Consider the following 71943-nt stretch of genomic DNA (forward strand, 5'->3'; position numbering starts at 1 on the left):
GTGTGTATGCGGGTCTCTCTTAGCAGCAGCCGTCTCGCTTGGCTTTTTTAGTTGGCAAAGAGAATCAGTTGGTCGGCACATCGTAACAGCGCAACAGCGTAACAGTAACGGCGCGTTACAGTAACGGGCGTTTGTGTATCGTGTTTATCGATAAAATCGAAACATTTCCTGTCAATCGGTTTTGCTTATCGGTCATTGAAAGCGAAATTAAAGTGTTTATTTGCGTTTTTTGGGTAGTTTTTCGATGCCTGCGTGCCAATCGAAAATGCCGTCGGAACTTTCGAGCTGAAAATTCTCGTGCTTGTGAAAACTGATGTCCACCTTGGCCAGCAACCGACCGCTGCCGCTCAAGCTGACCATTCCGTCTCTGCTGGATCAGGATCAGGACGAGGAGGAGTCGGAGGAGGAACGAAGGAGGAGCGGCAGCAGCAGCAGCCGAAGAAGGAGCAGCACGGAAGTGGCCGCCATGCATCCGGACTGCCTGCCCTTGCCGTTGGCGCAGCATGGAGGCGGAAACTCCCCGCAAGTGCGGGAAGAGGACTGTGAACCGGCCGAGGAGTGCGAGGAGCAGTTGAATATCGAAGATGAGGAGGAGGAGGCGGATCAGGAGGATCAAGATCTCGACCTGGAGGACCCAGCCAGCTGCTGCAGCGAGACCAGCGTGCTGAGCGTTGGCCAGGAACAGTCCCAGGCCGCCGCCCAGGCCCAAGCCCAAGCCCAGGCTCAGGTTCAGGCCCAGGCCAGGCAGCGGCTCCTCATTAGCCAGATCTACAGACCGTCGGCGTTTAGCAGTGCCACCACGGTCATAACGCCGCCGGCGGATGCCCTGCAACTCTCCTCGCTGCCCGATGACCTTCTGCCCTCCGCCACCACAGTCGGCGGTGGTTCCTCCTTCCAGGAGGAGTTCCTGCGCAAATCCCAGCTGTACGCCGAGGAGCTAATGAAGCAGCAGATGCATCTTATGGCCGCCGCCCGGGTTAATGCTCTCACAGCGGCAGCGGCGGGAAAACAGCTGCAAATGGCCGCCATGGCCGCAGCAGCTGCAGCAGTAACGGCACCCTCCGGTCAGGATGCACTGGCTCAGCTGACTGCTACCGCTTTAGGACTAGGACAGGCGCCGCATCAACAGTTGCTTCTGCAGCGGGATCAGGTGCATCACCATCATCATCATCATCACCTCCAGAATCATCACAATAACAACGAGAATCTGCACGAGAGAGCCCTGAAATTCAGCATAGACAACATCCTGAAGGCGGACTTTGGCTCTAGGTTGCCCAAAATCGTGGGATTGGGTGGGAATAGTGCATCCGGAAATGCCACGGGAAGTACGAAGAATACCAGTGGAACCAATGGCAGCAGAAGTCCCTTGAAAGTGCCCAAAAAAGGTGCCGGAAAGCCCTTGAACCTGGCTCAAAGCAACGCCGTTAATCCCAGTCTGAGCTTCTCCAGCTCCCTGGCCAATATCTGCAGCAATAGCAATGATTCCAACAGCACCGCCACCAGCAGCAGCACCAACAACACCTCTGTGGCGCCTGTGGATCTGGTCAAGTCGCCACCTCCAGCGGGAGGAGGAGGAGGAGGAACAGGAAGTGGAGGGACTACCTCTGGCGGTGGGAGTAAATCCAGCGAGGATTCGGGAACGCCCATTGTTTGGCCAGCGTGGGTCTATTGCACCCGGTATAGTGATCGCCCCAGCTCAGGTGAGTTGTCTTTTAGATTTTATTATTAGCAAATTCCTTTTTTTAGAGGTTTAGAATATTTATTAAATTTATTTAAATTGCTTGACATATTAGTATATTCTTTGGTGAAGTGAGAATTTAAATTTTTTCCCTAAAATATAATTTAGACAAATTCTACAAATTATTTTCTGGTTTCGATTGAAATTCATAGATATATTGAATATTTTCATGGGTATAATGAGTTATCTTGCTCTAAAATAAGGAATATATAGTTTATTATTTAAAAAAAAATTACATTAAATAATACCTAATACCAAAAATAATAATAATTTGGGTTTTATTTCTCAAAAATTAAAGCTTTATTGAAAACTCAAATGACACTAAATTGAATTTTAAAGATTTTATTGAGCAGTTTTAAAGAATCCCTCGAGGACTAAACTCCCAGTAACAAAAACCATCATAACTTCCTAGACTTGCTGTCCACACTCACTCACGCTCCTTGGTCTCCTCCACTCATTCACTCACTCACTCACTCACTTACTGGTTGTTCTCCAAGTCAAATACACTCGAGGAGACGAGCTGTTGAGTGGCGGTGCTGTTGCTGTTGGTGGTGGTGGTGGTGCTCATAAAGCGGTTGTGCAAACAAGCGACAGACACCACACGGAGGCAAAGCCACAAGCCATAGCCACAGAGCAGAGCAGAGCAACCCACAGCTCATTAGTTTGGCAACCACCGAAAAAGTGAGGAGCATGGAAGCGGAGGAGCACTCACTCACCCCCGAATGTGAAGTGTCTGCTCGAGTGGTTTCATGTCCTTATGGCTTATGTAACATAACTTAAGCTCATTATGCCACCACCCCTCGAGGGATGTGTGTGTGAAAAGCCACCCCAAAGAGGAAAACCTTCATCCCCGGGACAATCATGACACACTCATGAATTTAGTTTATGCCACCGCAGGGAATTCGTAATCGTTTGCCTAATAATTTCATGCGGCCAACTAAGTGGGGATGGAAGTCGTATGAAAATTCCAGGAATGGGGAGTTCATTTATGGGTTGGAGTTCCCCTTATTGCTGTTTGAACAAGCCATTACGGAATACAGGGGTAAGCTCCAAGTGATTTAACCACTGAAAGGTGTTTATTTTGATGAGGGTTATTGACTTTATTAGCCGTGAAAGATTTACAAATACTCAGTTTAAAAAGCAAAGCTTGCTAAATGAATAATTACAGATTTAACAGCTTATAATATGGCTGTTCAGATGCATTTACCTTATTAGATTCACTTACCTAACAATGGAATTATTCAGAGATTATATCATTGAGGTTTATAACTAGAGGAGACTCAAATCTAATTGCTTTATTTAGAGTCACTTAAAGGTAATTTCCAAGATTGTATAGCTTTGTCATTCAAGCATTTTTTCATCAATTATCTACACGTTTTCTTAAAGGTATTCAAAGATTTCGAAAACCCCTATTATTTCCACTTTGTTTAAGGCCTAGATTGTGCTCCTAAGAACCCCCTTTAACAAGCTTTGCCCCAAATAATGTAAAATACATGTAAATCCCTGACTATTTCCTCATTACTCTAATAAATGTCAAACCTATAATTATTATATTATTCTGGAAACCCTAGAAATAAATTCCAGAGTTTTTCGAGTGCATAAATCTACGCTTTTGGGTGGGTTTTTTGTCGCGCTCGCTAATTAACTTGAAACGATTTTTCTCTCCGGGGTTTTAAGGTGTGTTTATTGTTGTGGCTTTTTCAGTTTTCTCTGTCTCATTTTTTGTAGGTTTTTTTCCTCTTTTTTTTACCTTATTTTTGTTGTATAAATTTAGCGTGACTAAAACGAGATCTCGATCGCACTGCTGCGGTTCCATAATTTGAATGAATGTTGTAGGCGATGGCGGCGTTGTCGTTGTTATCGTTACTCCGAACTCCAATTCGGAAACGTTTTCGGAGTTGGAGCTCCAACATCAGCAAAACTGCAAAACTGCAGCTGTGGCCAACAATGATTTAGCGTGAGATTTGCTACAAAATCGGCTAAATAAAATGGCCATAAATTTGTTGCTTTCTGAAAAATTGCCTCCCCTTTGTGGGGTTGAAATATTAAAAGTATTTTTTATAATCCAACAACAAAGGTGTTAATTTGACAAATTAATGCAACATATTCCCCGCATGTGTGTTTGTGTGTGGGCGAGATTAAAACAGTTGCCAAAAACGTACAACAAATTAGTTAATTGCATTAAATGGCACATTTTGTGGTCCCCCCGGCATGATATATGGCCAACATATGGCAGACAGTCGACTATTTTGGGATTAATGGCATTATAATAAAGCCTCGATAATCGATACAAGACTCCGTTTAATCTTGGAAATTGCCAGGCCATATTTTATGGGTTCATTGAGCAGCAGGAAGGTGTGGCAAATGCAGGCTTAGGCTGTTGCTGTGTCTAGCAATTATGGAATCTGTATTGATTTTATTAATGGTTAAGGATTAATCAGAAGCGTTTTCAGTCAATTCAATTATGGTTTTTAATATAAAAGGGGGTTGTAGATAGGTATCTGAAGGTTTTGAGATGGAAGGATAGGTTTTAGAGGAGTGTTCAAAACTAGTTTAGAAAATATAATGCATTAGTTGAAGCCTAAAAAATATTTATATATATTTTTATTATAGTTTTGATTAAGAAAACTTTATTGATGAGTAATATTGTTATTATACATCTCTTTAAAATTTTTAAAATAAATATATATAATAAAAATATAGGTAGAAAAAGGTTGTAACCACAACATGGCAAAAACATATTTAATTACACATTGAGTTTATCATACCTTTCAACAAAAAATTCAGACTTAACCCCTTGAAAAGGAATTATAAAATGTAAAAGCTTGCCTTTCGAGGGTTAATATTGAAATAAAAATGTTGAGCTGTCATAATTACTCTAAAAAATTGATGAAATAATTGTGTGTCAGCTTCCTTGATATATATTTTTTGGTTATTTAACATAAAAACTTACATGTAAGTCCTAGAAAATATATAATTAAAGGTTAAAGCTTGCCTTTGAAGAGTTTAAAAGGGAATACAAAATAATAAGACATAAAAAATGTCTAAAACTTGATTAAATAATTGTACAAAAGTTTTTCCTATGTAATATTATTATACCCTTGCAGGGTTTTATAATTTCAGTCAGAAACTTGAAATGCAGTGAAGGAGTCGTTTCCGACCCTAGAAATCATATATATTCTTGATCAGCATCAACAGGGGAATATTTCTAGCCATATTAGAAAGAATTTTAATTTTTTTCGATTTTTTCGAAATTTGATAGGGGTTACATCATTAAAAGTTTCAAAAATTGGCCATAATTTTGATATCTTAAAATTAAAAAATTAAGTATGTAGCTTTTTTAAACAAATAAAAACTAACACAGAACAGCTTTCCGAATTAAAATTAATGCATTTTTGGCATACTTATGAAATATTTCAAATTCGCTCTTCGGTCCTATTGTAACCTCCAAGGGTATACAAACGTTGACTAGCCGAACTCAGTTGAATTCAAAAATAACCAAAGAAATAATTGTAAACCTGTTATATCTACATTTCATTCTCAATCCCTATTCTATTTATCCCCGAAAATCCTCTTTAATCTCTTCAAAATCCAAGTAAAAGATAAACAAATTAGCTTGACTTCACTTCTAGCTTCCCCCCTTTGTTGACCTCATGGCAAGCAATTTTCGCATTTGTCCGGCACTTTGAGCTCATTTAACCAGTAGCCACTAGACAGCGACAAGCCGGGAAAAGCAGGGAAAAACCAGAGGGAAAACGGGAGCGACAGCGATCGCCACTGAACCATTAAGTAATTTCAATTTGCGCACAAGACGCGGCAGCGGCGGAGGCCAAAGCAACAACAATGACAACATAAACAAACGAATTTCCAATTACACCGGCCTGCAATTACCTGCCTAGCCAACCTCCGATTTTCTCATCTTCTCAGTCTTCTTTCGCTCTTAGCTGGTGGAAAATTGCTGGAAAAGTTTCTGGCCTGACTGTTTGCATGTTCTAAATGTGGAAGAAAATTACCAAGGAAATTGCATTAAACTTAAGAAAGAGATGAAAAGGTGGAAAAAAGCAGGTCATTGAGGCTCAATTGATAAATGGAAAATTATGAGTGGCTTTTAGCTATTTAAAGAGGTGATAATTACAGCTTTGAGTAACAATTAGTTGCAATTATAATAAGTTTTAATAGGTGGCTTTGTAGAGCTTAGTAAAATACTATAATTTGTATAGATAAAATAAATTATAGCTTAATAGAGATATATAACTTACGTAGACCCTAGAACACCCTTAAAAATCTATTATAATTAATGCAATTGGAGCATTTCAGTTGAAAAGGTGCCCATATTGTGCGCAATTATTATTGGCAACCATCAAAGAACTCAATCAATGATTGGAACACGAAATGTTTCTTAGCTCGAAACGATTTTTACGGCTTAAGTGCGCAATTTACCTATGGAAAAGAAAAACGCTGAACAACACCAAGAACCCAAGAATCAAGAACCCAAGAACCATACCATTCTACGTTGTTTATGACCCAAATGCATTCATAAATATGCGAGGCTGTCACGTCATATGATAATCACGATATCCAGAGAGAGAGAACCGAGTGGTAGAACCCCCCAGAGGCCTCTATTTCCACCCCATTCCCCTTCTAGCCGCTCAAATTGAGCCATTGAGGAAAATAGTACTTACCGGGCGAGGAGACTTGGCTTTTCCGCTGAACGAAAGAACACCTTAAGGAAAGCTCCTCCTAGCCATGTAAGTGGTTTCAGATAGGTTAAAAAGAAACTATTAAATGAGTGTACTTTAAGGGCTCTCGCTTTATCAAGTTCTTGGGTGAAGTTAGAGTGGGCTTTTTGTGGGTTAAAAGCAAGTTCGTTTTATGGAAGAAGGTGTGCAGAGAAAAAAATGGGTGAGTGGTTAATTGGATTTAAAAAAAGGGAGAAAGGGTATTTAAAATAATTAATTTAGCATTATATGAAAATGAATAAAGCAGAACGGGGGTCTGCTTAACCATTAATTCTCAAAAAAACATGACTAGGAGAATCGATTTAGTCCTGTCCATTTGTCCGCTGCTTTATATAGTACTAAAGATCTTGGAGATAGTGAGAGAGCCAAAGCTTTTTTAAGACAATTTTTCTTCAGTGCATTTGATGATTTCTTTGGTTAGGAAAAGGCAATGGCAATCAGTTGCGGCGATTTATGAAGTGACAAAAATTAATTTCAACTGTTAAACTTATCGCACAACCAACAAGAGACACACAACAAAAGCGGCAGCAGCAGCAGCAGCGACAACTGTAACAGCAACAACAACAACAGCAACTTGTAGTGCCTTTTTAGGCTTTGGCAACTGCAACTGCCGCAACTGGAAAAGCAGCAGCAACAACAACAGCAGCAGCAGCAGCAGCAGCCATGCGCCTTGGTAATAAAACTGTCAGACTGGCAAAGAGGCCCCTCTAACAGTTCCCTCCGCGGCAACGATAACAGCGAAAAATGTCGTTTAAGCTGTGACTGGACTGCTGACCGCATTTGGTTAATGTGAACTGAAAACTGCTGCGGCTGCTGCTGCTGCTGCTGATGCGGACAGTTGCATTTTCCATGCCTCCAAACAGTTAATATGGCCTGAAATTGGGCATTGGCCAGGCATTTTGTAATTGTTTCCCCTGAATACCCTAGCATAGAGGAAATAAGCAAATAAATGAGGGTATATGGGGCAAGCCAAGTGACTGGGGAAAAGGGGTTTTATAAATAATATATTATTATTATTTATAAGTAAGGAAAATGTAGTTAGCTAAGTGTAAGAAAAGGTCTTAAAGTACTTAAGGTTAACGTTCTTTAAGATTAAATGTGTTTTCTAGATTTTTTTAGATCATCACCTAGGGTATTAACTCTGTCGTGATTCCCCCATTAGCTCCCCTCCTAAGCGTCTCAGGTTCGCCCAATTTCACACTCAATATACTTGCGACCTGCTTATCTATCATTTGACTTGAGGCCCCCACAAAGCCGAAAAAAAAGACAAAGAAGAAAAATATTAAAAATTCAGAAATTTCAATTTCGGTATGTAACAGAAACCTCAAGATCACAACAATCAAGACTCGATCGAGACAAGGCGAGCTTTAGGCCCAAAAAGACCACCCAAGCGGGGCCCCAAAAAAAGCAAAAGCAAAAGCCAAAAAGCACAACAAAAATCCAAGCCAAGCCAAGAGATCTCCGACAAAAATGCTGTTGAATTGAATTGAAAATGAAACGAAAGACAAGTTTCCGCATTTGGCTGGGGCTTTGGCTTTGGTTTTGATTTCGGGATTTTGGGATTGTATAATAACTTGGGCATGGCATATAAAAATCATTTTTATAACTTCATTTGTGTTAATTTGAAAACGAGCGCGGGGTGTGGAGAGAGATATTTACAGCTGTCAAAATATTTTCTACAAGCAAATGACTTCATTCATTCCATCACAACGGGCAAATAATATTTCTCGAGATGGATAGAGAGAGAGAGAGAGACGTGGGAGGTTACGGAACGGGGCTGGGCCTCCACCTCTACCTTTTGGCATTCACTCAGCCAGTCAATCAGTCAGTCAATCAGCCGCGCAGCACAAATATGCATTCGAGGGAGAAACAAACAAAATAAACAAATAATCCCAATAAGCCTCATTATTATGACTGCAGGCAGTACTCTGTGTGTGCTGTGTGTTCTGTGCAACAATCTATAATGATAATTTCCACAGAGAACGGAGCACTGATCACAGCAATCTCAATCTAATTAAGCCTGACGTGGGACATACACACATGTGAATTTTACTTAATCGTTTATTTATTGCTCACACTCACAGCCGGACTCTCCTCTGGGCCTCTGTCACTAATAATGAGCTTATAAACCGTGCCGATTCGATTTGAATTCGATTTGAATCGGATTCAAGTTGTGGTCATGTCTGCCTACCCTCGATATACATATACGCTTTGAATATTTCAATAGATCGTCGGCAGCGATCAGATTTTATGGTCCGAGAGTCTGGGCTTAATTGAATACATTTTTCAGTTCGGTAGCTGACACTTAATGGATTGTACTATTTGCCGGTTAAAGTGATCATTTAATTGGAGGGGTAAATTGTAAAAAAAAGTAAGCATTTGTTAAAGAACAAAGTGTGGTTTTGACTTGAAAGAAAAGAGAGCTCTACATATATTTGGTTAAAACACCACTTTCCATAAACTTCACCTCACTATTGCAGAAACCTTTTGGGAATTATAGTTTCATGAGAGATGGCAGCACCTCTCCTCTTGAAACCTTTTTCTTGACCATCCCACTGGCCTTTTCTGGTGTTAATTGAAGCACATAACTGGCACCCAAGCCGAGTTTAATGCCGATGATGATCATCTGAGAGATCGGAAGATCGGGCAGAGCCCAGGGCTATACACTTTTTGGGGACTTCCTTTGACAGCTCTCAGATGTTGATGTGGATGTCATACAGGCTGACATGTCTGCAGGGATTGCTTTGATTATTTTATGTCAGTCAGTCAGTCATTCAGTCACGACAGACATCGAAATCGAAATCGAAGTGCGTGTGTGTGGTCAGCCGCATTTGTCAAGTTTAATTGGGAAGCGAGTTGGGTTCCCTTCGGTTTCACTTTTGTTCGTAAATAAATAAACCCAAAAAGAGATACTTTGCATGCCCAGCGAGTGAGCCGCTGATGATGCTTCCCTTTCAGACATATGTTTGGCGTCGGCGTCTTGGACGTCGTCTTATTGTTTGTTTATTACTTGTTTCGCTTTAATTACTTGTTCGTGATGATGAAGGGAGTTGGAGAGGGAGTTGGAGTTGGAGATGGAGTTGGAGATGCAGATGGGGCTTGGGTCTTGGGGCTTTTTTGGGACCCGCAGAGAAATCGGATAGTCACACTTATTGGAATTACTGCTTCATTATCATCTCTAAAGAGTTTTGGCCAACTTTGGAGTGTTAGTGGGAAAACAAGAGGCTACGAAACTGGTTCAGCTTTTGGAGCCCAAGTGGCCGAAGCCATCAGCCGTCGAGTGTTGGGTAAATATATAATCAGTTTCTTTAGTTACTCGACGGATAATTGAGAGATTCCTAGCCTGGTTCCAGGAAGAACCAAGACCAGGGCGCCATGGTAAGGGAAAGGAAAGGAAAGGCAAGAAGTAATGTCAACTGGGTTTGAGGCTATTGTCTAACTTTTGATCTATATACGAAGGAGAAGCTCTTGGAACTGAGTCAGGGGATCTCTTAAATCCCTAACCCTTCTCTCCCCCCTTTATCCCCCAGCCAAAGCCAAAGCAACTTCCAAGTTGTTGTTCAGCCAAAGCCAAGTTCTTGGACCACCCAAGTTGACAGCGAACACGAACAGCGCTTAAGCTTGTCCTGTGTACTCGCAAAAGATACTCTCTGCAGATGGAGAACGGAGATGGAGAGATGGAGGAGACGGAGGCCCAGGTTTCAGATGGAGCCAAGGCGGCTGCTGGACGTCGTCGTTGTGTTCCAGTGCATACAAATAAATTTTATTAAGCAGTTAGAAACGAGCCTTAATGAAATGCACCACGAGCAGGCAGAGGAGGCAGTCAGGGCTGGCCGAGCGATTTGCTGATGATGAGATCGAGATGGGTGCGTGAGAACCTTTTGTTTAAGGGGCTGAAAAACATGCTGTAGGAGGTAGAGTTCTTGACGGAAGAGTGGGTGCAACCAATTAAAGTTAGTTGGTAACTTAATGAAGGGAGCATTAAGGAAATTGAGGGGTTTGTTATTAAAAAACATGGAGATGAATTATGAAAATTATGTAAGGGAAAGTCAGAATATAAGTTTACCTAATGGATTCCCTTTATGAAGTTATTTTAAAATCTATACTTTGATAATTAAACTCTAAAATAAAATATAAAGAAATCTATAAAATATGGAAATAACTCAAATTTAAGTTAAATATTCTCCCATCTCCAACTCCCTCAAACCGAAGACCCGCAAGACTCGCATTCAAAGATGATCTCTTCTCTCGATTCGAAATAGAAAAGCATTCCAAACTGAGCAGCAGATCCGATCAGTCAGGTTAACCAGTAGCCGCGATCAGTTGGACTCAGTGGAGCTACTCAATTTGCCGTCCTTGCCAATGGCTGATGTACGCCTTGTCCCCTCCCCCCCTTGTTTACCCAACTCTGCCAACTCGTGATCGTTGCGATCTTCGATCCACCAAACAGCCTCCACTCATCATCTGGGATCTGCTTGATGCGATCTGCCAGATACGATCTCCAATCGTTGATTGTCGATTGTCGTCGTCGTTGGCCTGTTGCCGGTTTCATTGCGATTTATGTGCGTAATAATTGTGACAATCACAACAAATGCGAATCCGACTCCCGGAGTCATCGTCGTCGTCTTGCCTGACAATCGATGATAATGATCGTGCCAGAGGCAGCTTTATGATCAGTTTTGTCATCATTACAGTCTCCGGCGATGGTGGCCAAAGCGAGTTCATCTCCGGTAATTAAATAGCATTTTCCAATGAGATTTATGAGGGACATTTAGGAAAAACTATAACACAGAAAAAGATATATGTTTTAGGTTGACTGGAAATGATAAATCAGGTAAATGAGCAAGAGTTAAGGAGTTGATTTTAAATAGGACTTTCACTGCTTTATTTTAAATAATTGTGTTCTTAAGGTTTTCCCTTCTAAATCTTACTCAAATTACTATATATTCCTATACTCACCCATCCATTAGTCACAAATTATATCACTTTACTCGAATCTAACTCAAAACTTCAAAGATACAAGATACATAAACTCCGAGTGTGCGCGGAAACTCAATTGCCCAAGATCGAGATATTTTAAACTGCCTCAATTGCTTCGGGGGGTTCGCCACCGATTTTGCTTTATTTTTTTTCGGTTTTTCTTAAAAATAAAACAGCAAAAAATAAGTAAGAAAAAAAGATGTGAAAAAATAGAGGAAAACAGTGTCAATAAGATTGATGGCTTGAAGCTTTTGCCAGTGCCAGCTGACGAGTGTCCACCACGAGCTCATAGAATGCAGCATTCAAAACTGGCTCACAGTGAGAACGAGTGCGGGTATCCGAGTCTCCAAGTATCTATGTATCTTTGTATCTTTGTATCTCTGAGTGCGTGTGCCAGTGTATCTCAGTGTGTGTGTGTGCTGTGGCTGTGCGCCACTTAAGTTTGGTGTCAGTCAGCTAGCGGACTGTCTTGAGCAGCCCCGAGAATCGAAAGGGGTTTTTGGAAGGGGGGCACAGAGACGGGTAGGTTGATGTGGAGACCACACACATTGCAAATGTTGATTGCCGACTTGACTGACACTTTTTGATAAGTTGATTAAAACGTATTTCTTGCTGTTTGAGGTACACGGGAAGAAATGGGGGGTTCGTATTGTCGTTCGTCATTGTAATTGAGATATTTATATATGGGAGAATTTAATCCATATTTACAAGATCGTTGAAGGTTCAAATATCTATCAATCCATTCTTAGTTAATTCTATTGAGAATCTACAACATTAAATACAAATTTAAAGTTAATGTAGGGTCTATTATAATGGATTTTAATCAGTAAACCTATGAATATTAAAATAATATTTATATCTATTAATTTACAAATATTTTCTCCACCCAATTTTTACCTCTAAAAAGACCCTTTTAATACCTTATTCCAATTGATTTAAATTCTCTCAAGTGTAGATATATTTATTCTGTGCCTTTGGAGTGCATTGACATTGAGCCGCTTTGATTGAGTGAATGAATGAGTGAATGATGTGAGTGTGTGAGCAGCTCTGGAATTTGTAATCTCTGTGACTCATTACGGATCATGGTCAATTACGGATCGGTGGCCACTCTGGGCCAAATCCCACATTTTCCAAGAAGACAAAAAAAATAAAAAAACTACAACTTGAGGCGGCAATTAACGCGCTCGCGATTAAAATCGCCCCGCAAACGCGCCGCGACTTGCCCCCAAACGAAATTGCTTAATTAGAAACAAAAATGGGTTCAACTCGACTTCATCTCGATTAATTTGTTGTTGGTCTTACTCTACGAATTTGTTATTTAATTGTCTGCGGGTCGAGGGCCTTCAACTTCGATTAATTGTCCAACAGCAGCAGCAGCAGTCGCAGCATTTTCGATTCCATTTTGATTCCAACTCGATCGATCGATCGATCGTACAACGATTTAATTGCCATTTTAAAGGTTAAATTATTTTGTAGCTTATGCCCACATTTGGTCTTGATTAATTGCAATTGACTCTATGCCAAAATTGGCTACTGGTTTCCGATCCGATCCGATCGTTCGTTCTGATTCGATTCCAAGCCAAAATCGCTGCGAAGCCAAGTTGAGCAACGAAATTGAAACCGCAATGGAATGTGAAATCATTTGAGCTTATGTGTGATGATTTTGTGGTGAATCGTTGAGTGACAACTTATCCGAAATCTGGTCAAAAGGATACAGTGAAGATTGGTTGAGGGTTATGGTAAATTAAATGTTTAACAAAGAGGCAAGAAAATTAAAAGAAAAGGGTTTAGGTGATCAAATTAGAGAAAGAAGATACATTTCAATACCTTTTTGAAAGAAAATATTTATAAATATTAAGCTGAAGAGTCTGAAAATTAATTAATTAATTTTATATTTTCCATTTTTCAAATTGTTTAACCTCTAAAATATTCTAGATCTTTCTTTCATTTAAATAAATATTATTAAATAATTTCTTAAGTATAATTCTGCACCTAAATCACCACTGTAACTATTTCAGAGTACCACATATTTTTGAGCTAACCAAAAAACTTGACAAAAAATAAAAAATCAATTGCTCTGACCAAAACCCCAATGACATCAGAAGAATGTTGTCCTTTAAAAAGTTGTCCCCAGAGTGGCTTCCTTATTCCAATTCCAAAACCACCGCAAAACATCTGCTGGATATATCCCCTGCTCTGCCTTGATTTCACCCAGACATCTGTGAAGATCATATAAAAAACGATATTTGCATTTAAACGTCGTAATCATATTTCTGGGCTTATGCTTTATTATTCGCAGTTAGTTTTTCTGTCAATTTGGATGATGATTGAACTGCCGGTGATTGAAACATTTCATTATCGAGACCGGAGATCCCTTTGCTTTTATATTTCTTTTTTTTTTTTTTTTAAGATTTAAATAATTGGATATGCGTGTGGTATGCCTGGAGATTTGGGTTCCTCAACCAAAACTGACGACGTTCAATCTGCATTCGAGTTGACGTTGATTTTAGCTCCAAACTGGCGCCTGAATGGGTCTCCTTTCTACCCAACAAAACCTGCAGCTGTGTACTCCACCTTGGGGTTACTCACTCGTCTTCCTTCTCTGCGGTTAATTTCGGCTTGACTAAACGATTTAGCCGGAGAGTTCCCCCTTGTGGTTGCTCCACTCCAACAACCGAAATACTCGTAACCGAAAAAGAGGAACAAATTTATGGTATTTTAATATTGATTTGCAAGTTAAGCGATTGTGGTGGGTCTCTGTTGGGTTCATTAGGGCACTTTTGTTGTGGCTCAAAAAGGGGGACTCGGATGTGGTTAGTTTGGGTAGCACTTTTTGAATCATTTAAAAGGTATTTTTAAGTTAATTTTAAGGAATTTCAATTGTGGGATGAGTATCTAAATATATGAACGATTTCTTTAAAACAATATATTCTTGGAAGAAGATTCGTAAGCCCTCAAACTCGTAACTGTACCCAGAGCTCTAAACCTCCACTCGGTTACACTTCCCCGCCATCTTTTCCTAGAATAATCCCCCGGTTAATAATGTCTCCTCAAATAAATGATATTTATTGAAGCAATTAGCATTTAGTTAAGTAGTTCACATGATCAATGACAGGTATCTCGCTCACTCTCTAGATCCAGATCCAAATATTCTATCTTTTTCATACCTCCCGGGTTCGGTAATAGACCGTATCGAGGTTCCATGGCTTCCATTTCTTCTGTAATTTTTTTAAGCTGTGGCCATTGTGTATGGTTTGTCGTTGTCGTTAGTGGTTGAGTCTTGTTTTCTGTATTTTTGTTGTATTATTTCGTTTTTTTTTTTTTTTTTTGCTATTTGGTGGTTGTTGCGGGACAACACTTGTTTTCATTTAATGTCTTTTTAATGGGCAATGCCATGTTGTTGTCTGTTTCGCCTGCATTTATCCAGCTATCGAAATGCAAGAATTAAACAGCCAAAAAGGATTAAAAATGAAAATAAATATATATAATTTCATGCTGCTTTATTTGTTGGTTGATTTTAGACTTTTATATTTGCAGTTTGATTTTTTGTTGGATTTTCTGTTTATTTTTCTGTATTTTTTGTTTGTTTTTGGCTTTGTTTTTCACTTAATGATGTTGTTGCCTGGCTTATGTTGTTGTCGTGTTTGTGTCGTGTGTCGTGATCGCACCCAAAGAGGCCAGATTTCCCCCCTATTTCGGCTCAGGTGCTTGTCCCGGGGAGTTCTCTTTCATTTTGGTAGCTGCTGCCACTTGCTACTTGCTGCTGCTGCTGCTGCTGCTCTTTGACAAACGCGTTTATGTTTACCTGTGTGTGTTGGCCATGTTTTTCCTCATTGGAGCAATTATTATTTATTATTGTTGTTGTCGTCGCCTCACTGCTGCTGCTGCTGCCGCTGTTGAGCAGGTGAGCAGGTGTTAATTGTCAGAGTTGAGTTCGTTCGCCATCGCTGTCTCTCGTTTGGGCTTGTGTTTATTTTTTAATATTCTTCTTTTTTTTTATTCGTATTTTTGGGTTGCTGCCACTTGCCACTTGTTACTTGAAGGTGAATTGAGTTGCTGGCGGCATTTTGAAGAGCTTCTAACTTTGGGGAATTGAAGTTGTTGGTGGGTAAAAAATGCTTGAGCTGGAAAGTCAAAGAAATCATTAGTGGAACTTGCTTTAAAAGGAGGAGAAATAAAACTAAAATGTCACAGCAGCCATAAAATATATTAATAACCATTTATATACATTTATAATATGATATATTGAATTTTTATCAGAGATTATAGAAACTAAGACAGATATTTATATAGTTCTCCGGCTTATTACCTCATAAATGAATTTCTAAGAAGGCTTTTCGGACTGTAAAAATTAGTTATCAAAGGCTTTATTAATTTTTAAAAATATTTTTGTCTTTTAAATACCCTGTATTACCCTATTATATATCTCTAGAATATTCCCTTAGCAATTTCCTACTGTATACTCTTCCCCTTGCACCATCCCCCTACTTATCCCTCGTCGAATTCCCCAAGTGATCATCGCAACGACCTTCTTGTTCAATTAACTCGCACCGGGGGGAACTTGTTATGGATCTCTAGGCCCCCTCCAATTTGCCCCCCCAAGACAAGCACAATAAACGATGTGTCCGAACAGAACTTAACCGCAAAACGATTACAAATGGTGAATAATGTAAAATCCATCAACTGCAAATCAGGCGAGCGAGCGAGCGAGCTGTGCCGCCTGACAGTTTGTTTGTGTGTCTAAAGCGGGGCCGAGGAATCCGGTGGAGGATCTCCGCCAAGATCGTTGTGGCATGTGGCAGCAGCGGCAGCAGAAAACTGGAAAACGAGGCACACACACAAAATGCCCATTTGATGGACCAAGGTAAATGGAAATTGCTGCGCACTAGGGAAATAAACAAAGGAAAAGCCTAACCAAAAGCCAAGACAGACAACTAGAAAAGCGGCACACGCAGTGCGGGAAAAGCTGGCAAATATTTGCGCTCCATTGAAAATGCGGTTACAGTTGTCGTCGCTTTTCCCCGCTAAATTGTGGGCGGGTGAAAGCCAGCGTAAGCTGCGTATGGCGGAACTAACTGTTTGTAAATTCGTTGACATTAGCAGGTCGCCTTTACAGGTGCATCAAATGCTTATATTTATATTTATCCAACTCGATGGCTACCGCAACAAAATGAGTTATTTTCCGCAGACTTGTCATTAAAAGTCCATTAAGCAAGTCGTATAGTGTGGGTTTTGTATGTGACCAACTGTTGTCCAAGGAGTTTTGTGGTTCGCATTGGAGGGTTTCGTGGGGCGTTACCCAAAAGTCATAATACATATGACTTCTGGACAGCAGGCGTTTAAGCACTGAAAGAAATGCCTCAAGGGAAATGGAAAGTGATGGTAGATGTATATCAATCTTGTTAGACTGGGGAGGTTTTGGGTATGAGGTATTTATGGTTGGGAAAAGGGAAAGGTTTTGGGGAGAGAGATTTTTAGATTTGTTTTCATTCTTATTCAAATTTAAATTATGTTTAGTTTAAAGGGTCTTTTTTTTCTTTTTTTAAATGATCTTGATCTGCTCTAGCTCTAGCTTATAGGGTTCCTGGGATATAGTATCTTATAGGAACATTCTTCTTAAAATTCCCTTACCTTCTCCCTGCATAGAACTTACTCCTAATAGACCCCAGACATAAAACCTAATACCCGCGGTATGCAAATGAATTAAACTAAATAGAACAGTTTTTGTGACAATCGACAAATGACATTTTTTTCTTTTCCAAAAGTAATTTACGAGTATGTCTCTGTCACGCCTGGCACATGACTCACTTGGATCTTCTTCCACCAGCTCCATTTCCATTTGGCAGCACCCGAAAAAAGCCCGCAGAGACCACACACATACTCAGAATAATATATATAGGAAAAGGAAGATCCGAAATATCGAAAGAGTTTTCATTGTAAGCTATTAAAGTGGGGGAAAAACCATTCCAAGCAGCCATTCATCCATCTATCCATCCAGCCAGGCATCCATCCATCCATCCACCAGATGGCCACCCACATTGGAGCGCCTTCAAAGGCACCGACTTGTCAGAGATTTGCAAAAATATTTCACAACATGAGAAATGCGATGCAGCAGCAGGAGAAGAGATGTCAACCGAGGGCACAAAACACTTAAAGATGCAGTTTTCCCCCCTAAAAGATACACTGCATCTGTGGAATGGGGCACAGAGCATAAATCACCACGGCTGAGAGTCGCAGATATATGCATATCTGTGTAATCTGGGTGGCATATTCCAAGGGGTTAATGCCTGCGCAATGTGTGTGTGTTAGCTGCCTCTTACGACCAATTAACCCCACAAATCAATCGAAAACTGAAATCGAAATCGGGGAAAAGAAAACGAAACTCAAGAATGGAAAAATCAAGGGGATTTTGTTGGAGAGCCAGGAGCATGCGGCAGAGAAGAGGGGGCGCCACACAGACTTAATTAAGTCATCAACCAGAAGGCAGGCTAATTGGAGATCTGCGCCGCGATCGCAGCAGCATCCAACGGATACCAGAGGAGATACAGATACGCGGGACGAGGGTCTCTGCAATGAATGGATGGATGGATGGGGATGGGTATGGGATTCAGGGAGGGATCGAGAGCCAGAGCCAGGGCCAGGGCCAGATCAGTGACCAAGAGAGACGCACCCGCAACTCCGACAGCGGCGGCGCACACAAGAACCACATGATGAGGAACAGCCCAAGAGATGATCATCATTGGGATCTTCAGCGGTGGTGCACTGAGATAAAAGATTGGGTTAAAGTATTAGGGAAATCTAGAAAGGAAGTACAAGATCTATATTAAGAGATCCATATACCAAGTTATTGTGATGAATCTGCATCTGTAAATCTGTTTTTAAATCTATAGAAATATTATTAATGAATATAATCTACCTTTATATACATATATAGTAATTCTTCAGAATTTACATTAATCCTGGCTTCAGTATAGGTAATTTTTTCTCTCAGTGCCCTATCCGATGATTCAGTAAATCAGAAAATTCAGAGACCACACACACGGGTGTATGTTTACTGGTATCTGTGTGTCCACCTAGGAGTTCCCCGCTATCGGGCCCTCTCTGTCGCACTCGCCCTCCGGAGATTTGAGATGGAATGACTCACGGATCGAACCTTAAAGCTGCCCAAGCTCTTTCAGCTCTTATTTTCTTCTTTTTTTTATTTTGGCAAAGCCAAGCCAAAGCCAGCAGCAGGCACAGCAACAACAACAATAAGGAAAGCGGAGCAACGGCGTAGGACCACCTAGCAAGATGTTCCGCACAGGCTGAGATCCCATTCCCATTTTCATTCTCAGGCTGCTTTTAGGGTGGTCCTAAACTCGGCTGCTGTGTGAAGCCTGAAGAGCCGACGAAGGCTCACCCAGGGAACACTAAGCGACATGAGCTTCAAGGGGGGACAAAAGCTGGGGACACTTTTTGTGGGTCAAACTCAAGTGCTGTCAAGCAGAAGCCTTGTGAATTTTAATTACACTAGACAACAAAGTATTTAACAATATTTGATACATTTTAATCTAAGAAATTGACAATTGAAAATACATTTTTATATTTATTATATAAAACAAAACAAGAAAAGTTCTTTAAAGTTGTTGAAAATATATTTTTTGTACATTTTCTTATCCCATAATTTGCTGGCAGGTGTAATTTCACCTGATCCCGTCGCCTGGCTGTTGTTGCTTTTTTGTCTCTCTTATCGGCAATGTTTTTACATTGATTCGGGATTAACAGCGCCAGCCTCTCTTTCATGCTCCATTTCCCCACTCTCTTTTTTTTTTTGTTTTGTCGCTCCGCTACATTTGCATACCGTAAATGTAGCAATGACATTTTTATTAAGCGAGTTAGTAGTTGTTGCTGGTTTAATGCTTTTAAGCCACGAAAGCCAACGGAGCCTGACCACACACACACACATCCAGGCACACACAGAGACATGTGAATTATTTACCCCCCATTGCAATTACAAAACACCGATAGGCATCTCGTTCTCGCAAAGGAATTTGCATTTGGGGAATTAAGTAACGCGCGCGCGAGTTTAACTGCTGCTCCCCATTTTCTTACGCGGTGTGTGTGCCCTCTTCCGCTCTCTTCGCATATAATTAAGCCGTGCCTTGGAAATTGCGAGCATGAGCAGAGGCAGCAGCGGCATCGGCAGCGACAGCGCAGCTGCACTTGGGTGGTCCCCTTTTGCTCTTGTCAAAATGTGTGGTCTTTATTAATAACAGCCGCCTTGGGGGAGGGGGAGGTGGAGGAGGAGGATGGAGTGCGACGGGGGCCAAGTTTCGCTGTCGCCAATACAAAACGGATGTTGCCTTCGAACTTGTTGCTGCAACTTGCATGTGCCAGGCGATCCGCCAAGGGAGATCCATCCAACTCTCCACTCGCGCTGGCTCTCTGTGTATCTGTGTATCTGTGTCTCCACCGCCACCGCTCCTTTGATTTTTTCCGCTCGAACGAACGGCAGAAGCTGCAAATTAAAACATTCCTCTCCCCTCTCTCACTGTTGATTCTTTGTTTGCTTTGCTGATGACGATCATTTCGCATTAAGTTTAATTTAAGTTGAAATTAGTTCGCTAATGAACTCATCAGCAACAGTTTTTGGCCGTAGTTTATAGCCAGCGCCATATGAGGGGATTGTACTATATGAGGGTACTGTATGGGGCACACTACGCTTTGGAGAGTAGGGTATATGGGTTTTTGAGAGTGAGAGGATAATTTTATTAAGGAGAAATCGTATAAGGAGTACATTTCAGTGCCACACCTTTCTCTTAGTTATTAGTGCAAATTTGTGTACATTGCCAATCTAATTAAGATGATTATTACGCCTTAATCCTATGCACTTCCTGTCGTCCCCTGCTTTCCCTTGGCCAAATCTTAATGAGTTAATTAAGCAAGCAAAAACATTGCAGCCGCACAAAACAGACAGCTAACATGCGGATAAATGAGAACAACATTCGGTGGAAGAAAGACAAGAAATCGGATGGGAAGAGCATCTCCTTACAGAGGTTATTTAAATAAAACTTGGATGCAGCTGCGGCAGACAGAGAGAAGAAACATTTCTAGCACGCGTGCAAGTAATTAAGCCGCCCAAGATGCGACATCTTGCCGTATATATCGCTCCGCACATAGATCTCTGATATCATCGTTATCGAACATGTTCATCTTGCACGCTCCCGGGGAAGAATTATGAGCGAGAAGAAGGAGGGGAGGAGAAGGTACACCAGCAGACGGTAGAAGACTGCAGCTGAGGAGAAAGTAAGGAGAGGTTCGGTTGGGTCTTCTTTTTTTTTTTGTGTTAGTCGTCGTCGGCGGTGGTGCCTTAATGACATGCTAATGACTCCAAATGAGTTGACTTTAATGTAATTGAACAATTAACCGAGATAAGGATGCGGCTTTGGGTTGGGTCTCTCCGATCGGGGGAGATCCGGGGAGGAGAGTGGAGAAAGGTGATTAAGTTTTTGTTTAATTTTTTATTGAGTAGAAAGGGAGTTAAGGAAAGTGGGATTAAGGGAGGGTACTACGGAGAAATAATAATCTTGATAACTTGGGTTGTGTATAATACTTGGCCAGCACTCATTGGAAACTATAGGGAAATATTAAATATTATTAGTTTCGTAGCTTAGATAGGCCCCTTAATCCTCTTATTCTTGTTTAATATATATTTCAAATTAAATTATATATTTAATATATTTTAAAACGTAAACATTTAGTAAATAAAACACACCAAACAGGACACACAGCTAAAGCATCCATATTCGTTGGCGCTAATTTCTTTATTCATGGGCGCATTGTCGCTGCAACGATCCGAACCCAGATCCGTCCATCCGCTGGCGTTTGCTTCGCACTCGCCACTCCAGATTGCCCCTATACTATATATATACATATATCATTGTTTATGCAGCACATGAAGCTGCAGAAAACAAATTTACTTGCATGCCACAGATTCAGCAGCCGGGCAGATGGAAGCAGTTGCCTCCGCTTTCAGCTTAATTGCGTGAATAAATTGTTTCAATTTCAATAAAAAAGTAAAACAAAACAAAGACAGACTGCTGGTGGTGGTGGTGGAGAGTATCAATCAATGTGAGAAACTCGGTTGCATTTTTAGTTGCTGTAATTAATATTCTGTGCACTCGCAAAGCATCACAGATACACCGCTACAGATACAGATACAGTTGCAGATACATATGAATTTACAGATACATTTGCAGATACATTCGTGTTAACAAGCCCAGGAACAACAGCTACAACAATTGTCAACGTCTGGCTTTTGTCCTCTGTCTTTTTCCCTCGCCGCCTGACTAATGGCATAGAATTTGCCAAGTTTGAATAATGAACGTGTGTGTTCTATATAGAGCATTCGCTAGATGGTACTATGTATATCTGTATACATATATATCTATAGAAAACCATAGATCAACTCGACATTTTCGACAAAACGCTCTGTAATTGAAATGTAAATTGAGGTCCGGGCTTAATTGATATGCTTGGTCCCACTTTAGCCTCGATTTCGTGTTCAATTTGCATCTCACTAAATTAATTTCCAGGCACCGGGAATATATCATGAGTTGGCAGTTTGCAAAAAAACCAAAGGGGTTGCTATTAAGTCGCGGGGGTGGTTTAGTATAAAAGGCTGAAAAAAAGCCACAAAAGCTCGGCAGTGGCATGGTCCAGCGATTTCGATTGTGTTGAAAAGATAATATCGTTGATTCCCTGAATGGCGACAGAGTTTAGCAAGTAATCAGCAGTGTGAAATTTGTTGCAGGTTTTAAGGGGAATTTATTGAAGGAAATGTTGAGTTATTAAAGGAAACTCTTATAACTAAGAATTTGTTGTTTATATTGTAAAAGTTAGTTTTCAGCTCACTCAAATATCATATATAGCTGGAACTCATTGGGAATTATAGGGCCCAAGCGGAGAATTTGAGTAAAAAGTAGCTTCGGAAGACCCTTTAATCCAGATAATCCCCTTTTAAATGTAAAGTTTAATTAGGAATGAAGTAATATTATTGATTTTCGTTATAAATAAATATAAAAATAATAATTTACTTACACTCTATCTATTACAATTTAACAAATATCAACTTGATTTATTTTTCCCCCATCTGAACCCTTAAATAAATGTTTTCATATATTATTTACTTTTTATAGACACCTCCACTGTGCTCTTTTTTCTTTTTTTTTTACTTGCACCCAACGAATTGCTAACAAATTTAATTAAATTTCCAATTCTCGTGATCTCCGCCCCCTCGAGTCAATCCACTTCCACTTGATAATTGAGTGTGGCTGCCGCTGCCGAAGGGTGCTGACTGGCGGTGGACTGTCGGACTGTCGGTGGGTGTACCATGTAGTCGAGTGGTTAAACAAGCTTTCATGTAGCAGCATTCAATAAGCCCCCGGGGATCCGGAACCGTATCCGGGGAATCCAATAAAAGCCACCCCTCTCAGGCAGGCGGGCAGGGAAAATTGTTTGAGTGCGGCTTATCTTGTCGACACACTCGCCAGGGAGTTGGGGGGTGGGACGGGAGTGTTTTCCCCGGGTTGGTGGCATTATATGGCTTATGATTAGCGTGGAAAATAAACAAGGGACGTCCTTTTGTTTCCGTTTATTTGTGGTTTGTCATCTTAAATGGCCAAATACTCTGCAATAGCAACCCCCGTTTTTATTTTTGGGGGTGGCCATATTCAGTGGGCGTTGCCAAAACTCAAATAATAATCATGAAAACCAGAAACTTGTCTAGAAAAAAACTAGTTGGCCAAAATCGTCAACTCGCTAGGCTAATAACTCATTTAAAGAGTGCCGCCTGACAACGATGTTGCCGCTGCTGTCGTTCGTTGCTGGTTGCTGTTGCAGCTGCTGCAGCTGTTGCTGCAACACTGGCAAAAGCTGGCAAACTGGCAACACAGTGGCCCCAAGAGCAAAATAACTTAATTTCATAAATGGCCACGGAGAGTCGTCGCCAAAGTGGAAAAACGAACGGCCTTTAGACGCTGCACAAAAATTTAGCTGCCATGTTTGCCGTCGTCTGATTGACGCTGCCAGTAAGCAATCAGCCACGGCTCTGTGTGTCTGTGCCTGTGTCTGTATGCTGTTAACTTGGCCAATTCGTGTGCTTAATTATGCTTGCAACGCCAGTGTTTTTGTCGTATTTTTTCTAGCCTTTTCTTCTGTTTGCATGCAACATTTGCATTGATTGCCCGGTTGCTACGTTCTAAGCCAAATTGCCAACGCCAGTCAGTCGGTTATTATGGCTTATGGAAAATTATTACGGTGACATTTTCATTTCATGGCTAATTGGGGCTGAAAGACTTACCAAAAGACTAAGGCGGGCTTCGCCAGCAAGTGAGTTATTAAAAGGCGCTCAACGAGGCGTATGAGTAATGCCTAAATTGCGGGCAATTTCCAGACAAGTGTTTGTTTGTTTTTTAATAATGGTAAAAATCTGATAAATATAAGAAAATATTTACTTATTTAATAAATATGTTTACATATTTTTTAAGGTAATAGTAATTGAATAAATTCGCTGAAATTCAATGAAAATATTTACTTAGTTTTGAAGGTTATTATCATTAGGCCTAATAATTAGGTAATAAATGAAAATCATTAAAGTAAACAAATAAACATAAGGGAAATTTCCTGGAAAATTTGAAATAGTAAACAAATTACTTAGCAAATCGGAAATTAAATCAAATAAAATTAATTTTAGTAATGATTCAGACTTGTAAAATTCTTACTGCTTCTAGGCATTTTTTAGACAGTTTTTGTTTAAGAAATAGAACCTTAAGGGGTTTAAAAACAAGTTAAAATATTAATTGACAAATAAAAATTAATAACAATAATAGTAAATACCTATTTTTCAAGCTGCTTAGTTTAAAAACTGCGATTTCTTATCCCTGAAGTTTATAAGTCTAAAAAGAAAATCTTTCTAAAAGAATTCTCCATACTCTTAACATGTTTTCAGCTTTGATTCGCCAGAATAAATAATAAAGTAGATTTATAATTAAGAAACTATTCCTATAAGTGATTTTTTCTCCATCCTACTTACCTTATCCCAGTGTCCACACCCACTTAACTTTATTTGCTCATTGCCGTCATTTATTCAATCACTTCGAAAACCAATTCAATTGAAAGTTTGTGCTGGCAAATTGCAGAAAACAAAAAATACCAACAATCAACAAAAACAGCAAACAAAAAGCAAAAGTTAAGTGAATTGAATGCAGCCGAGAAGAGACGACAAATCGAATCGGAAATTGAGAATCTGCAGCAGACAAACTTGGGCAGAAACAAACAAACAAACGGAGAGAAGGAAAACTCCCCCGCACAGATACAGATACGCAGATACAGATACTTTTACCCCACCGACGACTACAGCGACACGACGGCTATCAAAAGCTCGTGTGTATGGAAGCTGTCAGCTCGAGTTGAATTTAATTAAATCCTTCATGTCGGCGTGTCTGTTAAAAATAGACAAATGACAGTTTCCTCTTCACGGGAATACAGGAAGGATGGCAGGAAGTGCAGGCAGGCAGCCAGCAGACAGGAATTGGCGGGATGGCCGGGGCATTATCCTCGAGGAGGATGGAGGGCCAAATGCAGCTCCGATGACAGTTGAAACTGAAGCACAGATTACGACAAAAGACCAGAAATTGAATTGAAATTTGTCTCTGCCTCCCCTCGCCACTTCTTCTGTCTGCTATAATTACTTAATTAAAAGCGGCGCAGAGGAAAACACAGAGAGAGACAAAGGATAACAGTAATTAAAAGTCGCCAGTTTCGAAGCGTGAGAATTTTAACAAAAACGCTGACTTGGGATTGACATCAAGAGGATATCGATAGGGTCCCCGCGTAGTTTAAACTGAATGAAAACGATCTGGGGGGACTTGAGAGCAGGTTTTGTTTACGTTTTATGAACTCACTGGAGAAGGGTGATTGGGAATTATAAGGGAGGTTGTTTAGAAAATAATTTAAGATTTCAGATAGCAAAAAACTTAGACTTTGTTATAAATTTCCTACAGTAAAAGCAGTAACCAATTACCCACTTAAAAATATTGAATAAGCCTTATTTAAAGCTCCCTAATCTAAAACCATTTTGGGAATTATACGAAAATTCTTAAATAAATTAATTCCTCTAAACATAGAGTATCGAAAAGTTCCTTATTGTGAGCCCTAAGCCCAACACAATATTCCCCCAGCTCCTGGAAATTGTCAAGATGCCTAAAGAGAGGCCGAAGAACCGATCGCGCAGAGTCGTCTTCTATGTCGGCGTCTTCTGGCGCCAGTAGCCAGCCAGCTCTCCCTTTCTTCCATTCACTGCTACCTCCTCCCTCACTCTTCATATCAGACAACCTGCTGACGTCATAAAAACTTTGATAACTTAATTAACAACAGAAGAACAACAACAAGGGAAGAGAGAGAGCAGATAAAAAAATTCCTGGGCTGCTGTTAGCCTTTCAAAGATACCAAAGAATGCGGTAGGTAAAACTAAGCCAAATTAAAAGTGATCGCTTCGTTTTATCGATAATTTATCAAACAGCCCCAAAAACCCAGTGGCGAATACTCTTTATAATTCGTTTTTTTCCCTCAATCTCTTGGAGACGAGAAGAAGATCATGCGAATCGACAACGTGTGTGGTCCACATGGCGGAATCAGAATCTGAATCCAGAATCCAAAGCGACTTCGTCTTCGAAATTAGCATAAGAGCCCCCTCATGATGATGATGATCATAATGATCATGATCATCGGGATCAGCTGCATGGCCAAGAATATCAGACAGAGCAGCGTATGAGTACGTACTCAGAGGCCTGGCCAAAAGCCATAAATCCACCGATGGCGAACACCAAGCGCGCACAGGTGGTCAACCTGGGCGGCTCGCCCTGCTGATATTTAAAACAATCTGTTGTGCTTTTCAATTACTTTATAGTACGTACACGACATACGGAACGATCGGTGCGGCTTTTGGCTTTCTGGCTCTCTGACTGGGGCTCTGTCTCTGGCTTTTTGTCTGCCCCACACAGCTTAGCCCGTGAAGAAAAAAATGATTCAGGAGCGGAGCTAATCGGGTCAAGGAGAAGGTGTAGCAAGTAAAATACTCCAGTGTTAAGGAAGTGGTGTGGAAATCCTTGTTTTTAAAGGGAGGAAAGCTTAAAAAATATCTATTAAAATTGTCCTAGATAGAGCGTTTATTTTAACTTTAATTTTCAAGCTGAAGATCAGTTCTTTTTTCAATTTTAAATGAGAGGTTTATTTATAATGAGTTAAAGATTAACAAATATTAAATTATTATATATATTTTATCATACATCTTTAATTTTGTAAGTCTTGTCCCCTTGACTGCGCTCCTGTCTTCAAGATCTTGTGTGTGCGCCCGAAACATGAAAAAAAAAGAAATATGAAAAGAAAAAATCTTATGAGCTCAGCTGTGCTATTAATTGTTTTATTAAGACATTTCAAGATTTAACATGCCAGACACCCTGCCACACAAAAAGCAAGGCATAGCCGACTATTATATAAGGCTTGCCAATAAAGTGAAGTTAAAATTGTTGAAGTTAAATAAAAGGGTATACAAATATTAGAACTAGGCGAAAAAATTACTGTGCTAGTTTTATCTAGATTAGAAAACCTGCATACTGAAATTCAAATTGTTTCTTTCTCTCCTTTTAATGCTGATCAAGAGTATTTATGATTTTATGGGGTCTCTAGTTCTGTCTCCTCTAATCGATGATATACTACCCCTTAATCCTATCATAATAAAACTCTAACTAAAAGCAGGGCACTGAATAAGTTCCTGAAACCTAAACCAAACTAAGAGGAGGCTAAAAACCAGAGACCTTCTACTGGACCTTCTGCATCTGGGCTGCGGGGACCCCGGTCCGATCTTCTGCCTCACTGCTCACTGTGCTGGGCTCCCCCCACGTCCCCAACCTGATCTCGATGATCATAATCATGATCTTCAAGGGACGATCATCGCGGCAAGAGTATGAGAATCAAGAAGGAGAAGCAAGAGGAGAAGGCTGGACTGGACCTTTGGTGTGGTCCGACTCGAGTGGTTTGCATCTCGGTGATCCGTGGAAGATTGATGTTAATGTTGGCATCGCCCTGGTGTGAACACACTTATTCGCATATTTGTTTTGCAACCCAGCCATATTTTTTTGGGCCACACACGACGCTATGTCGGGGGGGCTATCGCCGCTAATAGAGCCATAAAGCGAACATTTATTGATCTACAAATTATTTTTGGGGCCTGCCGCTGGGTTTGTTAGCTCTCCGACTTCTTTTCTTCTGCTGGCCAATCTAAATATTCATTAGTGGCGGCTTGATTGTCGGACGATCGCCTCAGAGATGGCAGCGTTCTCTCGATTTAATTTTATTTTTATGGATACCTCCGAGCCCGCTGACTACCGTCGACGACAGAGAGAAACAAAATAAACAAACACTCTGCTCAATCGATCGTTTCGGGTGGTCCCCCAAGATCAGAGCCTCTGATGTGTTCATTAGGGTGAAAGTAGCTCAGAACATCATCAGCCAGATTCAGATTCAGACTTTGAGTGATCTAATTGGAGAAACTGGAGCTTAAAACCTGAGACCTGAGATCCGAGACTCAGCCCCGAGGATTGCGTTAATTGAGAGCCCATAAAAGTGCACTAATTTAGTCGAAATATCCATAGAAGCGTAAAACGTTCACACCTCAATTGCACAAAGCCAAAGCAACGAGTCTATTAAGGCGCAGATACAGATACAGCTGCAGCTACGGCATCAGATACATCCACCGCTGCAGTTACAGATACAGATACAGATACTTTGGCTGCCCATATCAGTGTCGCCGTACTTGAGACAATCTCACATCTCGGATCTCTCTCAAACCCAAATCCAAAAGCAATCCCAGTGGCAGGCCACCTGATGCTCCATGCCAAGCCAGGCCATCGGATTGATTACAGTTTCTTAATGAAATTGTTTGCTAATATCAGCGGAAAATGCGGTTTGCAATTTGTCAAACCAGTTGTTGCTCTGCGGCCAGCCAGGCTCACGGACCCAATCAATGCTATAAATGTAAGCGATATCTCCTCCAAAGTATTAAGTCGCTAAAGGTGTGAGAGCGCGTAAAAGGTTGCCTCGGCATCTCTCGGCTCGTTTCGATCGTTTTTGAAGGGGATTCCTCCTTAAGAGGAGAGATCCAATAGAGATTATCTAATAGGAAACGGTTTAGGGGGAAATTACAGTTAAGGTTTAAGGGGGTTTTGGGTTACACAGGAAGTGTGTGTTTATTTAAGGGTTATAATAGATTTAAAAGGGATTGTTTTATATATTTATATTTGTTTATATTTTAGCTTAAAAGTAAATACTTGCAAAAGGTAAAAAAGGTCTCAAAAAGGGTATCAAAAAATATAAAGCGTACTTTTAAAGATCTTATTTATAGATTTCTTATTATTATTCTTTAAGGTTGTATAAAAATATACTTTAAAGGTTATAATTTCAGTCTGAAGCCAAAAACGCAGTGAAGTAGTCATTTCCGACCCTATAAATCATATATATTCTTGATCAGCAAAAGCAGGCAAACTTTTTTAGGCATGTAAAAAGAAAAAATTTTTTTTTTAATTTTTTCAAAAAATGATAAGGGGTTACATCATTAAAATTCTCAAAAATCACAAAAAATTTAAATTTTTTTAAATGTTAAATTTGGTATGCAAAATTGTTAACCTATTAAAAACTAACTCAGAACTGTTTACCGAATTGGAATTAATGAATTTTTTACTTAGTTATGATAGATTTCGTCTCCTGATCCCATTGCAAACTGGAAGGGTATACAGACTTTGGCTTTCCATAGTTAATTACTTTCACATTTTCTTTTAGAAAGATAAGGCAAATATATTTATTAATTTAAGAAACCCTGTAAAATGCTTTAAATTTACATTAATCAATTTAATATAAAATTTGTGTATGTAATACCTCGAAAGCTTTAGCTTAGCTCATTTACTTTAAAGTTGATGGTAATTTCTGTGAAAATTCTATATAGGTCTTTCTAGGTTAATGATGAGTTTTATGTAACAAATGTGTACCCAAGATGACTTGTATTTATATTTTTAACCATAAATTTGCACTTTAAATACAATACTAATTATTTATAGTGCTCAGGCACAATTCTCCATAATAATACCCCCAATCAACTTGCAAGCTTTCTTACTTTCATTTGCCGACTTCAATTTGCGTTTGAATCAACATGTTTTGACACCTTCAACCTCGTACATAAAGCATATTCAATGAAGCGCCTTGCCCCAAGCCAAAAGGAGTTCCTTTGGCTGACAATTTCATATGCAAAGCCGGCAAGGGCTATGCAAATTAGCCTCGAGGCTATGGCTATGGCAGTGGCAAATGGCAGGGAATACAAGCAAAATACCGCCGTCGTCGTCGTTGCCGTCACTGATAGAGCAATTAAGAAATATGCTTTAAAAATATTTTCATGCAGGAGAGCAAATTATGCTTAGGAATGTTGTCGCTTAGCCTTTGGCGTTTGGCGAGCTACCTGACTAAACCCGACTAGGCCCCGACTTGGCCTGGCTATTTTCGATGCGATCGATTGAGCGATAGACAAAACGCTGACAAAGTTAGCCCGGCTAACAACATCGGCATCGTTTGTCGATTGCGAGTGTCACCGGGCGTCAATCACTTCAATTAAACGTGCAATCAAACTGAAGCGTCGTCATGTCAATATTCATCCAGGTGTCTGTCCAGGTGGGGTTTTATGTGTGGGTGTCGGGAGTCTCTACCCCGAGAACTATGATTATCAATCGATCGGGCCATCAATCAAATCGATAGCTTTCACTTTCCGCTTGAATGTAAATTTTCCCCCATCCATCTCTCTCCGAGTCTTTTATGGCTTATTAATGATCTCGGCTCGAATGTGCGATCATTAGAGACAGATACGAGCTGCGATCGCCACAAAACAGATCGCTTACACCGAAGCGCGGGCTCAGGTGAGTGGTTCTTGGTCGGTCTCCATCTCCAGCTTGATCTCAACTTCGATCTCCACCTCGATCTCCATCTGTATCTGCATCTCCAAATGTATCTGTATCTTTATTTGTACCTCTATCTCCCCTGTGACGCTTTCTGTGTGTGTGGCCCGTTAGTTTTGAGATCTTTACAAGTCAATTTCGGACGCTGCAATTTTTGTTACGAGTGTCGTTCCAAAATACTGAAATCCTTCAGAAACCAACTTAATTGCGAGCACTCTCATTCATTTCCAGCGCCTTAAAAGCAAGACCCACCTGGCCTGCTGGCCAGATTCCTTTTGTGCCAGCTCCGGTTGCTTCTTCTTTTGGCATTTGCAACTCATGTTAAGCATAAATAAAACAAATGCGTTTATTTTAAACATATGCCCCAGTGGCGGCTGCAAGAAGCTTCGGCCTCAGCCTCAGCAGCAGCCTTCATCTTCATCTCCAGCTCTTTTTTTGGTCCAGACTCTCCAGCAGTTGGCATCGCCAAGTTGGGTCATTCCCGGCCTGCTGATGATGAAGACATCTTCCCGTTTCTGTTTTTGTTTTTCTCCGCCGTCTGTTCTCGGTCTGTTGTTCTTTTTTTTTATTTTGATGAACTGGAATTTATGTGAATGTGCGCATCTTGGTTTTTGTTGTTACTACTTACTTTCTGCAGGCTTTTGTGGAGTACCAGAAAAAGGCCACGGGTTGGGTTTTGTTTTGGGATTTGTTTGGCGGTAAATGAGATGGGTACTTTGATTTTATTTAGATTTTATAATAGAGTAAGCTTTGATTTTAATTCAAAATTAATTAGAATTATTTAGAATATTTATATCAAACCCAAGACCTATGTTATTTATTTGAATAAGTTTTCCAAAATATATTTCTTCCTTTTCAAACTAATTTCACCTTATAAACCTATCCTTAAATACTCCCAAAACCCTCCACCACCACCCATTCCAACCTTGATTGAGTTCATATAATTTGTATTAAAGCCAATTTAAGCCAAAAAGAACCCCCCGAGAGCCTGCCTTCCGGCAACTCCCCTTCCTACTCAACAAAAGAAAAGCTTGGAAGGAAAACTTTTATTGTGTCAAATTTGCGCAGCAAAGCAATGAAAAATTTAACACGCTATAAATCACAATTTTCCACCAAGAGCAGAGAGAGGGAAAAGCAATTGTTGCATTGTAAGGCGTTTTGGGAAAGCACAAAAAAAAATAGAGAGAAGCCAGGATAACTCTGGCAACCCCTTGGCCATGTCCTTGCTACGCCTTGGCATGCAGCTCCAGCTTATCTCCGCCCTGCCAACATGCGTTTCTACACAGTGGGTGGGTGGGCGTAGGTCACCATGACTTGGATTTTCCCAGTCATCGTCTCCCGGCTGTCTGACAGGTTCAAGGTCTGGCCAGCTACCAGCTCCTGCTCCTGCTCCGGCTGGTCCTTTGCCTTCTTTTAGAGTTTCAGTTTGTTTTTATTGTCGGCTGCGTGTGAAATTTAAAACCGTGATAACACCTTACAACAGCCACGCCCACTTGTCAGTCCTCCCCCTTTCGGGCGGCCTTTTTGGATTTCTCTGGTTTAATTTCGCGCCCGTCGGCAGCTTTGGCATTTTGTTGACAAAATTGATTTGTTCAATTTTTCCAACGATTTAACTTAGGGCATGACTTGGTCGCGTTGCCATTAGTGCCGCTACATTTGTTTTGAAGGTTGTTTTTTAGCCTCCCAGCCCCCCTCCATAATGGCTTCCCGGGAATTTTCGCACGTTTTGGCCAGGCGGAAAGTTTCCCTTCTCTCTGACGTCGTGGAATTTAATCAATTTCCGATATTTTATTGATTCGCGTTAAAAGTAAATTAAATTTTAAATTGTCCGAAGGCTGCTGCTTTTTGTGCAAACTGTTTTAATGTCTATGTATCTCTTTTCTTTTCGTTGCAGGTCGAAGTAAGTACAAGGAAAAAGGAGGAAAACAAGTGGGAACTTGGACTTGGCTGCTGGAAAAATCACAGGATCAATATAAAGGGTTTTTCAGGGCATGAAAAATGCAGTTGTTCTATAGACTTCATACGAAATCTAATTTAAAAAATATTTTAAAATTGTTTTCTTTAACTTAAATGCTTGATTCGAATCTAGTAATTTATAAACAAGCTAAAGATATATTTATGTTGTATTTCCTGCTTAAAAGTAAACAGAAAATCAGCTTAATACATTCCCCACCCTGACTTCAAGTAATTTCCTCCCGAACACTTTCCCTGAAAGAATTTCCCTAACAATTTCCACAAGACACTTACTCGCCCAAATGCCTTATGATAGATGTAGCTCTTAAATTACAAAATACTTGCCACATATTTTCAGTTTTGGTGTTTTTGGGAAAACATCTTGCGGTTTGGGTCAGTCGACAACGTCTCCTTCGCCTTCCTTTTGCTGACCAAAATATTCCCATTAGTGAAAACCTCATAATTGCTTCATCTCTCGTTTTCCATTTGGCATTTTCCCTTGGCTTAGGACTTTTCCCAACTATTTCCAAAACGAGCTTATAACTTTTGACTACTGTCGCTCCTCGCATAGCCCTTTCTCCGAATGGAATTTTATTTGCTCGCAGGACCCACATCAAGTGGAGCGATTCTCTGCGCCTGTCCCGCTGTCCGCCCCGAATGCTGTTAATTAAATCCAAGACAACTCAAGTCGTTGCTTCCTTCCGGTTTTTTAGGGGATGTTTTTGGCAGGACATCTTCTCGCTTTCGGGAAAATTAGCCACAGTCAAAAGTCATTGCGTTGATTACTTTTTGGGAAAATGACGCGAGCAAATTTTCCAACCAAAAACTTTAATTGTTTTAGCTGGTGAGGAGTTTGCGAGGAAGACAGCTCCTTCTGGGGGTTGACTGGACGCATTTAAATGTGAATTAATTGCCGGGCATCCTCGCTGCATATATGAGGCGCAGGATTTATGTCCGCCCGATGAGTTGGCAGTCGTCGGGCAGGTTGAGGCACAGCCACAGGTCCAGCTTCAGGTTCAGTTTCTGCAGCCAGCCCCTTCCATTTTCCAGTCATGTTGGTGCCATTAAGCGCTCCCTGGAATTTTTATGACCATCCTCATTGTGTTTTTCTCACCAGGTCCGCGAACGCGAAAGCCCAAAAAGCCAGCCACGTCCAGTGCAGCGGCGGGTGGCGGCGGCGGGGGAGGGGGGGGCGTGGGCGGCGACAAGGGTGAGGCCACGGACGGTGGCACACCGGAGGATAAGCGGCCGCGAACGGCCTTCAGTGGCACGCAGCTGGCGAGACTGAAGGTGAGTTAAATAATAATTAAAATCACAAGGGGTTTAATAAATATTAATTTTCCTATAAAAATACCACCTTTTCTCTTAACTAATCCACTTGTTTTACCAAATTTTCGCCCACTTCCAGCACGAGTTCAACGAGAATCGCTATCTCACTGAGAAGCGGCGCCAGCAGCTGAGCGGGGAACTGGGCCTGAACGAGGCCCAGATCAAGATCTGGTTCCAGAACAAGCGGGCCAAGCTGAAAAAGTCGAGCGGAACGAAGAATCCGCTGGCGCTGCAGCTGATGGCCCAGGGATTGTACAACCATTCGACGGTGCCGCTGACCCGCGAGGAGGAGGAGATGCAGGAGCTCCAAGAGGCGGCCACAGCGGCGGCAGCCTCGAAGGAGACCTGCTAAAGGGAAGGCTATAGAGATCGAGCAATATCTACGATTTAGTATTTATATGGAAGGCATAGCGTGTAAGGCCTAGGTCTTAAAACTAACTAAACGATTAAGTTGTACCATATTCTAGTCCAGCGCACACGCAACACGGCATCGAGTAGAAGAAACCAAGCAAATCTTCAAGAAGAAATCTTCAGAAGAATACAAAAGAGACCCGATTGCGTGTGTGTTCGTTTTTGTATAAATAGATTCATAAATTCACAACTAAATAATTTAATAAACATTTAAATTATATATGCCCGTCTGCGTCGTTATCACAAAGAATTTTTGCATAATTTTTATTTGATTTGCCGTATCTGTATCTGGTTATCTGTATCTGTGGGTGGTCCTCCATCTCACGGATAGTTATATGAATATGTGGGCGTCGGCATTAATTACTCAATTAACGAATGCGCCAGATCAAACGATTTTTTATGGAGACAATTGCTGGAATTACAATTCAAATTAAATTAAATTGAATTCATTATGCAAATTGATTTTTAAAACTCGCTATCTGTGAGCATAATCACGCCTAATAAACGGCGTCTCGATCGCGCTCTGACTTCTCCTAACATTAAATTATTAAATTCCTCCTCTTTGCTTTTTGTTTTCTGCTTTTCGCGCTCTCCCTCCATCTAATTTAGCCATTAAATTTGCATACAGTCGTCAAATCCATGTGGTGTGTGTGTGTTTGCAGGTGTGCGAGTGTGCCAGCGGCACAAATTGACACCTTGACGGCCCGGCGACGGCGTCAAAGCGGCAGCAGCAGACGGCGCTTTTGCAGAGCTTCGCTTCGCGCGCTGAAGTTCAGCGTCAACATCGCTGCGCGTAGGTGTTAAATGTGTCTGTCATTGCAGGCGGCAATGGGTTAAAAGGGGGGCTTAGGGGGAGGAGAGGAAGTGGGTTAAGAGAGGGGTTTAAAAGAGGTATAAGGCGGTACAGTGGAAGGCAGAAACACGGTAAGCTATCAAAAGTTGTGGAGTTTAGCAACAAAATAAAGGGATAAGTATAAACAAAGCTTTTTTTATAATTAAAAACATTTTCTTTACAAGATTTACTATAATATTATATAGCTTAAGAGTTGCCTTCTTCAAAGAGAGCAGTCTTATAACAAATTTTAACTGTGCTAATTATCATCGCCCTTCTGCTGCCTTATGTTAAGAATTTGTTTTTAAATATACTTTTTATATAAATTACCTTTAACTTATAAATTTAGTTATTTCAACCGATGAGCTAACTAAAAAACCATTAGCCAAACCATAAATAAAATGTATAACAAGTAATCTTAAGTGTATACTATATAAACCATTATGGTATATTTAATTTGTGGCTTTTTGAGCAACTGACAGACAACAATAACAACAAAAATAACAACAAAATCACAGTTGCGTTTAAAAGTGCGAAATAAAAATAAAACAAAAAACAAAACAGAAAAAAAAAACGTCTTAATTCGCCGTGAATGATTTACGGTTCGGTTTTGGGTTTCATTTCACGTTTCCACCGGCGACATTTGTTTTTGTTGTTTGAACGTAAGAACTGTGGCGTTATACAGGCCATTACGTATACGTATGACAGTTTATTCGCGACCAGCGAGTCTCCACTGTGCGTGGGAGTTTCTTCTCCTTGTGATTTCCTCTCCTAAGTGATTTTTTATGGCACGCGTTCGCGTTCGCAGATATAACTTCATAAAAAGTCAATTTAAGTTTAGTAATATTTTGCTGAATTTATAGATGGCCAACAAGTATTTTGTTTAAGCATAATTTTTTATGGCCTTTCAGGGAAGGAGAGGGAGAAAGAGTGAGCCATGAGTCACGGTTGCACGAGTATATTACGTTATAAATTCAATAAATGTGACCATAAAAAGGCCCATTCAAATACCTTGTCCGCGTACATTAATCCCGCTGCTGTCCCGGGGTCCATACCGGGGTGATACCCCCCTTTAACCCTTCTCCCTCTCCCTCTCCCTCTCCCGGTCACACATTACAAGAACGCCCCGCTTAACCCCTTGTGCGCCAAATGATTAATGTCTGGCAGCTCGCAGCCTTGGCGAGAGAGTTAAAGCCGAAAGCAGCATCCCAGAATCCGGAGACTCGAGAGTCCACCGTCCAGCGGCCAGAGAGGGTTCCCGGAATGCCCCGCAAGTAACCCCGAAAAAAAAGACAATACGCATAAATCTATGGGTTGACACTTAGTACCCAAAGACCACAGACTTTCAAATGAATTTGTTTTGCACAGCCAACAGCGTAGAGTCTGTAAAGGCGTCATAAAATTGGCAACAAATTGTTTTCACGCCGTTTTAAATACACATTTTTTAGCCAATACTTGGAGACCGTTTAATGAGCGGAGCCAAAAAGGAACCAAAACAGGGAAAGACCGGAACGAGAACGGGGCGAAACGGGAACTGGGAACTGGGAATTTGGCAAGTGCACAGGGAGAAATATGGATTTTAAATTATGAAATTAAATATTTGAGAAAATTAGATTAATTATAAATTTATGAAAGTGAAAATATATTTTATTGAAATTATTTTTATACCCTTGCAGGGTATTATAATTTCAGTCAGAAGTTTGCAACCCAGTGAAGGAGACCTTTCCGACCCTATAAAGTATATATATTCTTGATCAGCATCAACAGGGGAATCTTTCTAGATATGTCAGGAAGAAATCGATTTTTTTTTGCCATTTTTGCAAAATTTTAAAAGGGGTTACATCATTAAAATTTTTGATTTTGATAAAAAATTGAATTTTCAAAAATTTTAAATGAAGTATGCAGATTTATTAACTGTAGAAAATCTTGCACAGAACAGTTTTCCGATTTAAAATTAATGCTCTTTTGGCCGAGTTATGATATTTTTAATTTTAAAAAAATCAAGAAGTTTTTTAATATAAAAAATCCGATTTTATAATACAAAATAATATTTTTCTAAGTCAAGGAATCATTTCCGACCCCATAAACCATATATATTCTTGATCAGCATTAACAGACGAATCTTTCTAGACATGTCCGGAAGAATTCGATTTTTTGGCCATTTTTGCGAAATTTGATAAGGGGTTACATCATTAAAATTAGCAAAAATGACCCAAAATTTTGATTTCTTAAAATTTTAAATTTGGTATGCAGTTTTTTTAAATTAATAAAAACTAACACAAAACTGCTTTCCGAATCGAAATTAATGCATTTTTGGCTTAGTTATGATATATTTTAATTGTTACCTGCAAGGGTATACAAACTTTGGTTGGCCAAAGTTAGCTTTCTTTCTTGTTTTTCTTTAATGATAATTAAATTAATTATTTTTAATCATAAGCATCTGCTATTACAAAATTATAAAACAAATATTTAACAATATTATACAAAGAATATTACCATATTTACCACCATTTTCTCTCTCTGCATTTTGGTTGAACGACATTCAGCGCGTTGACGGACGCTCTCGCGTTGCTGTTTGGATGCTGGACTCTCCGCCAATAAATTTGCGGCTAAGGAGATAAGCTTATAAATTTTAACTGTAATTATGCGACACAAGATTTATGAAGAGACAGGGACCAGCCAGAGTCTGGTAACTGGGCTCTGAGTCTGCCTCTGGACTCTGGCTCGGCTGCCCTTTCGGTTTCGGATTATTAATGAAACACCAACTTACAGCGAAATGCGCTCACACTTCTCCTTCTCCTCCCCCCAGAAGAAGTGTTGCCCAGTGTCTGTTTGTCGGCCAAAACTAGCTGGAGATTTACGAGCATTCTGGCTATTCGGCGGCGCTTCTAATGCCCTTAGGGCTTAATGAGTTTCTGGGCCTATGCAAATCCCAGGGTTCACATATACTCTGTATCTGTATCTGTATCTGTATCAGTATCTTGAGGCGACTTTATTGAACCATCTACACACACGCTCTCACGTGTGGGTGTGTCTCCTCTCGAGGCGGAGAGGTACGAAGACCACCCACGGCGCGGCAATCGCTTGAAGAGATCTGCGTATTTGACATTGCCGATCGCCTCATTACGCCTGCGCTCAGGCAATCAAGCCACGAAAAAAAAGATACAGCGGAGTATCTTTGAGATACAACAGCGGCGTGGGAGCTGCGATAATTTCAGCACAGTCAGCCCAGCTACGATTGAGCAAATGAGTCTCATCCCAGCCAGATTATTGAGCTGTATGTTCCTGCAGGAATATATGTATAGGATAGTGGATGAGATGGAACAGCCTTTGAAACTAGAGATGTTTCTTTATGGCCATCATAAGATGGTTGGCTTTAAGGAGGCCTTAAGCTGCCAGAGAGCCTAAGATAGGTGGGAATAATTCTGAAATACTAAGAGGAGATTGTGGATATTTATTTTGGAATTGTAAAGGCCAAAAGAGAATGCTTTTAAAGCTTATATTGATATTAAATTTATAATGAATAAAAAATTATAATTAATTTTCTTTGGGATCAATAGGAGAATGTCTTTAGAGCTTATCTTAGTAATTCAAATATTTAATATTTAATTAACCTTAACTAACCCCCAGTTACCGCACGCTACTCACGACTTAAACCAGCAAAACCCTTCAACTTTCCTTACGAAAAACACCTCACTCACCCACCCAGGTAACAGGTAAATATAACGCCCAGGTGGGCTGGGTTAATTATGCAATGAAAATACCTCAGAGTTGGTTAGAGCTGGCTGTGTGACATATGAAAATGGGGAAATAACATTACGTTTTCATTCGTGAGTACACCCAAAGTGCCATTTCGAGCGGAAGTATCTTGTTAACATGCAAAACAAGCCATTCCCGAGACTTTGGGGGAGAACTGAACCCGGTGAGTGGATACAGGGATACCGAAAAGTTGGCTATATAGTTTGCCTGTCTTGCGATTTTACCTTCTTCAATTCAATTAGGAAATACCAAGGGCAATCGGAAGTGCTATAACTGGGTAAGTGAATAACTAGGAAGGGAAAAGGAGTCTTGGTTTTCATTGGAAAGCCGCATCGTAAAATCTAACGATGAAGCCCCACCCTGGGATTGCATTTTCATGGCACATTTGCAGCGCAATTTTAATTGTATCAATGGGCAACCCCTTAGAGCAACCCTTTTTTAAACGCTATTGGTCACGCATGTCCTCGAAAGGGATTGTACTCTCCAGCTTGTTGGATATTTTGGGCAATAAACACGTAACCCGAGACCTAAATAATATTTAAAGTGTTATAAAACTGTCGCCAGGACGACCAGGAGGCAGATGTCACTCGAGTGTCACTGAGTGTGATATTGGTTTTTTCGATTAACTATAAACATCTGTGACCTGCCCAGCCCAGGCCCTCCTCCTCCTCCTTCCTCTAAGACCATCAATTAGACACACTCCAAACTCCCCTGACGACGACGAGGAACTGTCAAAACAGAAATTGATTGCGTCTGGGCTTTGGGACCTGGCCTTCGTGGGTGTGTTTATATATATATATATATATTTCAAATCAAAACATTACTTGGCACAAATCGATGGACAATGAACAACCGCAACTGTGTGGGAATTCACAATTGGCAAAGTGACAAACGGTGGCAAGGTCGGTTTGCAGTCAATTCCCAGAAGGCAGACACCATGTCCACCTTCTCGGCATACAATTAAGGCTAATAGGGAGGTGCTTCTAGGAGAAATTGGTAAGAGAAAAAGGGGTGATCCCAGAACAGCTGGAGTTAAAAACCTTTAGTGATCAATCGTTTAAGGTTTACTATGTATTTCCCAGTTTCTGTAGTGAAAGTTCTTCATAGAACCTGGCATAAGGAACCCTAAAAAAATATAGAGAAATTCGTAAGAGAAACCCCTACAAAACCCCTAATGATATGCACAGTAGCCAGACTTCGGGGAGGTCCAATTAATCGAGTGTCGAGTCGGACATACAAATTAAGAGTCATAAATCCACGCTCACTCTACGGGACTGTTGAAAGTGCTGCCCGCGGAAGAAAAGGAAATGTCACCCAAAATTATGAAGGTTTATCGAAAGGGTCTGGCCCGGTAGAAGGCAACCCTCGACGATCCTCGCTTCCCGCTCCTCGATTCCCTTCCTTAATTCATTATGCATCGAACGTGCGCATTAGACCAGGCCAAAAACCTGGGCCAGAGCGATGTTTGTTGCAGTTCTCGGGGTCCCTGAACTGAAAAAGGATACAGAGAGAGAAAAATTGGGAGAGACAAATGAAAAAAATCTAAAATCAGGAAACTATATTAAAATTATGTACTAAATATATCTACATTTTAAAATACATATCCAAGAATAAGACTTTAGGAATGTCCAAGACCTTCTAAAGGTGTTCACAAGTAAAATAAAAATCCAATAAAAAATCTAGAAAATCTCTACAATAAAATTATAGTAAATATTAGCAAATATTAGTAAAGTTTTCCTCTCAGTGCCCTTGCACAAGTTGCCACAACAACGAGGTTGTTGTCGCCGTCTTGCGGTTGCCACTTGGCAATCTTAAGTCGGTCAGCGCATGCGCGCCTGCATATTAAAAGCCGACAACGATCGGGAGCGACAATTGGGGAGTGGGGATCCGATCTCAGAGCGATCCCGATCCGCAGACCAAACCCCTAACCGAAACTGAGACCCAGACAGATCGATGTTGCTCATTAGTATTATGCTCATATGCATACGTGCTCGCCGGTTATGATGAGTGACATTTGATCTTGTTTTGTGTCAAATTAAGAGGCTGCAGCTGGCGCAGAGATCTGGGATGGGGGAATGGGATTTCAGCATCAGCATCCCAAGCGATGATCGTGCGACCTTTTTTTTTCGGGGCCCACACTTAAGCCGTTGAGTGCTTGATTCCTGGTACTTTTGGAGGCGCTTCATCTCGGAGCCAGGGCCACACGTACTGCTGCTGGCAGGATCAATCCCTGACCGAATCTGTATCCGTATCTGCGTTGTCATGATTTGGCACTCGAGTGGCACTCGGTGGTGGTGGCTTCGGTTAATAAAAGTTGGCAGTTGGTCCGAGATTGGTCCCCATCTCGGGTTCCTCACTCTCTCTTCTTTTTTTCCTCTGCCGATGTCTGATGATGTCTCATGTCCGATGATGGCTCAATCGAGGGACCACACACCAAGACCAAGTTGCCCCGAAATCTGGAGCAAACCTGTTGCCGGGCGACTCAAGGGCTTCCCCTTCTCAGCTCGCTGTTTTTTTCTTCTGGGATGATCTCATATGCAGATGACAGATCACACAGGACCACCGAGAGATCTTGATCCATTTGGCCAGCAGCCAGGCACATGTGTGAGATGGTGGCGATAAGAAAAGGACTTTTTCCAGGTGGGTGATCCTGGGGAGTGGGGGGAATGGTTGATCCTGATCCTATTGGGAAGAGTTTTGACTTATCTTTCTTATTAAATATGGAATTTAGGTTTGAAATGAATATATACAAGATATATCTTGTATGAAAAATATATGTTTATTTAATCCTTTATATATCAAAGAAAAATTAACCAAAAATCTTGAGAATCTACAACTTTTCAACCTTATTTTATTTAATTAAAATTCTGAAAATGTATAAAAACTAGAGACATTTCCCCTTTTGGATTGATTGAAATCCAATTATTTAGTTCTAATCTAGATAAACCCCCAATTATCCCCTTGATCTCAACACTCCTCAGCTCATCAGTACTCCTCAATTGATCTGCTTAGATGTCAATCAATGAAAGTGATTTGTTGTCGCCCATTTGTCACTGTACAAAACACTCATCAAAGCGGATTGTCAACCCTGCATACCCTTACCGATAAGAGTAAGCCCTGGTAATGGCATGAGTCACTGGAGATCACTGCCCAGAGATTAATCTCCTCCATTGGACATCCATCCATCTCGAGCTCAACACTTTTATACCCATTTTTTCCCTCACTTTATCCCCAGATTAATGGAGACTGTCCAGCGATCTGAATTCGTTTTGGGATATATTCAAGATTTAGCCAAAAGATAAACCCCTGATGAATATGTCCAACGAGTGGAAAATGTGCGGCCATCATTATTTTTTTAATTAAGCAAGTTATGTGGTGTGTTTCCCTTTATTTTTTTAGTTTAATTAAGCCATAATTTATCGCCAACAGCACGCGGACACGCAGAGGTCGAAAAAAAAACGGGCCACACATCGTCGACGGCGGCCTCTCCTCTCTCTCACCTGTACAAAGGCGACACCTGCCCCGTGTAAATTACAGAGACCTATGCAAAAAGGCAGTAAGAACACGGAACCCCCAGAACAAAGACCATAGCTGGGAGTGAATATAAGCCCGGTGGTCCAATTAGAAACGATCTTGTCAATTAGTCAGCCGCCAAAAGGTAATTCTAACTAAAGAAAAAGACAAGCCGCAACCATGTCCATCTGGTCTCTGTGGAGTTTTTACCGAAATTTAAATTGTGTTCGAGTTTTTTATTTCTCTTTCCTTTAAGATCGATGCGAATACAAGTCTGGGGAGAAATTATATGGCTGCCGTGGCGGTCGATTCAAATTTTTCAATTTCTCAAAACCCAAAAAACACAATACAACCGATCAGGAGCAGTACATGTTGTCCAACGGTTGTCCCCAGAGAAGTTCCCCGGGCAGGTGACTCTGGTCTGGCTCTGGCTCCGCGATTTACCTGGAATTCGACGCTTAACTAATGATGCTCATCAGGCCAGGGATGGTCCCAATCCGGCTACCGTATCAAGGGGGGGCGATCTCTTTGGCACATTTTCCCTGGAACATTGAAAACAGAAATCAATTTCCAATGCCCCAGCGCTCTCGCTTAATTATCCATTATGAAAAATTGCAGTCGTTAATGTTTTCGGTTGCCTATCAAAATCGGTTTTTCCAAATAAAAACAAAAAAGAAATCAAGAGAAGAATGGGTATCACCACCACTGCCGTCATCATCATCATCATTATCATCGTCATGGAGATGTACAGCAGCTGGAGAGGGAGTGGGAGCAGGAGCGGGAAGGAGCTGCAGGAGTGGGAGCAGGAGCAGCAGCTGGACTGAGGAGCAGGGAGCAGCTTCAGTGAGGAGCGTTGAGCGTGTAAAATGCTTTTCCGCGTCTTCAACTCGCAGAAACCTTTGGCCCTGTTGCAAAATGCGGCAGCCACAACAACAGCAAACCATTGAAAAGGCCCAAGGAGGAGGCCAGTGGAGACAGACTTTTGTGCACTTACAAAAAAAGGGGAGAAGAAACAGAAAGAAATTAACAATAAAATAATAAAATAATTTAATTTTAATGTCAGTCAGATGCTAGTAACGCTGTGAAGGAGTCATTTCCGACCCTATAAATCATATATATTCTTGATCAGCATAAATAGCCGAGTCTAACTAGCTTTATTATAAAGAAAATTATTTTTTTTAATTTTTTAAAAATTTTACAAGGGGTTACATCATTAAAATTGTTAAAAAATCGATCAAATTTGAATTTTTTTAAATTTGTAAACTGAATATGCAGGTTTATTACCCTAACAAAAACTAAGAAAGGATTGCTGTCCAAATTGAAATTAATTAATTTTTGTCCAAGTTATGAGCGATTTTCTAAAGAGTTATACAACCTTAGACTTCCTTTTTTATTTCTAAAAATTACCTTAAAAAAGCCACGATAAACTTGTATTACATTATGTTTTAAACAAAATCGCACCCCCTTTTTCCCCCAGTGCACATACCCAACTCGTCGCAGACACGGCATCTGGACCACCCAAGAAGTCACCGTCTCGGACTCCGCTCGGCCTGCTGGCCAAGAGCCGGGGCCATTGGCGAGCGAGTGGCTATTAAGCCAGCCCCAAGCCGGGACCACTCGATGATTACTTGAAATTCAATTGCAGTCCATTAGGAGTGATTAATATGTATGCGATTCGGCGGCAGCAGCCGGACAAGTATCTTACTAAGCTAAGAGAAGATCGGTTGAGCAAAGAGATTCTGCACAAAAATGCACTGCACTTAAAATTATTGACACTTTGGCAATGGCTTCGGGTACGTGAGCCGGCTACTGTGAATCCCAGCCGGGCTAAGAGAGCGGTTAAGAGAGCCACAACAAAGAAGAATCAGCAGTGAAGACTGCAGACTGAAGACTGAAGACTTGAAGACTGAAGACTGCATCGCGGGACCACACACGAAGATTTGAGGCTGCGCCACAGGCAGCTCTGGGCAACGGAAGGCGGCAACATCGACAGTAGTTTTGCGGCTCGTTTGCTGCGTTGTCCTCCCAGTGATCATGATCACGATCATCATCATGACCATCATCATGATTGTGGTCATCATCTGTATCTCGAAGTTAGCTCGGCGCCAAATTGCAGCAAAGTAAAACAGCGTTTAGCATTGTGCCTTGTAATGATCTCGCTCAGGCAATGTCCAAGTCTGCGAATCTTCTGCCAGAAGAGAGAGGTCTGGATTCTTTCGCAGACCAGCTTAAGAGAAGAGTCTTCTTCCACCGAGAACTCGTTCGCTGGAGTTAGCGCCTCTGAAAAAAGGGTGTAATAATTTATGTATTTTGATTAGGCTGAACGGACTCGGCCCGTTCTTTGGGCTTATAATTGATAAGTGCTTTTGAGATACTTTTTAATGAAGCTAATGAAATATACGTGAAGTTTTCAGATATGTCTCTATTTGTTGGGGGTAAATGGGGGGTTTTAGATATTCTTGAGGAGATTTAATATAAGTTTTGGGTTTTAAGTTTAATTTAAATGCTGATAAGCATGGATTTTAATAGTTAAACTTAAAGGTATGTATTATAATCTCAAACCCTCTCAAAAATAATATTATTCCACAAACTCTCAATTAACTTTACCTTAAACTCCAGTAAACCCTATCTAGATAGCCTTGTATATAGTGAATTTCCCTCTAATGACTCAGCCGCAGTCTTAATTGTTTTGCTCCCAATTAAAGTAATTTGGTTATTGTGAACGAATTAGGGTCGGTGCTTACTTTTTTTTTTGCTTTATCTTTCGAGCGAATTAGATGTCTTTCGCCATTAATTCGAGGCAGAGAGATCAGCTCAATTACAACAGCGGCGTCCACCATTTCTCCCTTTTTTTTATCGCACTAATTACACTGCGAGCGCCTGGGATTGCTCTGAATCTGAATCTGAATCTGGGATGGATTTAGGGTCTCTCTGCACCGTTGGAGTTCCAGCGAACCGGGGAACCGAGAGCCAGAGCTATGGGCCCATAAAAATCACATCAAAGTCGCGTCCGTTTCGAAAACTAGTTGCTATAAAACTGCAATTACCCGGCATGCACTAAAACGCTCACTCGAATTTATGGCCAAAACGGGGTACAAAAAAATAAGGGAAATATATATAAAAGAGAAGAGCCTTAAATCTTGCACTGCCCACCACCCACTCAACAGAGGATTTTCCTCTATTTCTATTTCTTTTTCTTGTCTGTTGTTCTCTTTTTTTTACGTTTTCCCAGGGCTATTCTTCTTGGAGAAGCAGCGAACCAACCAAAAGCTCAATTTGTACCTCAATTAAGGCGTCGACCATGGCACAGTGGGGCCAAAAAAAAGCTCTGCCGCTTGTGGCGCATTTCCGTTTCCGGTGAGTGGAGCTGGGCACTGAGAGAAAACAAGGCGGGGAGTAGGAAATATTTTAGATTTTGGAGTAAAAAATTATTCACAAAAAAGCTTGAACTTATATTTGTATTTATATCAATTTATTTATTTATAATATAAAATATAAGATACGTATGGCTTCCTTTTGAAACAACTTTAAATACTTTCTAAATTATTTTCTTTCCAAAATCAATTCCTTGAAATCGAATTCCTTTCCAGTAAAATCCCCTTTTTAATTCCCCAATTTAATTCCCCATCTTAAAACCTTATTTTCCCTCACTGTACTTCCCACCCTTACTCCACCCCCCCTTGGTTTCGCCGCGACGCCCATGAATTATGGCCCTGGTTCGTGCTCAGAGGCGCTGCACGGCGTCAGATAAAAAAGTGTTTGGGCCAAAACGAAAAGCGTTTTCGCTGAAATATCCTGGCTCCTGAATGGAGAGATAACCAACGGCAGGCGCGCGATTTTCAACACATTTCTGCCAGGATACAATATATACATATATATATATCCATATATATACATCCTTTTTCTGCTGCGTTCGCACAGGGTTTGCCTTCCGCCTTTGCCTGACTCCCCCTTGTGCCTTGATTTTTCCACCCATTTCCACCGATTTTCCTCCGCTTTACCCCTGTTTTCCGCCCCGCTTTTCCTACGTTTTATTGCGCCAATGTTCAGGCTGCAGTTTCGCCTGGTTTTTCCGCTTTTTTGTCGTGTTTTTCCTGGCTTTTTGCTTTTGTTTTTCCTTTTTTTTCTTTTGTTTGCCTTATTGAGCTTTCAGCACTTTCGCTGTTGGCCTTTTCCCTGTTTTTCCAGGGTGTGGTGGTGGGGTGGTGCGCCCCGGCGCCAGCCGGAAAAAAGTGCAGAATCAAATAATTTACTTTCCAATTCGCGCTGAGATCACGTTTTTAATTTGAAAATTTTACAACTTGCGAGCTGCGAACAATGTTTATTTTTACCCAAAGCGAGTCAGGGGCGGGGCTCGGCAGCAGCAGTGCTTTTTGGGGGTGCGAAAAGTGGGTTTCTTTTTTTTATATCCTCGCGAATTCAATTCCACACTTCCCCCCTAATCGGGCGGGAATCAGCGCTGAATTTGTTTATGAAGCCGCTGCTGCTACCAATTAACCCTTGGCTGTTGTCTCGTTTGTAAGCAACTTTTGCATATGGAAAGCAATTTGTTTTTGGTTACATTTCTGTTTTACGTTTTTTTTTTTTTGTTGTGACTTTTACAATAAGTTTTGGGTGTGGAAATGAGGTATTTTGGGCTATTAGATGATCTGGAATTGGTGGAGATTTAAATGGGAGATACATTTGTATCTTTTAATGAAAGTTTAGTAAATATTTTAGGTTTTTTGTGAGCTTCAAAAAGTTTATAATTTTTGTGGATTTTACTTGTATTTATATCTCTCTATACTTTTGCAGGGTATTCTAATTTCAGTCAGAAGCTAGTTACGCAGTGAAGGAGTCATTTCCGACCCTATAAATCATATATATTCTTGATCACATTAACAGGCGAGTTGATCTAGCTTTGTTTGGTTAAAAACAAATTTTTTGAATATTTTCAAAATTTTATAAGGGGTTACATCGTTAAAATAGTTAAAAATTGCTCAAAATTTAGTATGCAGATGTAGTATGCAGATTTGTTATTCCAGAAAAAACTAGCTTAGAACTGCTTTCCAAATTGAATTTGATGGATTTTTGACTCAAATATTATATATTTTTAAGCTTTAATTTCTCAAAAAAATTAATATAAAATTATAGATAAATATTTAAATATACTTTTTAATACCCCACTAAGGGATTTTAATATTTTATAGTTTTTATACATGTTTTGTTTATGTTTCTTTTGTTTTGAAGAATTTGTTAAGCTTAACTTTAATTTTTTATTTTATTTTATTTATTATATTCTGAATTTATTTTTATTAAATTTTTAATATTTCTAAAATGGTTTCTTTTTATTCAAATTAACCCTTATTTTTTAAATACCCATAAAGCCCCTTTCTCCCTGTGAAATCGGAAACGCAACAAACATTTTTCATGGCATCCGCTGAGCCAACAATTTTTCGGTTTAATTGGCGTGTGTTTTGGCCAAATATTTACTTTAGCTCGACTCTCGGCTCATTCCGAGTACCCAGTGCTCCGTTCTCCGCTCTGAGCTGGTGTTTGCGGAACTTGATTAATTAAACGGCGAACTTTTTCGGCCACCCACAAACCTAACACGCATGTGTACGTGAGATTTTGATATATGATTTCGCAGGGAAGCCCCCAGTAATGGGGGTAACATTTCGCATAATGCAAAAATATGCAAAATCGAATGCAATGATAAATGACAAACTTCCGTTGCAATCCTCGAAAAGGAATCGTTCCTTTGTCATATTCAAATGCAAAAAAAAAAAAAATAAATACAAATAAAAACAGAAATATTGTCATTATCGGAGGAGGGAGGAGAAGAGCAAGAGGTTGTCTCCCATTCCGGGGGATCATTTGTCTCGCGGCGGCATTGACCACCCGTATCTTCAGGCTAATGCATTTCTGGATATTCAGTTGGTCAGTAAACTCAGTTACTCAGTTACTCACTTGTTCATTCATTCACTCCCTCGAATGCATTTCAATTAGACCCCAAGACTCTGTGGCTTTTTTCATTGCCCAACAGGCTTTTGTCTTGACCCGCGAGTTCAAATTAATAATTGCTTTCTCTCCACTCCTCTCTCACCTGGCCATGGACAACACCTCAGTGACATTTACATGCCCCTCTAAGACCCACGAAAAATAATGTTTGTGGCATTAATAAGCATAAAATAATGTTAATAATGTCATCATTGGAAGGCCCCCCAACGGACCCACCGCTGAGGTGGGAAACCTGTGTCTCCTCTCCTGGCGGGACACGCATTTATTCATTTCTACATATAATAATAATAATCATATATTTATGGCTCATAAACGAAATGTTCAATTCATTTGATGGCGTTTAATGCCGGCAATTACATCCGGAAACGTTGCCGGAGAGACCCAAAGGCAAAAGGCGCCGCACTCTAAGAGGTTGGGTGCTTAAAAGAGATATTTGTATACTTGGCTGGGATTTTTCAATCACATATAGTTAAGGTGTGGTCCGGGAAAGCTAATTACATTTTTATCTTTATGGTTTTTCTAGTTTGATATGCAAAAGAGGTGTAAGATTGGTGTATCTAAAGTGGTCTTAGGCTATCTTATAAAGATATTCTTGCTTATTTTTATAGGTTTAGTAAGTGGAGATTATGGAAGAGATTATTCTAAAGGCTCTTAATGTTTAATTTCTAAAGATATTAATATGAGATTGCTATATTAAAGTTTAGGTTCCCCAGGTTTCTTTTAAAAGAAACCTTTAAACCAGCCAACTGATCCATTTTTTCCCTCTTCAGATACAATTAAATGGCCCAAAAGATACTGCCAGATACTCCCAACCAAAGATACTCTATCCAAGCCATGTGTAGGAGCAGTTAGAAATCTTGTTAGTCTCAGCTCAGCTCTTTTGAGCCTGGCGCCCGTGTTGACCAACTCAATTAGCCGGGCATTGAGAGCAGTTAGCAGCCGAGGAGGAGTTGGTAGGTGCAAATCGATGGCCAAACAAAGGCGCAAGCAGCTGGGCAATTAGCGGGCAGCAAATTGTACGGACTCACGTTGCCCTAACTCCGGATACTGGATACTTAATATAGAATGCAGAACTCTGCTGTTAAAGACAATCAATTACAATGGGTTAACAAAGCGCGGCTCAAATATTTGGTCAGTGCTAAGCGCCAGCGGGTTGGAGAGGAAGGGGTTAAGGCCGAGCCGATCAAATGCGTTGAGTCAACACACACACAGGCAGCGGCATTGACGTCTCCGACTTGAAGGAGGAGACGATCATGATGATGGTGATGATGATGATGCCGGTCTCCAGCCTTATATGTTGGCGTTGACTTCTGCTGAAAATCCGAGTACATTTGAATGTTTGTTTAGGCTCTGGGAGCGATCTCAGTGAGCTCTCCGAGTTGGCAGCCCATAAGAGTTATCCATGAGATACAGCTCCTCGCACTCATGAGATACTTGCTGCCCATGCCATTGGTAGCGCCGCCGCAAACGGGAGAGTCCCGACTTTGGAGCGCCTGTCTGTTGGCCATAATTGAGTGCACTTTCCACGGAACTCTGGCAGGCAGCGATTATGAAATGCCAACAGCTCTGGCACAGCTTCAGTTTCAGCTAGAGCTTCATCTCCAACTCCAACTCCCAGCCATGTTCCTCCACTGACAACCCTCTGGACTCTCTGGCAAATGGCGAACATCAGGCGCTCGTAATCGTTACGTTTAAGTACTCGCATTTTCCGTATTTCATCTGCCATTTGATGCCCTGCACAGCCCAGCAGCACAAATCTCGTAAATCAATTGATAAAGCGAAGCGGAAACAAGTGGCAGCCTCAATTGCGTTGGGCCAAATAAATCTGCCGTCGCCCATTTCCCAGTTTTTAGTAGATCTTCTCGAGGAGAGAGCGGGGGGAGCGGCGGCAATTAAGGCGACAAAACTGCAAAGCGGCGAGCACCACCCAAAAAGCGCAATTAGCGATCAGTTGGGGTGCCCATTGTGGGGGGGGAGGGCTGCCTCCAGTGGCAGACACGTGTCCGGAGGACACTGAATTGGAGCAGTGAGGGAGAGGGAATCATACATCCATCGTAGGTTCTTGAGGAGCCAGTGCACGGGGAGAAAGAAAATTAGTTTTAGTTAAAATAAAGATTCTTTTGTAATAAGAAAGTTATTTTTAATATATATCATATTAATATGAAAACTGCTTTATCTACAAAGAAGCATTTTAGAAATGTCTAAAAGTTTCTATTAAATAAAAACTACAACTTTGTATTTTTAACTGAAATTACACCAATAATTCTAATATTTTTTCACCGTGCAGATTGTGTAGTTTGTATTTTGTATTTGTAGTCAACGTCAAAGGGGCATAAATCACGTTCCCTATGGAAATGGCAAAAGAATCGGGGGATGGAACGATGGAAGGGGTATGGGGTTGGGGTTGGGGATGAGGACGAGGATGAGGATCGGGTTAAGAGGGGAAGCTGCGCCCACACAGACGATGATGACGACGACGACGACGACGACTGACTTATGGAGTCGGCATATGTGTTTTTGTGGCTTTTTAATAGCTCGCTCGATGGATCGTCGCTCACTGCCCCTCAACTCCGTCTCCTTTTATATGCCCCAACATCAGCATCAGCATATGTATCTGCATCTGCATCAGCATCCCCCTAACTAAATACCCCTTACATTGTATGCGCAATTGAAATTCCATTCCCTTGAGCTGTCTGAAAGTGAAATTTAGTGTGTCACTTGGCAATTTCTGCTAATTAGAAGTGTTGAAAGTGTTTGCTTTGATATCGAAACGAAAACTAAACAAGAAAAAGTCGATTAATAGCTGAGATACCCTGCCAGGGATATAATTTGCATCTTATATCTAGTTGACCCCGCTTGATATCTCTATATAATAATACTAGCTCCTCGATAATCGATCGATGTGTGGCTTATATGTAATTTGCCTTTGCCTTTTGTGGTCCCAACAACACCTATTAGCTGGCAAATTACTCACACATTGCTCACACGCTAGCTGCTAGCTCTGGCCAGGTAATCAATTACCTGGTGACCCCTCAGTCAGCGTTACCAAACAGATTGATATGGGGGATTCGTGGTGCGGTGAGGAGAAAATCAATGAATCAATATAGTTATTGAAAATGATTCATAGGAATTAAGTTAGGGCTTAAAAAAGGGGTTTATTGTTAAAGGGTTAATTGAAGTTAGGAGAGAAAAGTATAAACTTCTAGGGAAAAGAGTTAAGAACTAAGAACTAGTAAGTAAAACAACGAAATGTTTCCTTATATTCAATTTATAATTATCTTATTGTATTTTATTAAACATTTTACATTATGTTCATGACCAACTTTGCACAGAAAAATAAGAATATTATAAAATAACTCTAAAGCTATTGCAAGCCGAAGTTTTTATTCCCTTGTAGTTTGCTTTTAGATCAAGAAAATTGCTCATAACTTGGCCAAAATGCCATTAATTTCAAATCGGAAAGCATTCCTATGTTAGTTTTTATTAGTTTAATAAACCTGCATACATTTTAGAAAATCGAAATTTTATCAATTTTTGAAAATTTTAATGATGTAACCCCTTATCGAATTTCGAAAAAATCGAAGAAAAAAAAAATTCTATTTTTTCTTCTAGAAAGACTCTCCTGTTTATGCTGATCAAGAATATATATGATATATAGGGTCAGAAATGACTCCTTCACCATATTTTAGGCTTTTGACTAAAATTAGAATACCCTGTAAGGGTAATTAAAAATAATATTATTTGCTTCAAACAGTTTCAAAGTTTCTTTTAAATATTATAAAACCAAGACTATTATGGACAGAAATAATTCTTTAAATGTGTTATAACGTTTCAGAAAAGCATTGAACACATTATTTGAAACACTTGACCTTCATATAACCATAAAAAATAATTTTTTTTAATATTTCCCCTTCAAAAAATCCTACAAAATCTTAGAAAAATATTTCCCCAGCTGATATACCCTCCTGCAAGATATAGAGTATCCCATAAATAATCTCCATTTGATTTCCGCTTTCATTTAATTCGATTTGCAGACAGACAGCCCGAAGGCGAGACAGATTGCAGCAATGGCTAATGGGCTCAATTGTCTAATTGGTTCATTACGTGCACAAATGGATTTGCGCCTCTATAATACGCTCGAGTTGAGTCCAAAACCAAATCCAGACACCCGCTGAAACTCCGCGAGACATGCAAACGGATTTCGGATTTGAAGCCATGCAATTAGCGTTTGGCATCAATTCATATTCAAACACACTCGGCACACACAGCCCACAGGCAGAGGCACACACATCATCGCTTGCCAGTTAATGTCAGCTGCCCATCTCATTGCATTTTCGCATTTTTCGCTTATTTTTTTGCATTTATTTTCAGCAAATTAACGCCGCTCGGCGAGATCTGTGCCAATAAATCATTCCCCGCAGTCACTCAGTCAGTCTTTTTGTCTCTCAGATTATATTTGTTTATAGAGCCCGTGCCCCATGCCCGTGCCTTTAATTAAACGGAATGGAATCGAAGATCCAAGTTGTTGCCGTCACTCAGATTCTGTAAATCGTAGGAATGTGTGATTGTGCAATTAGCGGCGGCATCGGCGGCACCCTCGGTGACAAGGCCACATTTACATGATTTAAAGTTGCAGCAATCCTTTGATCTACGCCACCCCTTTGGCTTTAAATAAAAACCACCTTTTGTTTAATTTTCCATAATTGTTTTTATTTTTTCTTCGTGTTTTTTTCTTAGTTCTTTTTGTTTTCTTTTCATTTATGTTGAACTTTTTGCTTTAGCACATGGTTTTCACAAGAACATCTTTGTTATTAATTCTGTCTTAGGTGCATTTCTTTCTCCTCTCAGCTTACAAACTAAAAATACTCTTTCATAGCTTTAAACTTAAACTATATTTTAGGCTAGAGGAAACTGTTGTTAAGTTACTTAATTTACAAAGCATTATGTCTATAGATATATAGATTTTTGTAGTGTAGGAATAATAAATGTGAGAAAGTCGACGAAGCTGTTTTTTTTTTAGAGTGCAACAAGCCTAGAAGTTGGTTAATAATACTCTCTAAATAAATACGCCAACAACTCGCTACGTTTACTTAAAATTAATAATAATTATTAATGTTTATATATGTACAATATGCGCTACAATTATATCACATGAAAAACCATTTTGTACGCCGCCCCCTATCGATTTTTATTGCACGCCCCTGGAGATCCCTGGAGATCTCGTTAGCCTCCCTCTGCTTAGGGTATCTGGCCATTCATCCGCATCTCCAGCTCCTCCTCCTCCTTGGTCAGCGGCACGGTGGTGTGATTGTACAGCCCCTGGGCCATCAGCTGCAGGGCCAGGGGATTCTTGGAGCCCGTGGATTTCTTGATCTTGGCCCGCTTGTTCTGGAACCAGATCTTGATCTGAGCCTCATTCAGGCCCAATTCAGAGCTTAGCTGCTGGCGACGGCGCTCGGTTAGATAGCGATTCTCGTTGAACTCCCGCTGTAAATAGAGAAGAGCAGAGAGTTACGGATGAGTTTTGGATGGATAGATAGAGATTCAGGTAAGTCAAATCAATTATTTGCGGTTTTTGGGACGAGGCCAGGCGTGGCTAATTGGTTAAGTACGGACTGGGACTGGACAGGATGCGGTTGTCAGGGGATGCCTTCAACAGCGGGCGGTCCGTAAATATTTTGGTTCGAATATGACACAACAAGGAGGCATCTTTTGGTGCCAAATTGACACAACAAGGAGGCATATATTTATGGAATGTTAAGGATATGGAAACTCACCTTGAGGCGGGCCAACTGTTCGCTGGAGAAGGCGGTTCTGGGTCGCTTCTCATCGTTGGTCTTATCCTTTGGCTGTTTGGGGCGGCGGTAGCGGGGTCCTGTAAGCGAGAAAGGGAAAAATAAAGGTTAGTCTCTCCAAAACTATTTGCATAAATGAGCCACATATACTATTAATAATATTAATGATTTAATTAGCATATATGTCTGGCCTGAAATTCCTCAGCCTTAGCTCCCTTTTTTTCTCTAAATATTCCATATATTCCACATATACTTTGCGTGCTAGGAGGGAAGTGTTCAATTTGTCAGCTGTCAGCAGCAAAAAAAAAAAAAAATATATATAAAAAGAGAGGAGAAGGGAAGCTAGGAGAAGTGAGGGGCAGCCAAAAGAAGTCTTCTAACGAACCTAAGGTCGGGCATATTTTAGTCAAATGATTTTCCAGCCGAGCAAGTCTCTAATTAGTGACCAAGTCGCAGTCTCCTTCTAATTGGCAAGACTCTCTAGTCTGGCCACTAAAAGTGCTTATTAGATTTCCACACATTGTAAATTATAATTTAATTAAAGTGGCAAGTGGTAAGTGGAGATCGTTTGATTAATTTCTAGCCTCGGAGTGGAGCCTATCAACGCCTCGATTATGGCTTTGACTATCGATTGCATCGACACCAAATTAAAAAACCATTGAAAGCCATAAAAAAGCACTTAACTTGTCAATTAACACAAAGACTTGAGAAGGAAAACCGAGGGAATAAAAGGAAATCTGGGAAAGCAAAGTAAGAAAAACTCTTTCTCCCGATTTTCCCGGGGTTTTCCCCTAGTTTTTGTTCCCCCTTTGGCTGGCCCTGTCAATCGTCAGCGCATTTTATGGTCGCTTCTGCTTCTGGCGTGTGTGCGTGACCTGTGACCTTCGGCTGCCAGGGAACCTACTCCCACTCCTAGTGGCCTGTCGGCGATAAGCAAACGCTGCCGCTGGCTGTGCCCTGGCCCTACATGTTGTCACATAAAGTGTCGCTCTTCAAAAGGAGCGCAACGCTGCGTGAGGCCCCGAAAGAAGTCGGACTTGGAATCGGAATTGAAATGAAATGTAGACTCATTGCCATTGTACCCGCGTGTCTCCTAATTGTTTCAGTGTCCTTGGGATTTATGACACAAAACAAAGCCGGCTTGAAAGGAGGACGCCGCCAACTATTACGCTTCCCCCAGGGGTGGTCCCCAGATCATATTTTTTTTAGGGAATATTCTCTTTTTCGAGATATTGAGTACTAACCTGAGCTGGGACGATCGCTGTAGCGGGTGCAGTACACCCAGGCGGGCCACATCTCGTTCTTGCCGCCCTCCGTGGTGGTAGAGCCCGTCTCCGAGCGTGTGTCATCCGAGGACTCCATGCCGGAATCCCTGCTCACCGCCGATGGTGGAGGAATGGGTTGGGGCTGCGGGCTACTGGCATTGGCTGCGGATCCATTTACTCCTAGGCGGCTGCTGGGCGAGGAGTTCAGCGAGCTGGCCGCCGAGGAGCAACCCGACGACGAGGATGAGCTCGAACTGGTGGCCGTGGAGGAGGTGCTGCTGATCGTAGAGGCATTCGAGGCAGGCGGCGGACTGGCCAGGCTGCTGGCACTGCTGCTCAGCGGCACCTGTGTCATGGTCGGAGCCGCAGGTTGTCCAATCTGAGAGACGGCCTTGCACAGCGATCCCAGGGCAGACTTTTCCGGATTACTGTCGCTCATCTTGGAGCCCATGGGAGGCGGGATCACAGAGTTGGCTGCATTCCGGCGCAGGCGACTCTGGACGATCTCCTCATGAATCCGGGGATAGGCGGCGGGATTGAAGCAGTTGAGGAAGTTGGCCCGCTCCAGCATCATGGCTGCTGTGGCTGCTGCGGCGGCTGCCTGCTGCTGCCGGCTGAATTCGAGGAGATCCACTCGGGTGAAGGCAGAGGGCGTGGCTGTCTGGGAGCGACTTGCCGGCTCGAAGGGCCGGAAGATGCCGGCCTGGTTCTCCTGCTTGCCGGGTGATGTCTTCTGGCCATCGCCGAAGCGATCGCTGAGGATGTTGGAGATGGAGAAGGCCAGCGAGGGCTTGGCCGTGGACTGTTGCTGGTGGGCGGGCGGCGGCAGGCGTCCCGCCGTATCATCCACATCCACATCGATGTCATCCTCCTCCTCGGCCTCGTCCTCCTCGTTGGTGGTGTGCGTCTGGTTGTGGAAACTCAGATCGCCAATGACGGAGTCGCTCTCCTCCTCCTTAATGGTCAGCGGCGTGGTGGAGCAGGAGGCTGGCGAGCCGCTCCCACTGAGCCGCTGCTGCAGTGCCGCATGGGCATGGGCGGCGTGGGCCGCTGCAGCGGCTGCTGCTGCGGCTGCGGCTGCTGCAGCTGCCGCATCAAAGGCCACCGCCGGATGGTGGAACACGCCGGCGGCCAGTTGCTGTTGATGCAACTGCTGCAGCTGCTGTAGTTGGTGTAGGTGCTGCATTTGTTGCTGCTGTTGCTGCTGCTGCTGGTGTTGCTGGTGCATTTGCTGCATTTGGTGAGCGGAGATCGTAACGGGACTGGGCGCTGACTGTGGACTGCAGCGATCCTCCAATGCCATCTGAGGTCTCTAGCTCGGACTCTAAACACACACAAGACACTTGTCACTTGAGCACTTTGCTTCAGATTCGCTTTCGTATGTTTGGTTTTGGTTTGGTTTCGGATTTGGATTTGGTTTTGCTTTTTCCTGTTCCGACACGCACGTCTGTTCACGTCCAGCGCAACGACTGAATTAGTTGGGAATCCCAGCGCAGCGACTTGGTTGAGTCGGGGAGAGTTGACGAAGCAGCGGCGACGACGCGAGAGCCGATTGAACTGTCATGCGGGAAAGAGAGAGCTCTGGCAGGCAAGCGAGAGCTGCGGCTTGGGGTGTGTGCTAGAAAGTGAGGGTAATACACACGCTCTGTGCTTGTGTGTGTTTGTGTGAGTGACAGACAGGCAGCTGTGACAGTGACGAAGATGAGAGTCGAAGAGTCGAAGACTTCCACTGATCGATTTTTGCTCTCTCACGAGGTTTGTCACCTGCCCCGCTCGAACCGGTTTCGCTCTCGCTCACTCTGCAACAATTTCATGCTCTTACTCGCTCTTTAGGTCTCGCTGACTCCCTCTCTCTCTCGGTCTTGGCCTGCCTCCCCCATTTTTCGCAAGGGGGAGCTTGTTAGGCGGCGATATGACTTTATTATGCGCGCGCTGAAGCTGTCAGGCGGTTGACAACTGTGTCGCCTGCTCCACAGCGCCTGCGCGGCTCTCTCACTCTCTGATACATGCTGGCCCGCTCTGGCGGGGCGTAGCTTAGGCCGGTGTTGATATAGCTGCACTGCTCCCTCTTACAAGGTGCAAGCTAGGAAAATGGCTGCCTGCTGGCAGTGGAGAGAGCAGGGCACTCACTCCTCTGCCTGGTGGCTGATATAGCCATCCCTTTCGACGGGCACTCTTCATAAAAGCATTTAGTTTTTGTTGATTTTGTTTTTGGCCACGACGTTTCAATCGGCGTTTTCAACAGCCTACAACTTTATTGACACCACCTTTTGCCGTAGCGCGGGAGGAGGAGGCGTTGTGGAAACCGCAAGCTGCGGCCACTAATTGTTATAATTTGAATGCGAGTTTCCAATATTCCCAACCTTCCAGCATTCCCATCCTCCGACCTTCTCATTGATATTTGTTTTTTTCACAAAAAACACGCGTAATTCAACCAATTAAACGGTTAAATGTGCCGCGAAAAAGCAGCTGACGCAATTGATTGATATTTAATTGATTTTTAATTTATTTATTTGCCTGCCCATCGAATATCAATTTACCGAAAGTCGAATACGAAAAAAACCAACGCTAACTGTCAAAATAAACTTGGTGAGGTGTTAAAAATGAACGCCATTTGGCATTGGGACATTAACAATAGAGCTTATTTTTTATTTATTTTCAAAGAGGGGCTCTAATCAAATGCCTGAGATCTACAAATGTGAAACATGTGCTGGGGAATCCGACCACGACCATATAGCCACTGATATATGGCACATAAATCAGGCGAAATCAAATAACCAAAATCGCTAATGAATTGCCTTTTCGACGATACTGAAGCTGGGTATTTGTTGTGTTAATTTCTGCATAATCATAAAAAAGCGATCTTGGTGTGGGCTTCTGATTTACGGATCTCTCGCAGCTTAGTTTTTAATTCTATAATTATTAATTAGAGGTAATCTTTCAAGAACCACTCCCACTTATTTCCTGCTGGCCAAAAATCTGGCCGAGTGACATAAGCCCCCATCCGATATTTGTCAATAAACTAACGCCCAGACACACAATGAGTGCTTATCGATCGTATTTGGAGCACATTTTCGGTGCGAAACCTGTTATAAATCCAAAATTTATATGCCATTTTTATGCGCATTTTTATTAGCCACGGAATGGAGCTTGAAAATAAATTAATAATTTAATAATGAATTAAAAGGAATAGCTAGTCTGCTTGAGAGAAGCTCTAACCGTTGCCGTTTCGAATTTAACCGGTTCGAAACGCACCCCTTCCAGCTGTGCGGCCATTAAAAGTCGAACTGGGAAAAACTGGAAATTGGAAACTGGAAGGCTCTCTCTCATTCTCTGTGGCGGCTGGCTGCCTTTCCCCTCCAAGATTTTCGAACTCGGTCAGTGCTCTATGGCCATCCCTGTCTGCCTAGGGTGTCTCTCTCTCTCTGTCGCTGGCCACCCTGCTCTCTCACGCATGACAACAATGGCTGCTGCCGTCGCTCCCTCTCTCTCTCACGCTTAGCCCGTCGGCAGCTGTTGATTTTTCCGCTCAACTTCCAAGCACCCTTTCCCCCCTGCCCCTTTCCGAGGCACTTTCCGCTTTGATTGCCATGATTTTCAATTATTACCGTTGTCATGTTTGCTCAGCATTTGGCCACAAAGGCAGAAGGGGTTAAACAGCCGCCGACAGTTGCGTAAAAATGCGTTAATTAAAGTTTTCAACTTGTTTCTGTTGTTGCGGCTGCTGCTGTTGTTACTTTCCCGTTTGCCCTTAATGATAATGATGCCTCCGTGTCCGTCTGTTTGGATAAAATGGTAACTGCTAATGAGCTTTGCCTTTCCACCACAATTTTTGGCTACTGTTTTCTGTTTCGGTTTCTGTTTCTAGTTTTTTTTATTATTATTATTCATCTTCGTTTTCGGTTACTTTATTTTTGTTGTATTTTTTTCGGAGTCTAATGATTCTTGCGCTGAAGGCAAAACAAAAGACTCAAGCAACAAACTTGTCAGAGTGGCAAAACGAAGAATTATAACATGCATGCATGTTACACATATACATATGCCAATTGGGGATCTTATCGCACTTTAGATGATTGTTTGAGAACTTACCGAGAAATGTGGGCAATAAGTCGCTAAACTCCCACTCCTCCAAAAGATTTTCCAATGCAGCAACTTCGTTTATATCGCTCATAACTTTAACTTCACATTTTGCTTAACTTTTTCACTGCAGAACTTACAAGAACCGACGCCGCTTTTTAAGTGTGCCCGAAATCGTTTTTTCAAGAACGCTTGCAATAATACTACAAGTTTAGAAATATATACCAGAATTATATTTTTTGTATTATCGATAAATAAAAATTACCGTTAATATGAAAATTATTAATTTAATTTAATATTATTTAGAACCTAAAAAGCTATTAAAATAAATTATTTCAAAATTATCTTAAAGAAAAGTGTTAAAAAAATTACTAAAAGGTACTTGAAACTATAATACAAAATCAGGAAAATCTATTTTGTTTTTTTATAAACTCGTATAATAAATATCAAAACAAAATCTTAAACAAAACCATATATATTCACCTAATTATTAATAAACCTGCATTAATTTGGCTTTCTCCCAAATACAGTTCAATAAAATCTCAATTGCATAAGGGTCTTAATCACAGGCTACAACTCAATTGTCAAACTGGAAACGAAATTTAAACTGGTGCTGAGGAAAAACTGGTCGGTATGAACGCCTTGGAGGGCTACCTCCCCTTCCTCCCTGATAATTTCTCAGGTGAAACTGGAAATGGGAACCCGAAACCGAACCCAAAACCGTAACCGAGGCTGGTTAATTTAAAATTCATATTTTACGCAGCCAAATGCGTAAATCCGTGTGCTTGAGACGCTGTGCTGAGTGCCGGCGAGCGGCGATTCCCGATAATTAATGGCCGCACATGGGAGTCCATAATATACTCGTACTCGCACTCGCACTTCCAGCTCGATCTTCGGAGTTATTCACTCTTTCCCACTCATTTGCATACCCTGCAATCCCCGAGAGCTATGCGTGCTCCTTCTGGGAACTATTTGGATATAGAGTTACCACACGTAATTGGAGCCTGCGATGGGATGAGGCGATATGGCGGGGTTAACACTGGAATTAATGGGGAAAGTGCGCCACTTAGGAGGATAAAAGGTTTCCGTCGGGGCGACACTCGATATGGTCAGCAGATGATTTATTTTAGGGAGTACTAAGGGATCTCTAGTTATCTAGATGGGGATTTTGTTTTAGTTGAAATATTGTTTTATATATTACTGAGGTGATTTATAAGGGAATATTTTAATGTATTTTTAACGGAAGTTGTATATTTTAAGAGGGGTTTTGATTTTGAAGAGCTTTAAAGTAGTTAAGGTAAAGAAAACGTATTAAGAATTACCTTATAATTATTATATTAAAAATATACATTAAAATTATACACAAAAAAAATAGTATATATATATTTTAATTAAATAAAATAATTAATAAACAAAGTAAGGCAACATTTAATATTTATTTTCTTCTTGTAAGATTTTTTCTTTTATTTTTAAAAATTAGAGTATTTCTTGGCTGGCTTCTTGGTGCCTTTCCCTTCCAGCTTTCCACCTGGAAATCTTTAATTAAAATTTAACTGTGTTAGCTGGGCTCTACCTTCACTTTACTCGGCTTTGACTGGCATCACTTCCACCTCCTGTGTTGACCCAGCTTCTCCAACTTCAGCTTCGGCTTCCCCCTCCTCGGCCGGAATACGCACAATGCCTGAGGCCTTAAAACAATTTTTAATTTGTTAAAAATACATTTTTGTTGTATATTTTTTGTACGCCACTCATTCGTTGAGTTGTCGCCTTTGGTTGTTTTTATCATGACTGTTGTTGGGTTGCTCCACGTCGTGCGTTTAGGGTTAAATGTTAATGAACTTGTTGATTATAAATTTGACTACTTTATTTGAGCAGAGAAAATAGCCAGGCCCAAGACCAGGGCTAATAGATTGGCCAAAACGAGTTTCATATTTATTGTTGCCGAATTTTATTTTTATTTGTTTTTTTTTTATTAATTTCTATATATACAAACCGAGAGAGAAGCTTCAGAATTTTATGACTTCATCTCAACAGATTTGCATGAGCCTCTCTTTCTCTCGTTTTTGACTCGTTTTTCGATCAATTAGCCAAGTCAGGCTTTTGGCTTTTGGTTAATTTCCGCTGCACGTTGCCAACACACAAAGGCTGTAATTTGTTTAATTTGTTTGCCACTCGCCGCAAATGGTTTTTCTCAGCTAATTTGTCAATTTGGCTGAAGCTTGTTAGCGGTTGGCTATTGATGGGTCTCAACTTAATGGGTGTTGAGTGCTTAATATCTTATTTTGCTGTTTAAAATACCAATTAATATTTGGCAAGTTTCACTTTGTCAAGTTTTCTTTTTGCTGTTTTGATTTCTCCTTTCTCTCTGCCTTTGTTGGTGTCCTAAGACCCTTGTAAGACGCCCACTTAATTGCTGAAATTTTCCAGGAAATCTTACATAAGCCTGGGGTTACTCTTGTTATCCTTTTCGAGCGACTTAAGACACTTTTGTGCGGGTTTTGTCTAAGGTTAATCCAATAAAAACCTAAGCGGCTCGGGTGTTTGTAAACACAGCTCCGGGCTAAGACTGTAAAATCTGTAAATTCGATTAAACCGCAAAGCATGGACAGCAGCCTGGCTCTAAGGATATTCGACACACAGGCCGCACACACAGATGTTTGATGTTAGAGGACCAAGGACAAGTGTCTTCGGCGATTCGAGACGCAGCCCGCAGGCGGTCCTTTTTTCCAGGCTGCAAATAATTGTGCGGTTTCCAAAAGGGAAATGTAAGAAAAGCAGGACGAAGGACGAATTCGGACCTACGGAAGCTGCAAACGGCAGCAACTGCAAATGAGCAGTTACCTTGACATTCGGCGGTGTCCTTGTTTTGCAGCTAATTAAGGTGCGCTTTCATTTTGCCTTCTAATGATGTTTGTTCTTGGCCAGTTTTAATCAAGGTTGCAGGAGTCACACGACCAGCAGCAGCAGCCGCTTGGGTGTCCTGTCCTTGACTGGGAAAATGGGTGATTTTCCCTTCCAAACCGACTTCAAAGGAGTCTCCTCCACAGCGGCCATTTTAACCCTGACTGACACCTGAAAAATAAAGCCAATTTATGGGCCCAAAAAAAGAGAACATGAAACATAGAACATAAAACCGGGCAGGCAGGGGAAACTGTCTGTTGGCCAGAACGAAAATCATTTATCACGAGGCATAGTTTTTTTTTATATACTAATGATCTTGGGCCTCGGACCCAGCTGGAAAGCGAGAGAAATCCAATAATATTTTAATAACAAAAGCCACCATCGGCCATAAATAAACAAATTTCCAGGGAATGGAGATGGTGCCCCCAACGAAAATGTATCTATATCTTGGGATACGCTAAAGCGTAATAAATAATTAGTGGCCGAAAACAACGGCGGCCCAACACGCCCTCAAAAATGCCGAATCGAGGCAACGAAAATGTACATAACAACAAAAATACCTACCTACGAGAGCCCCTGAGAGATGCCTTAGATACGAAGCCATCAACGGTTCAGATACAGATACGCAACGCATTGGCTGTGGGGTGTATCTACAAGGTTTCTCACTCAGAGAACTCGGGTCAACGCCGAAGAACTGAGAGATTGTGCGGCCAGATTGGGGCAATCAATTTCGGTTTTCCTACCAATGACCTGAAACTCACATCAAATTAATGCGTCTCTCCCATTGGACAATCTCGGGGATTCGGGATTGGGATTGGGATTGGAACTGCAGGAGGAGATCTTCTCTACTCTCCCCATGGAGACGCTGTCACGTAGCCATAATTAGGCGGGGTGCTAGACCTTCGAAATGGATATTTACCCATCATTATGAAATGGGTCTTTGAGTATTCATTCAAATCTAGGATTAGCTGGGGCTGAGAGCGAATTAGTTACGTAAATTAAGGTAAGAAAAGTGTGATTTATATAGGAAATCTATGGAGATGGGATTTATTATGGAGGTTTTAATGAGAGAAAAGTTAGAAGGTATTAAGATATATTAATTATAGATACCTATTAAAGATAGTTGAGTATTTTTAAGGTATATTTTATTCTATTAAGAGTAAAATCTTTAATATTCTTCTTTAATTAATTTTCCTGATCAATAATTTGCTTAATTCATACATGTTCATCCTTTTTTCATGGAAATATAATACATATAATTTTCCAATAAGTTTCAGTATTTCTCATTATTATTCCTTTGATTTTTCACATTATTACCTCCACAATTATTCAAAAATGCCTTAATTGTTATCTATTTAACACCTCACGTATTTTAAAGACGAATACCAAAAGGAATTCCAACTATGTTAATTCTAGAAAAATCAACCAAAACCTTGAGTCACAATCGTGGAATCATCTCCCTAAAACCAGCCATGATATCATCCCAGATTTACCTTAGATTTTTGCCATTTCCCTCAGCTTCTGCCACACCCACAGTCCGCATTTTCCCCGCCAGAAAAGCCCCGCTGGCGCTGCATTTAGTTCCACTTAAATGCATAATGCAGACGAAAACCGTTAGCTAACTGAGCAATCAGAGGAATAGTGTAAATTATGGCAGCGAAAATTGCTGCCGGCTGTGGGGAAAGAGCGATTTTTTCTTCTTTTTTTTTCTCAAATCCATAAATTAGCACCTCATTCCACATAATTGCCGCCGCTGAGGCGGCCCGAGAGCTACCTCGCTTTTGCCTGATTGAAGCTTTCAAAATGCCGTCTAAACGGAAGCATGGCAACAGGGGGAGGTGGGAGGTGGGTTAAGTGCTAAGTGCAGTGCAAATATTTGCAGGTAGCCAGCTGAGCTGAGCTCCTCCACTATTCATTTATCAAATCAAGCGTAAAGTGTGCAGGTTGGGGGCCACATGGGAGGTGGATATACCTTGTGCAGCTCCCCCCTCTACACTGTCCATCTCCTTGGCCAAGTCAATTGAATCAGTCAAGCAGCAAACGCTGATTAGCAGCTAAAACCAACACAGCAGCCGCGCCAGAAACAACAGCAACTGCGAGAGCTGGGACAAGCTGGACAAGCTCCCTGGCACGTCCATGCGGCGCACTTTGCTCAATCAGCGGACAGATAAACGGACAGAGGCGGACGGACAGATAATATAGAAATATCAAAGAGTACTCTTCTCATTATTTTGATTATATTTCTTCAACTCAATTTATATTCAAACTTAAATTCATTCTTCTTCTAAAATACCTAAAATTATATTGTTATAATAAAGAATTAAATTATTTTCTTTTTTATTATACTTCTTTTTCTTTCAGTGCCTCCCGCCGGAAGGCCTTTTTGCCACCGCGCCTCGAACACGTCAATTGGCTGCGAAATTAACGCATTTCGCGCTTTCGTTTCTAAGCCAATCTACGGATCCATTTGGACTTAACAAGCTGACAAGCCGCCGATCGAGTTTTCATGGCCTTTCAGTTAATCATGCGGCGAAAGCCGAAAGCAAAATATTGTTATTACAATCAGAGGAAAGCACTCACCGAGACACTGGCTTTTCCGCTGCCGATCGTAAATTATGAGAGGATGGTAAGGGGTTTGGTTTTGGAAAAATGGGTTTGGGTTTTGGGTTTTTCTTTTTTGGGTTTTCTTCTTCGTTTTTTTTCCATTTGTCTCGGGGAATCCGATAAGCGGCAATGGACAAACGAGATGCCGACACCGACAAATGCCCGTACAGGACATTAGTGTCACTGGGAACAAGGGAATGGATATCGGGAGCGGGAGTGGGAGCGGGAGTAGGGATCTTGGGATGCCTAGGCTGCTGCGGTTGCATTTTGGGGGCACTTTGCGGTCAGGTCATCTTATCGCCTCTCCCAACAGGTTGCCTCATTTTTCATAGCTTCTTTGTTGGCGTTGTGTTCTGTTGTGACAACAAATGGTCGCTGGTCAGTCGCTCCTGCGGCTGTCGATTTACATTTAAATGCCCCCTAATCGCCTCTCCAGCAGCCAGGGGCCAGTATTCATCGCTGATGCACTGCAGCGGCCACACTGTGTGTGGTCCTTGTACTTGGCAATTAAAAGGGAGAGTCGTTGGACCAAAAGCCGCTTACTGCCTGGGATGCTGGGTTCTCAGTTCTGGACTACCGACTGCTGGATGGTACAGAGAGAATATTTTTTAGAATTTTATGGGGGTTTTCAAGATATCTATAAGTATCTAAGCTGAAAAAAAACACTTAAAGTATAGCTCTAACTTATCTCTTATTTATTATAAATGTATATCAAATGTATCTGTAATTTATCTGTAATATAAATAATTTAGACCTTTTAAAGTTTCCTAAAATGTATAAAAAAGGTTAAAGTTTAGCCACAAACTACTCATTACATTTAGTATCTCATATCTTAGTATCTCACTATCTCATTATCTCCAGTACCTTCTTCCCCAGAACTATCTGTATTTTTCCCAATGTATCTCTTAGTTCGTGCGTGTGCATTTAATCGCCGCTGAGGTGCCAAAAGTATCTCTGAAATGCGTGGCATTCCGTGGCACCCAAAACAGAAGGCCCCAGAAGGGAGACCCCGAGCGAGAGACAGAGGGAACATGCTGCAGATTTCGCTGAAATTCAGAATCGTGAGAGAGTTGCGACTCATTTAAATCTCGTTTGCGCATGCGTCGTGTGTGGTCTGGTCTGTTCCCTCGTCCCCAGTACCAGTTTCTCCCCGTCAGTCCCTCGAAACCCCATTGTTTCCAGCCAGGTTATCGCCAGGCCTGTTGATAAGGCCCCCCAAAAAAACTCAACGCCTGCCAATTAGGCCTAGAGAGGGAGTCAGCTGCATGTGTCGGTATCTAATGCCAAGTGCCAAGAACCCGCTAATTGGCTGGAAAAACTATTTCACTATCCTCGCTGACAGACAGACAGCCTGTTGAGGAGGTGGAGGGAAAACCAGTAACCATTTCGAACGTCAACACTCGCGGGCGATAAGCAACTAAATTATTAACACGAACAGGAGTTCCTTTTGGCCAACTTCAGGCTGCTCCAAGGCTCCATCGATTGCCAGCGTCATAAAGTATGTTATATCGCCGGCACCGATAAACACCTGGAAACCACAGACTTTGCTGGAAAAATTTAGTTTGGAAAAGTTTCAGCGGCTTGAAAACTTAATTTTCTTAAAAGAGGAGTGAGTTGTGTGTGTGATTGAGGAGCTCCACTGTACCTACTCCTCCTCCACAGCCAATTAAACGATCATGCATCATGGGCTTGGGACACTAAGCCGCTGAGACTTGGGCGTCAGTCCCTTCTCAAGCTCTTTGGCGGCGTTGATGAATTGGGTTTTGTCAAAAGCCTCGTGTCAGAAATATTTTGCTACTGGCAGAGGTGTCTTGAGGAGGGATTGAAGGGGGTCTTGGGGAGGGTTTTGAAGGTGTATACGTCTTCCCTACCTTGGTTTATGGACACCCACGCCAAGTGGCCAATAAAATTATAAGCTGGATTAGTGTCATCCTGGACAAACAATGACAGCAAGGCCAACACATCTGAAAAGGCACGGGGAAAAATATTTCTTTGAAGCTTATTTAATTATAAATATATTTTAAGAATTATAATTTTAAAATTAAGAAAGATAGAAATATTTAAAGATAAATTTAAAGACCTATTTGTTGCCATTTTAGTATTAATTTTGAAATAATAAAACCCTGGAATAAAGATATAAGTAAATATTTAGCTGGTCTTATTATGAAATATTTATAATTTTAATGAATTTTATTATAATATTTATATTTTTATAAAATCCAACTACATAAATCCATTTTTCCCCGTGTCAAGTATAATTTTTAAAGGAATATTCCCTAAAAAACAAGGCTGCAGCTACTGTGACTGATTGATTTGTTTGTCTTCCTCCAAGGTTACTCCAGAAGCACATTAATCCGATTGACTCTCTTTCGAAAGACACTGAAGCCTCTAAAGACTCCCCCGTCGACGAAAGGCAAGGTCGCAGGATGTCATCATCGTTTAGCAGCCAAGGACTTTCGAGCGTACTCAAGGATGCGGCCTACTGTTAGTCCTTGAAGCCAAAACAGAGACGCGTGTCGAGCAGCAGCAGGTCCCTCGAAGGTCACAGGTCGTGTGTCGCTACGCGTGTCGGCTTCTTGGCTATGGTAATATATATAATAAGCCAATGTATCTGCTGCTAATTGCCAATAACTGGGCTTAATTGCGCTGACAGCCTTCGGAGCAGCAGCCTTGGACTCTGGCACTTTCTTTTCGCCAGGCTGCAGCCTCTGCAGTCTCTGCAATCTCTGCAGATTCTTCTCGAGACTCCAGCAGCGCTTCCATGTTTCGCCAGATTAAATCCAGCTCGGACTTCATTAACGGTGATTTGTAATGGGTGTTCCCAGAGAGAGAGCCCCGGACTTGGAGTCGATAAAAATCGCATTAAGCGAAATAAATGGGAATACTATATGAACCTGCATCAGTCATCCTTGGCCGTTGCGGTATGGGCCATAGATCTTGCTTTATATTGCCGAGTCTGCCGTATCTGTATCTGTCATAAGAGTATCTTACAAATTGGTTGGCGCAATTATCGCCGAGGCACCTCGATAACGGAGCCACCACCAGCGATCGATGGACGCCACTTGAGCCTGCTCCGGTTGCTGTTAACTGCTTCTTGGATCTGGCAAAGCAATCCCAAACCCAATCTTGAAGCTAGGTGAGATGGTGAGAGAACATTGCTGCAATTATCCAGATACATTTGGCTTAATTGCAGCAACAACCAAGGAGCGTGTGAAGCACTGGCCAAGTTCTGGAAGATTGCCTGGCATAGGAAACTGAACGAGGAGACTCTGGAGCCCAAGAGCGCCCTGAAATAGGCTTTGGGAAAGTTAGTATAAATTTTAAAAAATTAAATGTCAAGGAATAAGGTAATAAAAATGTAACTACTAATTTTATAATTAATTAAATCTTATCTTAGACTAATTTTAGCTCATCTTAGCTAGCTCTAAACCCTAAAACCTTCATTTACATTTGCTTAAAACCCATTACTCATTTAAAAAAACCCTTTACCACAACCTCAACCAACCAGTTGGCTGAAGAACTCCCTCAGCTTCTGGCTAATAAATTCGTAACAAATCAATGACCCCGCCCAAGGAGTCCGCTTAGAGTCCTAAGATGAAGACAAGGATCCCGGGACTAACAATACTGAAACGCTGGACAGTACAAGAATTTCTACTTTAGCACCATGAAGTTGAGATGCAGCTGCATCCTCTGCGGTTGGAGGCATTCTTCACGCATCTCAAAATATGCCGCAGTCAAGCGGCAGAAGGGGGAGAAGGTAACTGGACAAGGATGAGGCTGGTGGCGAGTCGCAAAATATTAACCAAAAGTGTATGCCAAAAGGCTGGCCCGGGCAGAACGACGTTCCCACCAGTTCAACTCTAATTGTGACTTTATTTGCGCATTTATTGCGGACCCACAGATACACACTCACACTCTGGACGGTCCCTTCTGCAGCAGTTTAAAGCATTCGACATTCAACATTCAGCATTCAGTATCCCAGAGTCGCAGCAGCATCCTTAGCGCTGCCTCCACTTGGGTGGTCTCGAACAACTCCGCGGCGCATCTTCAAAGCCGCGTCTCGAACCTGAACATGCACCGAACCTCAAGCTCTCCGGCTCAAGCTCTGGCCTGAACCTGAACCTGAAACTAAAACTCAACCAGGAGGCCAAGGGGGGAAACACAGAATGGGATTGAGAACGAGACAGGGGGCAGCAGATATGTCAGAGGCACTGGGAGAAAGGGGTCTTCAATAGGGTGTTCTTTGGGGTATTTATTCATGATTTCAAGGATTTAAATTATTAATTTTATTTAGATATTTTTAACATAGTTGAAGAGAGAGATAACTAACTGTTAACTATCTATAAACTGCTGCTAAACACTCCCGTGGTTGAATTAAGTCTCCAAACAGATATGTACCATTATCCTAATAGTTTAGTTTAAATATATTTAAAATTTTATAAATAAATTAAATTTAATTTAAAAACCCCAATTTTCCCAGTGCAGTTGCCTGTTTGAATGCCGTGGATATTGTGGGGCATGCAACCGCAACTCAAATGCTGAGAGACTGCCAGGCAGCAGCTACGATTCCTGCACCCAAACTGAATTCTAAATGATCGTTGAAAATTCTGCGGAACAGTGTTTCGTTGGAATTTGCAAATGAGTTGTGTTCGCCGAGGATCGAGCAAGGAGGAGAACCGAATCCAACCAACCAAACTGCCGCCCACCCTTGGCCGCTCGGGCGACTGCCTTTGATTCCAGTGCAAATAATAAATTCTGAGAGACATTCGGGAGACGTTGTAATCCCCCAGAGCCGTGCTGGACCAGACTCCCTGGCTCTCAGACTCCAAGACTCTTTGCCTTCCCAAAACTCTGACCCATTTTGCGTTTTCTCCTAGGCTTCAGTGTTCGTTGGGGGACTTATTGAAATTAATCACAGCGATTTGGCGGCAGATTTCCCTCCATTGATTGATGGTCTTCCATGCCTGTTCGATTTTCAACATAAATCAATTTTTGCAAATTTGCAAAAAAACAAAAAATAACTTTCGCTAACTAATTAGGAGCGTGCTAGGGAAAATGTAGGGAGACCCGAGATGCCCCAAAGGCTTAAAGCGTGTGGCACGCTCGATTTTGACTGGCGATTTTTAGGGGCTTAAATTAATGGCCTTGTCGCTGCGACTTTCGACTTTTACATGGCACAGAAAATGAAGGGTATTTGTAGGGGAAATTAATGTGAATTTTAACAGAAATTGTATCTTGAAGATACCTGAGATTTTTGGGATTTATAGCCTACCTTAAAGGCGCTGGTTTTTGGAGATTTACTTCTTGGGAACATAGAACTTCTTGGGAAAAATAATAAATTGGCTGATATTAAATACAAACAAGAAAGAAAGCTAACTTTGGCCAGCCAAAGTTTGTATACCCTTGCAGGTAACAATTAAAATATATCATAACTAAGCTAAAAATGCATTAATTTCGATTCGGAAAGCAGTTTTGTGTTAGTTTTTATTAATTTTAAAAACTGCATACCAAACTTAAAATTTTAAGAAATTTAAATTTTTTGGCCATTTTTGCTAATTTTAATGATGTAACCCCTTATGAAATTTCGCAAAAATGGCCAAAAAATCGATTTCTTCCTGACATGTCTAGAAAGATTCCCCTGTTGATGCTGATCAAGAATATATATGGTTTATGGGGTCGAAAATGATTCCTTGACTTAGAAAAAAATTATTTTGTATTATAAAATCGGATTTTTTATATTAAAAAACTTCTTGATTTTTTTTTAAATTAAAAATATCATAACTCGGCCAAAAAAGCATTCATTTTAAATCGGAAAACTGTTCTGTGCAAGATTTTCTACAGTTAATAAATCTGCATACTTCATTTAAAAATTTAAAAATTTCAATTTTTTATCAAAATCAAAAATTTTAATGATGTAACCCCTTATAAAATTTCGCAAAAATGGCGAAAAAATCCATTTCTTCCTGGCATATCTAGAAAGATTCCCCTGATGATGCTGATCAAGAATATATATACTTTATAGGGTCGGAAACGTCTCCTTCACTGCGTTGCAAACTTCTGACTGAAATTATATTACCCTGAAAGGGTATAAAAATACATTTTACTAATATATTTCTCCCTTTAATTTTTAAGAATCCGGTTGAAAAATCTTTTTAAATCCTAATAAAACCTAAAACATCTTAATATATCCTAAAAATATCTCTTTTAGATAATATTTTCTCTCACTACATCTTATTTGCTAGGCAAACACTGGCCACACTCTCCAAAGATCACTTCTAACACTCGACTGTGAAACGTGGCTGCCTAATAATAGTCTTCCTACCAAATACAGCACTTGTTAAAAACCCTTAAAAAGTGATCTCTGGTTATTATAGTATTCAATTACTATTCACTTATTATTCAATTATATATTCAATTATTAAGGCCAGGTGTGATTCAGTTGAAATGTGCGATTTGCGTAGATTGGAGTATAAATAAGTTGCCCAGCTGAATGGAGGGTATTACCTCCAGACTCTTACCTGTGCTGACATAACTCACTCGGAAGCCTCGTGGCATATTTCATCTTTTCCTACTTTTCTTATTTTATTTTTTCTATAAGCTTGGCTGATTTCCAGCTACTCCGTGACGGCACGTAGAGTCAGTTGTCGGTGGATCTTAGGGAATTAAAGTGAGTTTAGGAAGTGAAAAGAACTCTTTTGGTTAGAGGAAGTTCAGCTTAATTGCATGAAAGGTGGTTTTGAGATAGTTATCAGGCAACTTTGTTGAGTTTTAATTGACATTTAGTGGAATTAAAGGTTAAAAATAATTCATATTAATGGGTTTTAATTGAGGTGTAGAGATAGTTAAAGGGAAACGTAAGATAAAGGTGTTGCAGGATCTTTAGAGTATAAGTTAATCTAAGTAAATCAAGTTTTTACTTTAAATTGTGTTTAAAATATGAAAATATATCAATAATCTCCCAGTCCCTCTTTTTAAATTAATTACTTTTAAATAACTTACCCTTAAACAAATAT

At 41.1% G+C, this 71943-nt stretch overlaps 3 protein-coding genes and 1 long non-coding RNA gene across 4 annotated transcripts; 2 read left to right on the forward strand and 2 right to left on the reverse strand.

Annotated features, from left to right (window-relative positions):
• Positions 1 to 313: 313 nt before the first annotated feature.
• Positions 314 to 27588, forward strand: LOC138928101 (homeobox protein invected-like). The gene is made up of 2 exons (XM_070284417.1): positions 314 to 1700; positions 27308 to 27588. The coding sequence occupies exons 1-2, from the start codon at positions 314 to 316 to the stop codon at positions 27586 to 27588; spliced, it is 1668 nt and encodes a 555-aa protein (XP_070140518.1).
• A 2945-nt stretch (positions 27589 to 30533) lies between these two features.
• On the reverse strand, positions 30534 to 31207 carry LOC108073128 (uncharacterized). Its single transcript, XR_001770653.3, has 2 exons — positions 31120 to 31207; positions 30534 to 31069 (listed from the first exon to the last, which is right to left on the reverse strand). It is a non-coding gene; the product is annotated as an uncharacterized lncRNA (long non-coding RNA).
• Positions 31208 to 33530: 2323 nt separating this feature from the next.
• On the forward strand, positions 33531 to 34404 carry LOC108073127 (homeobox protein E60). The gene is made up of 2 exons (XM_017164626.2): positions 33531 to 33734; positions 33853 to 34404. The coding sequence occupies exons 1-2, from the start codon at positions 33531 to 33533 to the stop codon at positions 34123 to 34125; spliced, it is 477 nt and encodes a 158-aa protein (XP_017020115.2). The 3' UTR covers positions 34126 to 34404.
• Positions 34405 to 53008: 18604 nt separating this feature from the next.
• en (engrailed) lies at positions 53009 to 57020 on the reverse strand. The gene is made up of 3 exons (XM_017164650.3): positions 55328 to 57020; positions 54066 to 54163; positions 53009 to 53775 (listed from the first exon to the last, which is right to left on the reverse strand). The coding sequence occupies exons 1-3, from the start codon at positions 56649 to 56651 to the stop codon at positions 53527 to 53529; spliced, it is 1671 nt and encodes a 556-aa protein (XP_017020139.1). The 5' UTR covers positions 56652 to 57020; the 3' UTR covers positions 53009 to 53526.
• Between the last annotated feature and the right edge of the window lie 14923 nt (positions 57021 to 71943).

The sequence above is a fragment of the Drosophila kikkawai genome, chromosome 2R (genome assembly GCF_030179895.1).
Source record: "Drosophila kikkawai strain 14028-0561.14 chromosome 2R, DkikHiC1v2, whole genome shotgun sequence".
NCBI classification, from domain to species: Eukaryota; Metazoa; Arthropoda; class Insecta; order Diptera; family Drosophilidae; genus Drosophila; species Drosophila kikkawai.

What these genes read in the sequence shown, in the direction of transcription:
- LOC138928101 (XM_070284417.1), top strand. Translation starts at nt 314, where the DNA reads ATGTCCACCTTGGCCAGCAACCGACCGCTGCCGCTCAAGCTGACCATT. An exon ending in TAGTGATCGCCCCAGCTCAG is followed by an intron (nt 1,701 to 27,307) that starts GTGAGTTGTCTT and finishes GCTAAAAACCAG; the next exon opens with AGACCTTCTACTGGACCTTC.
- LOC108073127 (XM_017164626.2), top strand. Translation starts at nt 33,531, where the DNA reads ATGACCATCCTCATTGTGTTTTTCTCACCAGGTCCGCGAACGCGAAAG. An exon ending in CGCAGCTGGCGAGACTGAAG is followed by an intron (nt 33,735 to 33,852) that starts GTGAGTTAAATA and finishes GCCCACTTCCAG; the next exon opens with CACGAGTTCAACGAGAATCG.
- en (XM_017164650.3), bottom strand. Translation starts at nt 56,651, where the DNA reads ATGGCATTGGAGGATCGCTGCAGTCCACAGTCAGCGCCCAGTCCCGTT. An exon ending in CAGCGATCGTCCCAGCTCAG is followed by an intron (nt 54,164 to 55,327) that starts GTTAGTACTCAA and finishes TCTCGCTTACAG; the next exon opens with GACCCCGCTACCGCCGCCCC. An exon ending in AACAGTTGGCCCGCCTCAAG is followed by an intron (nt 53,776 to 54,065) that starts GTGAGTTTCCAT and finishes CTCTATTTACAG; the next exon opens with CGGGAGTTCAACGAGAATCG.